The sequence below is a fragment of the Anarhichas minor genome, unplaced genomic scaffold, assembly GCF_050575085.1.
Source record: "Anarhichas minor isolate MPS153535 unplaced genomic scaffold, ASM5057508v1 ptg000021l, whole genome shotgun sequence".
Taxonomy (NCBI): domain Eukaryota; kingdom Metazoa; phylum Chordata; class Actinopteri; order Perciformes; family Anarhichadidae; genus Anarhichas; species Anarhichas minor.
Window position 1 is genome coordinate 2,758,178 of NW_027466467.1, and position 72,089 is coordinate 2,830,266.

At 41.1% G+C, this 72,089-nt stretch overlaps 1 protein-coding gene across 1 annotated transcript; it reads right to left on the minus strand.

Annotated features, from left to right (window-relative positions):
- Positions 1 to 49,755: 49,755 nt before the first annotated feature.
- mych (myelocytomatosis oncogene homolog) lies at positions 49,756 to 56,431 on the minus strand. Its single transcript, XM_076096050.1, has 3 exons — positions 56,193 to 56,431; positions 53,939 to 54,503; positions 49,756 to 52,773 (listed from the first exon to the last, which is right to left on the minus strand). Exons 2-3 carry the CDS (start codon positions 54,486 to 54,488, stop codon positions 52,193 to 52,195), a joined length of 1,131 nt encoding a protein of 376 aa, XP_075952165.1. The 5' UTR covers positions 54,489 to 54,503; positions 56,193 to 56,431; the 3' UTR covers positions 49,756 to 52,192.
- Between the last annotated feature and the right edge of the window lie 15,658 nt (positions 56,432 to 72,089).

Below are 72,089 nucleotides of genomic sequence, written 5' to 3' on the forward strand. Positions count from 1 at the left end.
ATGATATCTCATGAAATGTTACTCCTCATCTTTCTTGCGTTTTCCTATGAAAGTTTAGCAACACAAGTACATTTTTGCTCGTTACATACATACGTTCTTTTCAAAATAAACTTCCGTCTTCACAGGAAACAACTCAGTTAAGTTTAGGCAACAAAACTACTCGGTTTGGGTTAAAATAACTACGTAAGTCCCGATACTGAAGTTCGCAACTTACGTGACAAATAAATCAACGTTGACTTCTTGTTTCACATCAGGAAAACAAGTTATTTTCACGATCTCCTGACTGAAAGATCGGTGTTTGTTGGAGCCCTCCACATCTTTTTCCGGTCTTTATACTTCCTCCTTCCTGACTGCATGGATAACATATTAAATTATTTTGTGGGATATCTTCGAATCACGGCGCACTATTTTTCGTAGGTCTAGCTATGAACGCTCGATGAGACCAGCCCGCACTAATGGAAACACAGTTATGAATATTACATGATACACTGAGATCCTGCACACTGGCCCTTTAAGGTGAGAGGACCTTTGTCCCCAAAGTTACAACAATGACCACTTGGATGAGTTTTGGGCATGAAGGTTGTCAAGGTTAAATGAAACCAAAGTTGACTGTTTAGTAGAAGGCAGAGAACAAACAGCTTCTGCTTCCACGTATGGGAAAAGTAACATAAACATAAGTGTGTGCAGGTTTTTGGAGTACATCAGAGCCTCAAGCCAAAACCTCAACACGGTCACTCTGAGGAGGTCACAACAACCGCCGACCTTTCACCTCCTAACCACCGGCAGTGTTTTGTCATCGAGGGACTGAATCTTGCAGTTCTCCTAAACCGACACACGCAACTCAAAAAACCGTTTCCAGTAGCAGCCTGTTGAGCAACAGTTCACTGAGTGCAGCGTATGTACAGTACACGTGTGTGTGTGTGTGTGTGTGTGTGTGTGTCCTCTGGCTGTGAGCCCATTCAAACAGAAACCGCAAGTGTGAGGAGTTGCCACAGCAGATGCCAAGTTTTACTGTGTAAGCGTTTGTCTCTCTCTCTCTCTCTCTCTGTTGGTTTTAAAATGATCCAGGGAGTAACATGAAGTAGACGTATTGTTTCAACTCTAATAAAGCAGCAAATTAAATCTCAGCTGTTATCCAGAGTGACGTTTGGAGTGGAAACTGGCTGAATGAAAACATGATATTGGTCCAATAATACAACGTGTTTTCTGGATGTTATGTTTGATTGTTCTACTTGAAACGAGTGAGCATTGGCGTCTATGTTACATTACAGTAAGAGTGTTGCATTATGGGGGGGGGGGGATGCTGGTCTGTAAGGCTGTGTATTCAAATGAAAGTAGTGCCTTTTGCATGTGTGTTCTGGTGGTGTTGAAGGTGCCGCAGGCTGGATGTCAGCTGTAGGAAAGGAGAGACCAAGCTAACGTAAGGGGCAGCGTTTATAGCCTGGAAGACCCAGGTGAACGTAATCAAGCTGACGACCTTCCTGAGTGGGAGGGGCCTCACGCACGCACACACACACACACACACACACACACACTTAACCACTTTTCCTGGAACGTTATTAGAGGAGTCAGTACTCCAAAATCAGACACGTGTGTGTGGTATGTATTCTTAGAAGGAGTGTGTGATGTTATACAACCTGGCTGTGTGTCAGGACACTGTGTTACTGTCTGAACCACAGACAGCTGGCCTGCAGCCACAACTGCTCAGCGCTTACAGTTTGTACCATTTGGTAGTAGAAGTCAGTGAGTCAGGTTTCACGTCCACGGTAGCAGCAGTAGTGGCTTTAAGGGAAGGTAACGTTTTTGGTCCAGACCCCAAATATCGCAACAGATATTGGGTGAAAATCCGTTAAAGTTGGATCAGACATTCAAGGTCGTTAATCCTACTGACTTTGCTGACCCTCCCCTAACTTTTTTCTATGTCCCACAAGCAGGTCAGTTTCTTCAATGCTTTGGTTTATGACCACGAGCATAGTTCAGGGATGTTAATAAATTAGAGATTTCTGCGTTTTCATAACGTGTTTCATAACACATGTTATGTAAGCAGAAACTGTGTTTCCAGTTAGAGAAATAACAAGAATATTTACAGCTTTAAGCGTCATGAACCAAAATAGTTCGATGATAAAAACTACAGAAATATGTTAAAAAGTTACTTTCAATATTAAAAATGAAAAGGGTGAATGAGTTTGTGTTCTCTGTTTGAGTTACGAGTGCATCATCAAGTGGAAAAAACTACCTGTTAAACCTCCGTCACCTCACACCCACTTTAGTTAGACCTTCCTATCAACACTGTGAACGTCAGTCAGTCACAACTCAGCTGCTGAGCTGAAGGTGTTTTCTGAAAGCGTCAGTGATCAAAGTAAAAAACAAACGGACCGAACTGTGACATTGTCAACATAAGTGACCTTTTAGCCTCCAGATGTTTTTTCTTTCCACTTCTCAGAACTCTCAGTTTTAAATAATCACGGTTAATGACAGCCTGTTAATCATCCTGCGTTCAACGGAAGCTAATCTCACCATCTTGACAGAAAAATTTGAATGATATTTGCATTCCTTTAAGCCTCTCTTCAGGGTGTAACCCAGCAGAAGACTGCACACTCTGAAGACTAGAGGTTCAGGAGGAGAGATCCTGAGGGATAACAACAAAACATTGATGAAGAGTGTCTACGACTACTTCTATGTGTTAAATTAAAGGTTCACGTAACCTCGACACAAATCTTTTACGTTTCCAAAGATCCTCCTGCGTTGACACCTGGATCGTATCCTGAAAAGTTTCCTCATGAACTGAAAGTCTCTTTAACTTCTACTCTTTCAAACGTTACTTTTCATTCTTTCATGCAATTGTTTAGGACAACAACAAGTTTTTCAAGCAAAGTAATTTTAGCTAATTTGATTAAATGGCACTTTTATTTTGTAGAACTACCGGACATGTCAGAGGACTCACTCTACTACGTCGCTGCTTAAGTTAATTTTCAGATACATTTTAGATTTATTCAAATTGAATTAGCAAAATACATAAAGGTAATAAAATACATATGCTGCATTAGTTTAAACTACACGGAAATTAAAAACTTTAATATATCCTACAAAAGCAAAAACACAGATTTTGTCCCCTGGTTTAATGAGCAGGTTTTCAGACTTAAAAACAAAGAAAATAAGAGTCTTTACGCAGCAGGAAAGAATTAGCTGGTAAATGTAAAATAGGATGATAGAATAAAGATGGTTCATTGTGATGGAAATGTGAAAATACTGCCAACAACCTCAGTACTGTATGGAAATAGAGTAAAATGTTACTGTAGTTTTAAATGTATTCGGGGTTGTTTTTATTTCCACCATTACTTTTTATTACAGGAGATGGTGTTTAATGTCTATTTGGGGGTTTTTTTGGACAAATTTTGACTTGAAAGGATCTTTTTTCTTATCGTCAACTTATCTCAAGAAAGATAAAAAAACAATAATAGACTATTCTATCGTTTAGTACTTTCCAACTTTGGTTCTCAGTCCCAAGCCCATTATTTCCTGCTGATGATCTTTAAAAACATTATTTCTAAAAAAAGAGGCTGCATAATTTCTGCTTGTTGGGGACTATTTTCAGCAGCAAATACACATTTGACAGAATTGTCACATCCATAGAGCTACTTATTTAACCCATCCTAACTCGACATGCAGACGGGGATGAAAATTAGCCAATCGGCGCCATGGGTGGGACTAAGGCTGCTGTCGAGCGTTGGCTGGGAGTAAAAAATATATAATTTATAGAAAACATACAGAATTATCATCATATAATTGATTGCTGCACCAGATTATGTTGCTTATTTTAGTACAAGTCTACTTGATAAGTGCATAACGTGTTCAAGGTGGTAGATATTATTGTTGTGAACCAGTTGGACCATTCTGAAGTGAAGTTGATGATCTATTTTCAGTAAAACCAAAAAGCTTGTCTTTTATGTAAAGTACTTGCTCTTCATTTAGTGTACCATAAATAACCCCCTGAATGGGAAGCAGAGGTTAATGGTGGTTGTCTTTAGTTTCTTTTTCCTGTGAAGCTGAATGCAGCTGCTGAAGGTCTTTGTGTGTTTGAGTCATTACGTCTCGCAGAATGAGCAGAGAGTCGATAGGCCGAGTCACAAAGTGTCTGTGTGTCGGAGGACTGAGTTTAATCATCGACGCCGTTTGTCTGAGTTACATTTATTCTGAAAGTCCTGTCGGTGTCTGATGTGCAGCCTGTTGGTCCCTCTTCATCTGTCAACCAATCAGATTCCTCTCAGGGAGTGGGCCTGGTGACTGATTGGTTGGTCAATTATTTAAATTTAAACAATGCTGATTTTTGGCAAATCCAATAATTTTTTTCCTCTCAAAATATTTTTTCTTGTATTTTAGTGAAAAGTGACAGTAAATGGTGAATTTCTAAAAATGTTAAAAGAGAGAAACAAACTTGATTGACCCCTGTGCAGAAATACAGCACAGGATAATAAACTGTTATTCCTTTTCACCTTTTTTCACAAAGATTGAACCATTACTTTTAAACGACTCTTTCATTTGCAGTTATCCTTGTTCTCACACTCTGTGGATGAGTTTCTTTTAAATGTAGGCGGGTAAAACCCCTTCAGACGGTAATGAAGCTCTACAAACAAACTGTATTCAAATCAAGTGATGGATCGCCAGGTAACACACCTTCTAGCTAAACTCTGAATCAACCGTTAAATAGAGGACTGATTGCAGGGTGGTGGAACATTTCTGTCCAGACCTGTACTGAAGATGGATTATTCTTCTCTTGTTATTTTAACTGCTGAAGGAAAACGGTGAAAGAAAAAGAACATTTCAGTCCCTTCTCTTATCCAAAGCTATAATAACCATACGTCACAAGAACAGAAAACCAGGAACATGTTTAATAACAATCTTAGAAATTCAGCCAGTCCCTGACAACCATTTGGTTTAAGGAGTTTGCTGGCATGTGCAGTGCCACATTGCAGACACAAAGCACTAAAGTTACCTATAAAATACAAAAACACATTCAACTAATTCCCTAGCAAGCTATGTTTGAACTAATTGGCCCCATTTATGTCCTAAAATATCGGAAACATATTGCAAAACCATCCCCAAGGCTTTAACCAGTTTGTCAATTACTTTAACAATTGCAGCCTAAATAATTGTTGCTGGATTGCAATGTTTTAAGTTTAATGCAATGTGTCACAAAAATAACACAAAAAATGTCACAAATGTTCTTGCAGCTTTTGATAAAAGCCTGGATTTACAGTTCCCAGCATGCACGAGACCAAGACACTGGAAGGAGCTCAGCTAAATGTAATGCTGTCATATTTAATTGAATCAATTACACCGGCGCTTTTCCTGCAATCACAAACAGAAAAGTTTGCTCTGGCCACTCTGTTGCCATATGGGGGGTGGTGCTGTATGTGTGTGTGAATTGTCTGTAAAAGCACTATGTAACTGCTGTCTATTTACTTATTTCGTCCACCAACGCTTTCTTCAAACGCCATGTTTCCAACAATGTAGCTCTAACTTCTGTCCAGCTGATGATATTTAAAGCAACAACACTCTTTGGGTGTTTGGAAAATGGTATTTGTTAAACACTGCTGGAAACAAAAGATATTAGAAAACAATAAATGTGTTTGAAGTGTTTGTTTCCATGTCTGGACAAATGAACAACATAATGCATTTTTGGTTGATTCATCAAGTGTCAATGTGAATTTTATATGCGGTTCTCTTACTCATGATTGATGTACGGTTTCTCTTCGGCCCTCTATTTCAGTTTGAGTTTGAAAATCATGATGGAAAAACGTTGGACACCACTAAATACATGAGACAGGTTGAGACAAAGTGGACACACCCAAAGGTACATAACTGCTCTTCAGTAAAAGAAAGTCAAATAATATGGATCAGAAAGCAGCAATCTGATAACTTCTACAAAGACTTCCTGTCTTCCTAATGATTTGTCGGTATGTTTCTGCATCCCTTCCCGTACATTTAAAGCAGGTTTGCAGAACAGCAGTGATGACAGTGATTCCTGATGTGATTGTGAACTGGTTTAAGTGAACAGAGGCCTCCTGTCAGCACCGTCAGCAGAGAGGCGTTACCGCAGATAAGCGTTGCCCTGACAGGAATGTTCTCTCACGTCTCGGTTGCCTCATAGCTCAGATGAAAAAAACCGCGATGCACCGTTATTCCACCCACATGCAAATCCCCTTCAAAGATTGATCCTGCGGCGACAGGGAATTTGAATACCAACCTTCACGAGCAATTCCAAGAAATTTTAGTGCGTCTTCCCTGGCATCTGCTGAACGTGTCGAGACGTCAATGAGTTTACAGTGACCCACATCAGGGATCATGCAGGTTTTTGCACTGAGAGCTTTAAAAAAAAAAGTTCCCAGGCAACAACTTGACAAACCTGTAGAGGTTCCTCAAATCACTGTTAAGCATTAAAAAAGCTACTGTACAATTTACAGCAATGTATCAGATGACGACGTGAAAGCAGGGTTCTACAAATGTTGTTTTGTTGTTGTCCGGTTGGGCAACTGGTCAGACATCTACTTGCCTACAGTCACACTTTTACTAGCCCTTATACAAATTATTTTATTTATTAGTGGTTATTACGAACTTTTATCATCTGCTCTGGAAATAAATGATGTGTTTGACTGTTGAGTCCAGGAGTCGCTGGTGATGATGATTATGAACCTACAAAGAATTATCACATGAATCTTAATCTCTAATTGGCTTTATGCAGCTTTATAGTGAGTCTCATTTCATAGTTCAGCTGTTGGGCAACAACTTTACTGTTTTGGTTCACTCTTATAGCGTTCCGTTTTAGGTCGAAGCAGCTTTTCAGCAGCTACTTTCAACAACCACAGCTCTATAAACCCCTCTGTTCACTACCTGCTCAGCACCAAACAGCAGACAGACGCAGTTAGAGACTAGCTGGTGAACATTGTGGAGCATTTAGGTGCTAAAGATACAAATTGTTCCCCACACGTGTTGGTAGGGACCAAAAACTGAGCTAAAAGTGAGAGCATATTGGACTTACGTTCCTCAGGTCGACACAAAGAAAACTCCAAATTAATAATAATACTGCTACATAACAGCTGGATGTTTTAGCAAGCAACTGTTTGCTAACAAGTCAAGTTTAAAGGGGATGATGTCAATGTTGTGTTATTTCCGTTGCCGCCAAATGACCACAAAAATATGTCTTATTACAAGGGTAAGTGCAAGATAGATTTTATATTTGAAAGTAGACTTTTAGTAAATCCTTCGAATTCCAGACTCCATGTTTGTCCCACATTTTCCCCAATGGAAACATACATTGTCATTTAATACACCTTCGCCCAAAGTTTTTGTTTCTTTTTCACCGATTATTAGTTTGTTTCTAAAGTTTTTGTTTGTAGGGTCAAGAATGAATTTCAGATCAAAGTTACAAAAATTGGATCATCATTTAAAAAAAAACATTTCCACAAGTCCTGGCTGCATTTAATACCGCCCTCCTTTTTTATTGTTTTTCAAATAACGCAAATACAAAGAAAGGTGACGTGTTGGTGTTTGCTTTTGAAGGAATGTGTTTAGTTCTGTCTGCATTCCCTGAGTGAAAATTCAGGGAAATACTCATTTGCTGTGGCTAAAATATCTGCAGAAGTATAAAATAAAGGTCAGAGAAAGAGTTTACGTCCATCTTTATTGTGTTAGATAATGTAAAAAATATATTTTGACAGCAGAGGTACAGTATTAGGAATACAATTAAAGTGCATTTGCTGAGAACCAGGATCTATGACAGCTTCATGCTCTCTCTTCGAGGGCTTTCAGGTCCCAGTTTTAATCATGACCTTGAGTCACAGGAATTTCACATTTACTTTCTGAATGACTGAGCTCTCACACTTGTGAAGATAGCGGTATCAGTGTCGGTTAGACAAAGTGTTTCCGTTGTAGAGGAATGAGTCACCGAATATTTAACCAGGCTACGCCAGGAAATGTGCCGCCTATATTTGTTAGAGAGTCTGATAAAAAGCTAAGCTGAAGTCATGAGCACACACACACACGAATGCAGTGAAACACACACGTACAGCCACTGATTTAGGACTATTACAAATCCACATATCAGGATGTCAGAACAGTTTTATGTGTACTGTTGCCATTGTGACCGTTGTAGCTGCCTAACTTCTGTGTGAACTAACAGACCTAAGACATGGCGCGGACCCGCCGAGGAGAGATTTTGCAGATGACTAACAACCCAAACCAGCAGTGTAGCAGCGTTACGGAGAGGGATACTCCCCGAAACTCGGTTCTAAACGGGAACCGGTTCCAAATCAGTATAATCGATAAGGTCTGGGATTAACGGTTCCGCTATCGGTACTTTATAAGTTACGGAGTGAAATCTCCTCGTCTCAAACCTCCTCCCTCTGTCTCTTTGGATCTTTTTTGTCGGTGTGTGTGTCAGAGTAACGCACAACAAAGATCCAAAGTCTGGCTACATTTTACTCCAGTAGAAGCTGAGAACTCTCGTTGTCACAAATGCAATAAAACTATCATATAACAATGATCCTAAGAATAGTCTAATCAATGAAGCGAATCATCACTGAGCTAATTGTTTAGCTGCGAATGTATTTTAAAGATTTTGGAACTTCTTTTATCGCTGCTCAAGACTATTCGTTTACATACAAGAATAAAAAAAAAAGCAATATCGATATATTCTTTTTAAAACTTTTTTTCACACAATATAATTTAAAAAGAACCGATAAGTAGTATCGATAAAATCCTAACGATATCCATCCCGGAGCATAGAGAGCCGAGTCAATGAGTAAACTTTGCAACGTATCCTCATTAAATGGTGCGTAGAATATGTTACGAATACAATCTAACTTTATTTTGCAACCAGAGGAGTCGCCCCCTGATGGACAGTAGAGAGAATGCAAGACACTTCCGCATCGGCTTCACTCGGCAGAACCGGAGGTTGCCGCCACTCCATATTTATTTCTGTGTGACGGACACAGCAAAGCAGAGCATCTCTTAGCGTCTTTGTGTGGAAGTGAATGGGAGAAATGGATTTAAACTGGGAACACCTGCAGCCTAAGATTAATTATTTATTTTATTCTTATAACTAAATCTTCCTGTATTCAACTTAATCACTTTATATTTGTAGCCGTTACCCATTAACAAGACAAAAAGCAGTTTCTTAACCAGTGAAGAACCAAATGACACTAAAAAAAGCTTTTTGTCTAATAAAATACACACTCACATGCAGCATATCTTCCACCTGCCATCACCAGCAAATGTAGCTCCTGTTTGCTAACAATAGCGCCAGCTTCCTGTTTCGTGCCATGAAAAGATACAGATGTCAATCTGAAGCACGTAGATCTATACATAACACAAACAGCACAGTCTCACGAGTGATCGTATCGGCTCCTGTGGTACAAACAAAACACAAGACATGCAAACAAAAAGCCACAGAGCCGATGTTCACAATTGATAGCGTAAAGCAACAAACCAAGATTCCATTACAACAGAAAGAACTTCACTGCATTGTGCTACATTGCCGTGTAATTTTCCAGTAATTTAGTGTTTTGTGTAAACTAAATTTATCAGAAATTAAAACAGGAGAAATGTCATTTCTCTGCATTTTCTTCTTCTCTTTTCTCTATTTGTGTCCCCAAACGCCCTTTCTTTCTCATCAACAGGTATGTTCTTTGTGGTTTCCTGTGTTCATTATCTCACCTCCCCCTCCCTTTGTATGTAAATTACTCTCAAAAGGGCGGTAGTATCTCTTCTTTCTTTCGAAATATGGGGCGGGATTTATTTTCTTCTCTGTGGTTGATTTTACTGCATTACAGACAAATTGCAGTGATGATGAGAAGTTCAATTCTGACTCAGAAACATGTCGATTTTATGTTAAATAATTTTGAGAATATGACTTAATACAAAATACTTTTTATACATTTTACAATATATAAACAAATATGATATTTAGAGCATTAATATAGCAGCAAACAACTGTTGTCTATGTAAAGATGTAGTGTAGCGCCCATCCTCCGGTTAAGACTGTTAGCTCTGTCAGCACTGTTTCCTGCTAACCGGCGGTCAGTCGTTGCCATCATGAGAGCCGTGTGAAGGCAATTCCACAACCATATGTATGCTCTGAATTTAAAATGGGGCACCTTTAAGAAAAGTTTCCCGCTGATGGGCATCCACTGCAAACCCAGTGAGCACTCAAAAAGCCTCGTTATTAATCAGTAATTCGGTAATGACTCGTAAGAACATTCCAGTAAAACCAAAAGAAAGTAATTCCTGCTCAGTTTTTTTCAGGTCACTTTAAACACTGAACTGTAGTTGAAACCTCAGAAAGGTGTAAAGTTGGAGTTGCCATGACTGTAAATCAGTCCCACAGACACGCTCGGTTACCTTCCAGGGGGGAAAATGTTGCTCTAAAAAAAAAAGAAATCCCCAACTTCAACCCATGAAAAACATGCAGATGAGGAAGTGGGTGTTTTGCAGAACAGAGTTGTGGCCGTGTGCCGTCGCATCATGAAAGTTCCCCTCTAACCCCCTGAGATCATTGTTTACTGTCAATCTGTCTGATCAGCAGCCAAGAAATGCAACCTTTGAAAGGTTTGTAGTAAAAAGCAGACTAATGCTGCTAAAAATAGCGCCATGTGAGATTTCAAATATTTGATGATATGTGGACTTTTTGCCAAAGAATGTATCATAAACACACAAGTGATCGGTATGCGCGATGCTAACACCTTTGCGTTCTCATAGTTCATCTTTTCATGTCTGTTGTTAAGTCCTACAGTCTTCTGGTGGGTTGACATGAGTTCACACATGAATTAAAAGCTATTTGCCAACAAAAAGAATAAAAAGTATGAAATGTTTACTGGTAATAATGATGTATTTCATTACTTTTGACTTTTACTTGAGGGGGATCTAGTTGAGGTTTCTCATCAGGTCGGCTTCAATCATGAGCATTTTAAATGGAACCACGTTTATTAGCGGATGCAGTGTTTGCTGCATTGATCTATTATGAGAAACAGATACCGTGTTGGAAGATGGCTGCCCATTCGTTCATGTTGTTCAGCGGATGCATACACATATTGGACCCAACTTCGAGGTGCTGAGTCTCCAAATTGAACAACAAAATATGTTGCTTGTCCACATCCTCCAGAACGACACATAAGCTTTTTTTTAAGATTTTTTAAGATTCTGCTCATGAAAACTACAAACAGAATAAGTGGCAGACAGAGACAGCTCTCACTCTGGTTATATAAAGACCGGATGACACAAAGCAACAGTAATTCACACAAGACTTAAAATACATTTACCAAGTACGAGACGGCGGCTCCATTCACAGAAAAGGACCTTGAGAAGAAGAAGAAGAAGTGGACGTTTAAGTTTGAGATTCTGTCACACGGTTATATATTTTATTCATAGAGTGCCCTTTCAAGAGATCAGAGAACTGTTTAAAGTTACTGTGATGAACTTTAAACAGTGTCAGTTTTATACTTACAGTATATGATCTACATGAGTAAAAGAGACCATCAGCGAGAAGATCGTCTATTTCTATAAATGTATTCTTGATGCTTAATCATGGAGGTTCAACAGAAACTCCTTCAGCTCAGACTGTAGACAGACCCAGATCCTCCAGCAGAGACCGGTCCACCATGGACAGACCCAGATCCTCCAGCAGAGACCGGTCCACCATGGACAGACCCAGATCTGGCTTCACCTGCAGCCTTGGACCTGCAGTTGGAGCTCCGGAGGGAGGAGAGCTCTGCTCCCGGCAGCAGCGTCTCCTCCTCCTCCTCCTCCTCCTCCAGGATCAGAGCTTCTCCTCTCTCTGGGAGCCAACACCAACACCACGCTGCTGGAGACCCAGGACATATTGCTAGACCCACTGGAGGGAAGGGAGGCACGGGAGAACCAGAACCAGGACTGAGAGGAGCAGACTGTCAGACCCTGCTGCAGTAAAATGAGAGGTTTTCTAAAGGGACTCTGGTGCTCAGAGACACTACTACTTTAGTCCACAGGGGGCGCCAGAATCAACACAAAATATAAGTTATTTGAGTAAAAAAAACACACAAACCAGTGCACATCCATAGCCGCTGGATACATAATCACTCATAAAAATATATATTGACACATTTTCATAGACATTTTGAACCTTCCAGACTTTAAATTACTGGGATGTTGATGTTGATTTTTGGGGGCCATTTCTGGTTAAATAGGACGGCGTTGCTGATGTACAAGCACCTGCAATTTCACTCAGACATTTAAAAATAACTTCAGTTATCGAGGTTTGTAGAGGCCAGAGGTGTTTCCAGAGCACAGGGGCGTTTGAGAAGAAAATGAAAGTGTGTGTTGAGTCATCCACGAGAGATAATGTGTGTGTGAGGGGGGGTGAATAATTCCCCCCCCTGCAGAGTCAGAACAGTGTGTGTGTGTGTGTTTGTTGCAGGATTTGAATTGCTACATTGCTGCAACTGAACCATCTGTCAATAAACTGTATTAAAACAAAGAACAACAAAAGCATTTAGGAGACAAAACCACATCCAGGAAAAACAAAGAAAAACAGGAAGGATTTATTTCAAATGGATTTAAAGGAGTTAATCTGGGTTGTTTTGTGAGATAAAATCATCGAAACTTTATTCAAACCACCAGCTGTTTCTGTTGTTGTCCATCTGTTTGCATGCAGCAGAAAGTGAAATATTCACTTTACAAAAAGAGGAAAACAAGATAATCTGCCTAAATGCTGCTTAAAAAGCCAATTCGACGACAATGGGAGTGCGTTTCCGTACCGGCAACTGTTGTCATCGTGCATCTGTTCGGCTTAAAACACGAACGAACGTTCAGCAGGAAAAGGGAAATAAAGGATAAAGATGGAAGGCATCTATCGCCTTATTACCCACACGTTGTTAATCAGCTTTACTTTGTTAAGCACTTTAACAGACTGTTAATGCTACTTTGTAAATTTCTTTTTCAAATCTCTCCAAAGACCAAATAGTTATGTTCACTGAAGTTTGTTAATGAAGCGCATGAAGAGCTGTTTCTTCATTAAATCTGTACTTTTAAACTGCTGATAGACTCGTCAGGGTTATGACTCCCGTCTCATCATCGGAGTAACTTTTTCGCAGGGAAAGAAGAATTGCTGTCGGGTCGTTATTGACCTTTCCATCTACTCACCCTCTGCTCTGCATTGTGTGTTTTTTTGGGATTTTTTGCCCCCTGCTCCTCTGAGTTCCCATCAAAAGCCGCCCGTTTGTTGTTATAAAGGTTGGTTGATGGCGTTTTGCCGGTTTCACTCCGGTTTGTCTCTTTGATTCTTTACGGTCGTTTTATTTGCGCAACTCTGGCGTTTCGGGGACTAATCCAACGAACAGAGCGTTGAGCATGAACGCCTTTGTGTGTTCTCGCAGTTTAAGCGCCATCCGGAGGCTCGAGCTACGAGCGGGTACAAGCTTAAATCACCTTACTAGCATTGAAGACACTATTGCCTATTAAAGGACTCGAGTTGCTGTGGACTTGGTCTAGGACTGGATTTGTGATACATTCAAGCTGCTTTTTTGTTGTTTTAGTTGCAGGAACACTGAATGATATATTTTATTTTGTCTTATTCTTTAGTGCTCGCAATTAGAAAACCCGTGACCGTTGGTGCTAAGAATCAAACGAGCGGTTCCTGCGTGATTGATCAGTCTCTAACACTTTGGCTCCTCCCACTTGCGATTAACCTGGACCAAGGAGATTGCAGTATTTCTGCCCCCAGAGCAGCAGTAGCTCAGATAATCGTTTCCAAGACTAAAACTGATATTAATGTGAAGCTGATTCATTGATCGAACTTGTGTGTGTTTTTCGGTTTTTGTGTTTGTTTTGAGGGAAACTTCACAGGTCTGAAGTTTGAGGGGCTGCAAAGAACAAAGTGGGCTGAAACCCAGTGGACCTGAAAACACTCACACACACACACACACACACACACACCTCGAGTGTCCGTGAACAATGCGAGAGCACGGGGGCAGAGAAAGTTCCCCTGCTGTGTTTTCAAGCCTCATTCAGTGACTCACAGACCGAGTGAAGGAAACCACACACCGTCAGCTCGGGACAGTTTCAGCCTCGCAGACGAAAGACGGAGAGAATGAATAATCTCAACGCGTGCAGAGGGACCACCGAGCGAAGTGGCAAAACCCCTCGGTGTTTACAGCAGACTGGTCGATCGGCCCACAGCAAAGGTCGAGCTGCTTCTGAAGTGGGCTGCTGTAGGTGTTCCGCTCCATTTACTTCCATTTAAATGATCTTTCAGTTTGTATATTTTCAGAAGGTGACGTTTAAACCCCGAAGGCTGCTTTCTGTAAACTGTATCTGCAGCAAAACGAGCACGATGAGAGCTTCGCTGGAAATAAACGGGAACATGTAAAGAAACCAAATAACCAATCTGAAGCAATGTTTTCTGCTCAAAATGGAAATAAAACAAAAATGAGATTAAAGGCTGCAGCTCAGTTGAGCTGGACGTTAATTTTAGGGTTGGTGGTTCGTTGTTGAAGAATCGGAATCAGCTTTAATGGCCAAGTAAGTGTGTATCGTAAAAAACTGATGTTCCCATACAACAAAGCCTTGTGAAATACGTTTCGAGGTAAACATTTTGTCTTGGACCAGGTTTGCTTTTGATGTCTCACAAATAAGTTTCAAATGAGTCGTGGAAGTCCTTGTGTAGGGGAGGTCGAGGGAGTTCATGAGTAAATAAACACTTTAGTTGCCTAAACATGACAAAGTACTTTTGTTGTTTAGTTTTGGTTCAATCTCATAATGATTTTAATCCAAACTATGATGTATTTTTAGTAGTTTTGGAGCATTGTTTTGTTGTGTTTCAATCTGCAATCTGTTTCAAAATAGTTTAAAGGTGCAACCTCAAACCGGGAGAAAATACATTTCTCTCGAAACGTAATTGATGGTGCAGGTGAGATGCATGGGAATGTAGTTTTGTAACACAGGGCTGACATGCAAGGAATCCGACTACGGTAATTGTTTCGGTGTAGCTCTCAATGCACAGACACATAAATACATGAACGAAGCTGAACCAAAGGGAAACAAACATTTGACTTCTATAAACATTTCACGGGTCCTTAAAACAAGATGCTGAACCACTAAATTGTCCAGCATGAGCAAAAAACTTAAGTTAATTTGGAAAATGGCGGAGAAAACATCGATAAAAAGAAAATATATATAGTTTTAGGGGAAATGCAACAGTCAACCCGACATCCATTGAGTGTCTGTGGTTTATAAAAGGATTTGTGTGAGTGTGTGTATATGTATATATTTAATATATGCTAATTTCAATGTTTGTTACAACGTAGATAGTAAAACCTACGTTTCATTGTGCAACCGTGATAAATGACTAATAAATGAACCTTGATAAGTTAGATCCTTTCAAATTCCTAAAATGACTGCAGAGTTTCTGCACTGGAGGCTTCAAGTTTCCACATCACACTTGTGTAACTGAACCTAAACTAAAGGCAGTAATTCCTGCTCGTACAAACACGTCTTAGACTGAGATTTAAGGAGAGCAGAGAAACTTTCCCCCTGCAGCAGATGAATGAGAAAGCAACATTCTCGTGTCAAACTCTGCACGAACATCACTCTGCACTGTGAGGGTCAAATGGAGGAAAAAACACATTTTTGGAGTCAACTTCAAAAGCTTTTCTTCAAGAACGACCATCGTCTGTAGTATTTGTGGTTTGCCCGTCACCGCTGGCTCTGGTTATTGTCAGCTGTTGAGTCAGAGACACGGAGCTGATTGGCTGCTCAACCAGCCAATCAGTGATTTCGCCAACGAATTGCAGCGTCGCCTTTGTCTTTCCAGTGATGTAAACCCAAATGATGTGTATTGTACATTATATGTGTCAGCTGTAAGATGTGTTCAAGTGTAACATGCAACAGACGAAGTGCCGAACACTAAATCCAGGGATTAAGAAAACAAATCAAAGAGTTAGCGATTTAGTATTGTACTTCCAAAGAAGTTGGGGGGCTTCAAGAAACCGATTAAAAAAATGAAAATCGAAGCACAAAAAGACTTAAAGTCTAGTATGTGTCATACACAGCCATACCTACTTCCCATAATGCAACATGATAACACCTTCCTTCATCAGCCCCTCCCTGCCTGATAAACGCCCACGCCTTAAAAACTGTATACCTTCAGTTTGTAACGCTCGCTTTCTGTTGTGAAAATGTAGTTTCAAAGATTAAATGCAGAAACTCAAGAGATGCCACTTGAGTCATTTCCTCAGAAAAACCTCCTCCAGAACCACAGCAGACTCCCCGAGACGAGTAATCTGACTTTGATGTGTAAACTTGGCAGTGGGAGACCCCCACTGACACAGACTATGACTTCTTGGTCATGTGGATGCTTTATGATGGGTTTTTGTGTGTTTCTTTTAAGAAATTAGCATAACAAAGAGGCAGACTTGTGCGTTAAGAGATGAACGGAAACATTAGGCGCATTCTAAATTATTACATCTAAAGTGTGACTGAAATGTAAAAAAAACATCGATTGATTGGAAAATTCAGACGCACACTGAGAGAAAAAAACAGCTCTCGCTACATACGTTTTAATTATTTAATATTTAGTTCAAACTTATATAACGAGTATATAACGGGTAGAGGATAGATCCTCTGGTCGTCAGCAGTGCATAGAAACATAAGCTTTCCTTGGGTGGAGCTGCTGTCACGTGTGTTTTTAGAGATGTTTCTTGTTCTGAGTGTGTTCAGACCTTCCAGTAACAGACCTGTGACCCAGTTTGAGCCCAGAGCCTTATTTTGAGAAACCGCTGCAGGACAGTTTGGAAGTTTGAGGTTTCTGAATGTCAGAAGAAAAAGAAACGGTTTACATAGTTTCTGTATGAGTGGACGTGTGTGTGTGTGTGTGTGTGTGTGTATGGTTGCTATATGAGGTTAACTAAAGAAGCTCTAACTAGCAAACAGCCAGTTGGTGTGAATGGGTTTGTATTAGTCCTGTGATAGACTGGGAGCCCAGTGCTTGATGGGAAATTCTCCTGAACGTGGTAGGCGATGTAGCAAATGTATGGAAGACTGGAGACGGCAGTGCATGAAAACACTGGAAATTTGCACGACTGACTGAACAGCGGATCAACTGGAAGGTTTTTTAAAATCACAAAGACGTATAAATATTAAAATGAGTGACGTTGGCTTTTTATTCACATTTCAACATTAGTATGGCGAGTATTTAGCATTTTTTTGTGGCAATTATTCGTCATGCCCTTGCTGTGTAAAGGCCTTAAAGGCTTTTATTGTGAAAGGTAAGAATGGAAGGAGTGGAATCTGGTCTCCGCTGTCTTTGTCAAGATTAAAAGGACTAATAAAGGTTGCCGTCTTAGTTCAGACTACGGAGCCAATGAGTTGACAGAAATATAAATATAGTTCCGCAACCTGTTCCGCACAACGTGATTGTTGATGCGATGTGGAAGCTAAAAAAGGACCTGACTATATACTGAAAAAAAAACACGTGTGCTGCGTTTTCCCCACGTAATATTGTGTGTGAAAGTATTAAAGACAATACAACTCGCCCTCTGTGTTTAAGGCCTTCAGTCTGATGTATTTTCTCACAAAGGATTTCTTTCTCTGACATTTCTAAAAAGCCGAAAACATGAGAGTGTGATTTTCTTTTCATACCATGAAACACGTGGATCTCTCCCGATGAAATGAGCAAAATCATAACGAAATTGAATTCTTACTCTTGAGGAAATTAAATCTGATAAGTCTAAATAAGCCCTTGGAAGCGTTGGTGCTCCAGCCCTCTACAGACTGTTCAGACTCATCAGTCATCAGCAGCCAGACAGATGGAAACATCCTGAATTATTTAGAGCCATTTGCCAGCTTCATGAGAGGGGTCTTCCACCCTGAGGGGCTCCGTAAACGCTGGAAGTACTGTGCGGGGCATGTTTGATCTAATTGTGTAAAGCAGGCGATGACGTGATGGTCGGGGAGGGCAGCCCGGAGAGGAAGAGTCCAGGGTCTCTCTTGACTGGTAGTCCCCTGGAAATAAATGAATTAGCTTCCACTCTTGTGAGCGTAGCTTCGTCTGACCTGGCCGGTCAGATTAAAGGCGACGTAAAAGTCCGCTGAACCAATTCACAGTTTGCTGTCGGAGCGTTTGTCACTCGTGCAGCTGTGAGATGAAGGAAAATCTGACAAACACACAAAACAAACAAACAAACAAGCTTTAATGGCGTTGTGGCCCGAAAGGACTTCCTGCACAGTGTGAATTTTATTTGTTTCCTCCCTCTCTTCAGCTCTTCAGCTGTTTTGGGATCTGTTCGATTCCACGTGGACCAGCTCTCCCTCCTAAGCGCCTCATTGGTCGATGGCTGAGCAGGAGAGAGAGAGAGAGAGAGAGAGAGAGAGAGAGAGCCCCCCCTCACTGCTCTGTCCTCACATGCTGCCACACACTTGAGATGCAGGCACAAACACTCTGCACAGTGTTTCTTGGAAGAGTTTCCCTACTCCAAGTTCAACAGGTGGTCCCACTGGCCGGCTTCTTCCGTCACAGTTTGCCTCCACTCTAAGAATCAGATTTCAGCCACATTGTGAGCATTAATGCTTCAAACATCTCGGTGTCTTCTCCTCCAGCTGCAACATGTTCCTGGTTCTACAGTGCTTCCCTCCAAAGGTGCAGCAGCTTTCCTGCAGAAAGCGTCCGAGCTCAAACTCAGTACTTGTGTGGGGTTTGGTTTGTTGCTGAAGCAACAACATGGGAGTGATTGCACGCTGCATTCAGTGTTTATTCTATTTTGTAAGCTGGCTGCAGCTGGGAAGCTTAACACACCATCTGTTTTCTTTGCTTGAGTTTTTAATGTTTTAGTCGCTCACAACTATATTTGAAAAAAAGAAGTATAAGTGAACTATTTTTGGGGCCAACGACAACCTACACTTTATATTTGTTTGTGTACAAATTAAACAAACAAGATACAATGTGTTGATTAGCAACAAATTACCGCTGTTTCTTTAATTTAAGCTAAGCTAACTGTCTGCTAGCTTTAGCACCATCCTGACTGTACAGACGAGAAGAATGAGGATGCAAGTGGATGAAAACAGCAACACTTGCGCTTTACGATGGCGACTTGCAGCCCTTGTGAAAGAGAAAATTGAGCAGCCTTAAGTGTGTGAGTAACAAGGTTACAACTGGCCCTGTCTCAGTTACAGTTTGTGCCCTAAAGATCATGCAAATGAGGACCCTGGGTGGAAACCAGCTGGATTCGTTCTTGAGAATGTGGATTAGTTAGCCTTGATTCAGGTAAACAGGTTTTTTTATATTGGCTTTTTACAAGCGAGTGCAAGACAAACACTTCAAACGGGGGAAAGTAACAGGGTGCCAGGATGGAAGGAGGGCAGCGTGTCTCGGACTGAAAACAGCCCTACGTTTAAACAAGTCGGGGGAGGGGGGCGGCTGTTGGTTAAGATACCGGTGAGACAAGGAAATACAAACAAGGAAGTCCGGTTGGAGTAACAGCTGAATGCGCATCAGACTCCAACACACTGCACAACGTTTACAGTTAAGATGGACAGTAGAAATACAGCGTTCATGTGAGGAATGTGCTCCTGCATGTAGTTGATTGGACGCTGTTGCGCTGCAGCGAAAGTTGGGCCAAGTTTGTTGTTTTGCATTCTGATATTTTAGAATAATGTCATCGGACTCAAACCAACATTTACAGATTGTAGCCTCTAGAAATATAAATATGGATAAACTTCACTGCTAAAAAAATGTTAGTTAAGACAATTTTCCTACTGGACAAAAAAAACAATTAACACCCACTAACAGCTGGCCGTTGTCTTCAGTTTGAACGGTAATGAGCTGCAGGTATTTATCGGCAGTGATGGAAACATGACACCCTGATGGACACGTCGATCACGATGGTACGTGATGTGTGTTTAAGTGCAATATTTAAATCAACAGGGGATGTGGACAATTTTTATGGTTTACTAATGTACAAAACATACAATTAAGATGCTATCTTCAATGCCACCAGACAACAGTCACTCGACGGAAACGGAGTGAAGTGAAGAGTCTGTTTCAACAATCACCAACTCTGGTTTGGTCAAAATAATCCCGTAATTCACAAAGTCAGATGTGAAAAGAAACAGCTGCTGTATTCTCTCCTCACAGCTACCGGACTCCATTGACAGAAACAAGTCATTTTACCTCGCTGATTATTGTAAAACACACTTCATTCAAACTCGACAGAAACAAAAAACTACCGGTCAAAACCGCCTTGGTTAGTCTTTCCATTGTTCCAACAATCAGCAACTCTAGTTTGAGAGTTTTAAAGAGAGATTATATCAGTAACATATATAAATAAAGAAGTTACCACAGTAACATTTTCACAGTTTCCTAGCCGAGTAACTTTACAGAGTAACTATTTTTATCGGGTTTTTCCACCTTTACAAACTGTATTTTGGAAGGAAAGGGTGTAGTACAGTTGCAGTCACGGTTGCAATATAAGTTTTGGAGAAATCTGATGCACGTTGTACGGTAAGCAGGTTACTACAGCTTCTGTAAACATGATTATTATTCCATATCTTCAAAATCTGTCAAAACACTTTCTGGAGAGGTGAAGCGTGAATAGTGAAAGAGGGGAAAAAAAGGAAAAGAACACGCGCAGAGGGAAAGAAAGAGGAAATCTATTGTCACCCGCCCCCCCACCTCTCCTGTCAGCCCTATTGTCCTCCATCATAATGGAGGCTGTTTGATCAACTTAAAAACTGCTGATTACTAGTCAGGATGCTTTCAAGGTCCGACCTCAAAACGCGGTCAACAATACAGAACAAGAGAGGGAGTTCCTCTATAATCTGCGGGGGCCCAAACTGTTTCAGAGGCCATGGATTTAAGGTCCCCCCTCTTTCTCTCTCTGTGCCTTCCCCCAAAAAACACTGGAGACGCCGTTCAGCAGCCAATTGTGATCCTGAGTGTGTGTGTGTGTGTGTGTGGGGGGGGGGAGGGGTCGAGGAGTGGGACATGTACCAGGAAAATATGGCTGCTTCTTGGAAAAAGCAGTAGCACACATGTTGGAATTTACAAAAACATGCCAGCTTGTCTTCTCTAAAGAGTGGGCAGCATGGTGTGTGTGTGTGTGTGTGTGTGTGTGTGTTTGGCCCACAAGCTGCCGCTGTATTAATACAAATAGAAGTTTTATTAAAACCAAGTTATGTTTGTGTTGGCATCTTTTTCTTTCACACATCACAAGTTGTGATTATTTTTTGAACGTTCAAGTTTGGTGTCAAAACCTCCGAATCTGTTTATGGACTGATTCAAATCCTAAAGTTTCTAAAATGCCGGCGCTGTCTCCTCAAAAATGACGTTCCCAAACAAGAGAACTGCACTGTGAATTAGGTTTTAAACGAGGTATGTTTAGTCGTGGATCACGTTTTATTTTGATGTATCACAGATAAGTTTCAAACAGTCCACTACGGCACATTTAGTGAGGACGTTGTAATGCTAGACGTCAATAAACACAGCTGTTTGTTTTCTGTGTGAACCAGGTACTTTTGTTGCATTTTAGTTTTGTTTCAATTTCGGTGTCATTTTACCGTCGACAAACCATGATGTGTTTTTATGAAACCTTACCAAGTTGTTTTGTTTCAAAGTCGTAGCATTTTTGTAGCAAACGTGGCGCTTTGATCCAAGAGACTGCTGATCGTGTCCCACATCAACAGAACCGTTTGCGACACAAATTACAAATCTATCGGTTTTGTTTAGATGGACACAATTCTTTTTTACGCGTCGCTCAGCACAAAAATAATGCCAATGGAAAGTCAATTAGGATCGGTTTTCGCGGAGGACACATAAATCGATCACATCCACGCAACTATGCAACAGTCAGAGCTCAAACAATGTTAAAGACCACTTCTGATGAGCAGGTGGGTCAAACAAACAGGACTTTCAACCACGAGACCAGTGTTGAGAGACCGCGTATCCCAAAGTGCTGTTGTGAAGTGACGCGTTCGTAATGTTTTTCCTCAAACTAACTAGAGGGTTTTGTTGCTCAACCCAACTGTACTTAGTTAGGTTTCGGAAAAACATGGTTAGGGTTTAAATAACTAAGTGGTTTTGTTACTTAATGTCGTCCCGATTGGCAGATTTAAAAAGTCGTGCCAAGCGACTGATAACCGATACATAACATTTTGTGACTATTTCTCAAACTGCCACGAGACGGTGTCGTGTGAACCAAGTAGTTTTCTGCATTTTTGTTTCGTTTCAATTTCTTCTTAATTTTAAGCCAAAGCATAATGTTTCATACTAAACCAAACCAAGTAGTTTTGCTGCCTGAACCTCCCGAAGTATTTTTGTTTGTTTTTGTGTTTCAATTTCCAAATTTAAAAAACTGTGCCAATCATACGGAAGAAGATACTATTGTATAGGAAGGTGATTCTGTGGTCATTCTGTGGGAGTTGCACATGCTCATGCTCATGCTTGGGACGTCTAGTATTGGTTTGTTTTAGTTAGTGAAACCCGTCAAATTGAGCAAGAAGAAATTAGTTTGAGGAACAGGTCTATGAGTTTGAATCAGGCATCAGAACACTGCAAAGGGATTTAAAATACTCTACGTCAGGATCCTTTGTCTCGACCGTCAGGAGATTAAAAAAGTTTCTATTTTTCATATAGTCTACCAAATGTTTCCCCAATTTTCTATGTCTCTCTGACGGCAGAAACACAAATACACTTTTGCCTTTTTAAAGTGTTGCTTTATAAACAGCAGCTCATTTGAAGCATACTGACCCTTTTAACTGATTTCTTGGTTCAACTCAGGTGAATGTGGTTCATTGCTGTGTGCCCGCCCTGCCCCTGCCCCTCCCTCCCAGGATCCCATGCTGCTCTCCTCTCCGGGCCCCATTCGGAATAGTTGGGCCTCTTTCATCCTCCGAGTCGCCACACTGATTTGTCCCACCATGAAAACTTTAAAGAATACTGTTGGACACCATTTAAATCAGCACAGGAAACGTCCCCGCTCAGGAACCAGAGGTCACAAAAACACTGTCGGAAACTCTCCACAGGAATGCCCCCGACAACTGTGGTGTGATTTAAACTAAATTACAAATTACAGACTACTGTGGGCTACTGAAAATACATTTTTTTGTTGTTGTTCTCAGAGGGAATGTTGAAGAAAAAAATCCTCCTCCAGTGTTTCCTCAACGATAGAGACTACGTCGGCTTCTCACTAATCTCAACCACCTGCTCACCAATCAGGCATCAGGAGAGTTTCTAACTCCTATTTACAGCATTGTAACGATGATCTCTGAGTGTTTGCAAAGAGCTGCTTATTCTACTACTAATTTGTCAGCTCAGTGTAAAATGTGGCTTTTATGGCAAAAAAGGAGAAAGTCAAACCTAGTTTAGACAATCCACGATGATTGGGTCAAACAAAGACTGTCACCCAGGAGACCAGTGTTCATGTCCCGTGTGAAACCAAGCCATTTATTTTAGCTTATTTATGTTACGTAACTTACGTATTTTACTAACACCACGTAACGTTACGTAACAAATGTGCTTTTTTAAAAACCCAAACCACGATCTTTTCCTAAACCTAACCAAGTACTTTTGTTGCCTATAACTGACCAAGTAAACCAAAAAACTACACATTCCTTTAAGTATATTTAGAAAAGACACAATGCACGAAACGAGTGGAAACTGAAGTCCCGGACACGTCCAAAACTCACGCGAGAGGGGAACCTAGAGCGCCGTAGTTTGAAGCTTAATGCATTTGAGCGAGAATGTGTTGTGCAGAATAACATGATAACTCTATGTGTTAATATGCTATAACATTAGCATCCCATCATTCCCTATTTATAGATTTTAGTATAATGAAATAGCCTTCTGTTCATTTCCCGTAAACACACACACAAATTACATTACAGTCATTTAGCAGACGCTTTTATCCAAAGCAACTTACAATTCAGAGTCTATCACATTTCTACACCGTAGGTACAAATACGGGAGCAATTGGGGTTAAGTGTCTTGCTCAAGGACACATCGACATGCGACTAGCGGAGCCGGAGTTTGAACCGCCGACCCTCTGATTGAAAGACGGCCCTGCTATCCACTTAGCCATAATCGCCCACACAAATGGTATGTGTGTGTGCCCACAGAAACCCTCTAACAGACACACACACACACACACACACACACACACAGTACATTTCTTTCAAACCCTCAGGCAGCCTCTATAATTTTATAGGCAGTTGGCAAAAAGAAGGACACACTCAAACATGATCCCTCAGTCCTCAAACTATCCCTGTAATTCAGTAATGTGATGTTGAATTCTCACACACACACACACACACACACACTGTAGACCTCAGTGACAAAAGGTCAGAAGGCTCTCCATTAAAACATGTGGGACATGAGTGTCTGTGAATCAGATACTATAGTGTGTGTGTGTGTGTGTGTACACACATTCTTTTTTTCAATTTCCTCCATCCTTAGTGCAAGAAGCAGCAAAGACAAAAATGTGTTTTTATCATATTTCATATTCAGTAACATTTAATGATTTATCAGACAGACAGACTCATTGACGGAAGCAGATTATCAACTGATGTGTTTTGATAAACTGGTAATCGCTCCATTATCGGCTGGGTATTATTAGTATGTTTTTAATTAATGTATAATGCTTGTAAGTATGATATTGCTTCACTTCTTAACATTAATTTGCAGCACTCAAATACCAAATAAATGAACAACTAGAAAGGTGCAGATCTCCATCAGGTGTGTCTGCAACAAGCACTGCTGTCTGACTGCTGTAATGTTTGATTAAATAAATACTAAATAAATGATTAAATAAATACTAACATCATCAAGATACAAAGTGTATCGGACGTGTTTTCCACCCACACATCTCACCCAACAGATAAAGGGCTCGAATAAGTCACTTCATACAAATTTGACAAAAACATGAATTAAAGCCAAGCTCACTTGTCCATTTAGCAGCGACTGAGCACCGGTGATGCACTCATCTGTTTGTGAACTGGTACTTACATTAGCTGTATTTTTACAAGTATTTTAAAATATAATTTCATATAATATTATATTAGTTTCTACCGACAGTAGTGAGCGCGGAGTCAGCTGCAGTATAAAACATGCAATAAAAGGTGTTTTAAAATGTGTCAGTCACAGCATGAGCATGAAGTCATATTATGCATGTTGCTGCAGCAGTAAACGTAGACGGACACAAAGATGCACGCACGCTCGTCAGGTCTCATGATGTCCTGCCGCAGATAATGATTAGAATAACAATAAATTGCATCGTGGTGTTAAGAGGATATGAAACAAACCAACTCATAAAAGTCATTAATCAAAATCATAGATAAGTCATCTGCAGGGAGAAGTCTGCAAATCTCTTTTGTCTTTTCTATTCTCTAAAAAATATGAATGCAGAAACAATCTGGTGTCAGAACTCAGTTCTGAATTCTCAGTCATGTGTCTTATGAACATCTGCTGGTTTTCATATGAATGTCAGTTTCCCATTTCCTCTGTGAACCTTGTGAGCCCCCCCGAGTGTGAAATTGAGATATAGAACTAACTCTGTGTCAAACATGTGGAATACATGTAAATGTTGGGGGGGATACACCTTCCTCATGTGAATATGAATTCTCACAATGAAAAGTGTGACCGATAGTGTGAAAAATCCCCTAAAAAGCTTTTTCAGAAATGAAAGAAAGTCAAATAAAAACCACTTGTTTGGTTGTTAGTGTTAAAAATGTGTCATTATATGCTGATGTATAATAATGTTGAAACAGTTTACTATATTCATGATGAAGGAAATGCTTTCAACACCGTTGAGGGAACAATTCTGTGAACTGTCCTGAAGAAGCTCATTAAGGAAATTATTTGTGCAGAATTCAATAAAAGGTTCTTAAATTATTTTACCAAAGCAACACTGAAGAGAAAGTGCACACATGAGCCTTTAAGAGGAGCGCTGACGGATATCATCGATTCTATGGACTTCATTTACCGTAAACCAGAGAAAAGAGACTTCCAGATAAAAGGTGGTGAATCTCCCGCCTAATGTCACGAAGTCTGTGTGCTAAGCTTTGAAGAAAGTCAGAATCACAACCGTTACACATACAAGGAATTTGACTTGGTGAATGGTGCATAACAATAAACAATAAACAGTGCATTAATCGGGGCATCATTTTAAAGTAGAGAAATATTGAAATTTCCAATAACATAAACAAACACATTTACAGTACGTTAAAACAAGTATAATATAAAAGTGGCAAGTGCATTTTAATATAGAAAGGAAAAGCTATGAATTGTTGATTTGACTGTCATCGTTTTCTGTATTAGAACCATAAATAGTGTAGTGGCCATTTGTCTAATAAATCAAACAATAATCAGAGGCCACTGGTGCACCGTGGTTGGTATTTTACGCAGGCAGAAAAGAGTAGATTGTCCATACAGGATTCAGATTTTTCTTATTTATTTAAGTAAACAAAACAAAACAAGCAAACAAACAAAAAGCACAAAGAAAACTCCTCTTACGCTGTCTCTCTTACGCTGTCTCTCCTGTGCTGGTAGAAAACGATAGGCCCACCCCGGTGCATGCTGGTCCTACCTACCTACTCCTATATATAGCCACAGGTGCCCACAGTGTTACCCGAAGAACTAACAAACAAAATAACCCAAAACTAAGTATTCTTAAACAACACAAATAATATAACTAAACAAATGACCATTAAGGAGAAAAAGCAATCATAATATATCAAACAATCAATCTAACCTAAATAAACAAACATCTAGAATAATTAAATAACAAAATAATAACATCAAATAAATAGCTCCTACAATAGAAAGGAAAGACAAAATATGAAAACTGGGAAAGTGTCGTTTCAGGCAAGAGAGAAAACATTGGAGGGGAAGAAGGAGAGGACGATGAAACTATGGACTTAAAAATGAACAAAACCAATAAAATAAGTGAAACTCTGCATGTTCAGAGCCTCTTAAGATGCTCTTAAATGTCTACGAGATGGTGGGAGGAAACACTTTTATAATCAGATTAGTCCTCCCAAAATGGTGAAATTTGTTTGAAAATGCCGTGAACACGTCTCTTCTGAATCGCTCGCTCATCGAAGATTTCATCCTGTTGCAAATTGCATTTTCCACATGAGACCAACGTGGAAGACGCCTGTCCCCCATTACGTATTAGGAGGGTTTTATTTTGGGGGGGGGGGGGGGGGGGGGTCGAAGGTCGGTGATCTGCAGCTGAATAGACTCTTTTGTGTCCTGGAAGTGGATCCTCAGAAGACCTTTGACCTGTCAAGGACTTAAGATCATTAGCTGGTGACCCGCCTCCCATCCCCTCAACACCTAACTCACCCTTTCACCCCCAAATCTGACAACTCTCCTCCCCAATCACAGCCCCCCGAGACCCTGAGGCCGGCTTAAGTCCCGACAGAGAAGTGGCTCAGGATGGAGACTGTGTCCACACCAGATTTAATCATGCAGATCCAATAATGCGATTCTAATGAGACTCATTTCCTACTAGGAAAAGTCATCTTGTTCTTTGTGATGCAGGAAAAATGCAAACGCAAAATCGTAGAGCCAGTCCTTGTTAAAGAAGACCGAACATGTGCTTTCGTCATATTTTATAATGAGTAACTTATAATCATTTATCAAAATATAAACATTAACAATGAAAAACACTGCAGCCAGCTTTTCCTGGAACAATACAGATCCTCAACACAGCTTTGTTGGCGGAAGGAGATTATCCACTGGTTGATTTTGATTAACTGGTAATCACTTCATCATCAGCTGGGTATTATTAGTGTATTTTTAATTAATGTCTTAAAAACACAATAGTGATGCCAGAAATTCAGAAAAGACTCACCAACATGTGGCCATTTTCAACAAAGAAGACGGCTGCAGTTTGTTTGAATAAATGATGATATTGCTTCACTTCTTAATATTGATTTGCAGCATTGATTTCTTGTTCATTGGCAGCAATGTTGATTTATTGCATCCAGACTAAAATAGCGACTTTTCCTCCTAAAAACAGCATTTACCAGGCTGGCTATAGCAGCTATTGGAGTCCCTGCGTGTGCACGGAATTTGATTTGTTCAAAGTTGGTCTCGTGTCGTGCTCATTGACAGATGTTTCCCTGGTTGAATCAACACCCTCCAATACAAAACAGAACAGTCTACGTACTGTTACATCTTGACAGTAAGGAACACAGTGCAAAATCTGTCCATCAACGTATCCCGTGACGTGCAGAAACAAATGCCATATTTTGATATCCAGCCCGTTCTCTTTCGCAGGGCATCAAATAGAGACGCTCTGTCACGGCATCTGATACCGTTGCACAAGGCAGCCTTGAAGCTTGGTTTGTACTCACAGTGTGAGATGTGCGTGTCAGAAAATAACGCAATCACAATTTGGGCTTTGTGTGCGAAGGCTCCACTTTTTTCAGACAAAAAAAGATTTTACAAAAACGGCCAATTTGTTTTTAAATGCTTTAGAAAGCTGAGATCTTAAAAATCTACATTTGAGTAAATATTTCCAGACAAATCAAAATCTTTGTTTCTTTATGATGTTATTAATACTTGACTTCTTTCTTTACAGGGCTTGTAAAAAGTAAATAAGTCCATGAATATGAGTTTACAATTCCTCCTCGGCATGGAGGTGGTTTGTTTATGGCGTTCTGCCGGTTACACTCGTGATCTTGCTTCTTCACAGTATATTTTGTTCGTACACCTTCTGGCGATTCAGAGAATAATGCAACAAACAGCGTGTCGAGCATCTACGCCTTCATCTGCGGAGAAAAGTATAAACAAAGCTTTACCGTCGGTTTGAGACGCACTGGGCTTTCAAGTAACAACGTAAACCCATCCTCCAAGAGACCTCTGTTGGTGTCTCGTTGGCTTTGTGTTGTTTGTTGTGTCCAGGAGGCAACCTCCGGTTCTGCCGAGTGAAGCCGATGCGGAAGTGTCTTGAAACCTGCGTTCTCTCGACTAACCAGCAGGGGGCGACTCCTCTGGTTGTATAGAAGTCTATGAGAAAATGACTCTACTTCTCTCTTGATTTATTCCCTCAGTAAACATTGTAAACATGAGTTTATGGTCTCAATCTCTAGTTTCAAGTCTTCTTCAATACAGCATGATGTTCATTTAGTGAATTATGGTCCATTTAGAGTCAAACAGACCATAGGTATGCTTTAGGGCGGGGCTTACTGTGATTGACAGGTTGCTGCAGCTACCAGAGACGTATACAGTGTCTCTACGTCACTCCTCCACATTCTAAGTATGGTAACTTCTGTTCATCGGTTGCAAAAAAACAACATGGCGACGGCCGTAATCCAAGACGTCAGACTCAAGGCTTCATAACATCAGTCCACACACCAATGGATGACATCAGGATGATTACGCTCACTTGTGTGACAACGTAAAGTTTCACTCTCACTTCACAAACAGCTGATTGCTTCCTGTATGTGTTTTAAGTTACATTTAAACTTTAGAAATGTAGAGATTTGAACCCAAACCATGATGTGTTGTTTTCCTCAACCTAACGTCAGTATGTGAGGAGTTTGGATGAGAACGCGTTGTGATATCAGACGCAAATACTGAAGTGAAAATCTAATAGCATCCAGTCCGACTATCAGGCTGTAAAGCAGTGAAAAGTGTGAATAAACTGCGTCGGTTCCTCTTGGCTTATAATTTATATACAGCCCTCTAAATCTGAAGTGGTTATCATGCAGATCCTCTGGGATCCTTATGTAGAGGTAAGAGGTAGGAAGACTGGGAATAAAAAGAGTAATCTACACAGAAGAAGAAATATGGTTTTCTCACCCTGTCCTCCTCTGTCTCACACACACACACACACACACAGACACACACCTCTCTTGAATCCACACTCACTCTTTTGTAAGTAAAAGCTATGTGTGCATCTGTCGCCTCCATTTCTCTTGCTGTCAAACAGAAGGATCCCACTGTGCATGTGTGTGATGATACACACACACACACACACCTGTTGTCACGGTGTGTTCAATCTAACGGTGCAACGGATTATAAAACTCACGGATCGGATCACAGATCGGATCAGCACTAAAGGAAAAAGGAAGCAGATGTAACTTTCAGAGATCCCCGATCACGTTTTCTTGCCGCTGACACTAGATTTCTGATCATTGACCCATATTGGAAGATGCAGATCTCTTTGTTGATTGATTACAGCAGTTTGTCAACAAGGATCCAGACTATATATTTTTTTGCTACCCTCCAAAAAGTCATTTTAACCTCGCTGAAGTCAGTAAACCATAAAAAAATTCTAAATGTTATCTTTATACTTTGTTATAGTAATTTATAGTGTTTTTTTCTTCATAAAAATACACGATTCAAATGATTAGGAAATATAAGATTGTATTTTTGTGGATTAAAACAAATCTACATCTCTAATGTCTATTTATACTAATGTGAAAACATCTTCAAACAACTGGATTTATTTAAGTTTCACACCAACACTTCATTTCACGAGATTAAAACGTCAGTAAAACTTTATTTCACTCTGTGATGGTTAACGTTAAACGTGCGTGTCGAACCGTGAGGGGCGATCAGTACGGATCACGGATCGACAGTGGTCGCTACACCACCAGTCCCACACACCAGTTCAACCTGAACCTCCTCTGTCCTGTTTGTGTTGCACAAATCACAGCCTGACAAACAGATAGATGGATAGATAGATCTGTCCATCTGAATATCTGTCTAAATATCTATCCATCTGAATATCTGTCTGTTTGTCTGCCTGTCTATCAATCCATCCATCTATTTATCTGTCCATCCATCCGTCTAAATGTCATGAAAGCATGTTTTTGTGTGTGTGTCTGTGTGTGTGTGTCTGTGTGTGTGTGTGTGTGTGTGTGTGTGTGTGTGTGTGAGTGAGAGTTGCAGCTGTGCGGCCATCATTCATTTCAGCGGCCGTTGAAGATTTTACTTTCAGAAGATGAACAAGAGCCATTTGTTGTTTGCCATATGGCAGGATGCTAACAGCAAGATGCTAACAGCAGGATGCTAACAGCAAGATGCTAACAGCAAGATGCTATCACAGGTAAGCTAATGTCAGGGCGCTAAGGGCGGCGGGCTAACGGCAGCCTCGGCAAATGGCCACTTTCAAACTGCCGAAACAGCTGTTTTTCTGCTCAGTTTGGTCTTGATTTTTATCATTTTTATTAAGTTAATGTTTCAAAAGTGAACCCATGGCTTATATTCAGATGAACTGTAAGCGAGTCTTTTGTGTGTCATTATTATTCTGTCGTTACTTTTTTAAATCAAAGAACCAGATATTTTCTAACACGCTTGTTAATCATTTGAACTGATGAGTGAACAAGGAGAGTTTCATTTCTTTAAATCACATACGATACTAGCATGAATGTTACACTTTAAATACACGACCACAAACAACTAAATGTGACTTTCAAGGCACAATGTGTGCACTATTTACTTAAAATCAGAGCAATTGTAAATAGCTGCAGTCCACAGTAAACAAGCTGCATTTTAAAAGATGTAATAAGCATTTAGAAATATGAATCGAATATGACGGGTCCCGCTCCGTCCCGCAGCTCCCAAATGGTCCTAAATAAGACAAGTGACAGTTTAAAAAAGCAAGTTCAGTAAAGAAAGACGCACACAGAACAGGACTGCTGTTAAAGTAAAAGTTCTCTGTCTCTGCGTGTCCATCTGTCCGCCATAAATCTTGCTGTCAGAGATATCCACATACCATACGTGTGTGTGTGTGTGTGAAAGGGGATGCCACACTAAAGGAGTGTGGGTTAGAAGTACACACACACACACACACACACAGGAGATTATACAAACTGGATTCATAATGGCAGTGATGGTGAGGGTCAGCAGAATATGTATTGTGGTCATTACAGCTGACAGCAGCATAACACGAATAAATACAACTCAGTTCTTATTTTTATGTCATGTTGTGGTTTTTCCTACTTTTTTTGGGGGGGGGGGGGGGGTGAACGGGGGAGTCTCCGATTTTTTTAAACAATCAGAAGTGAACCTTTAGTTACAAACAATTGAGAACCTCTAAAAACTTCAGAGGCAAGATTAGAAGATAAAAAGAAAGATTCATTTTTTCAGGCTTTTTTTAACAGTGATTTTCAGTGATGTTCAAAAAGGATTCCAGTTTAAAGTGTAACAAATGTTAACAAAGTCTTAGTAAAAGATCCGTAATACAGTCTGAGCTGTTCTGACATATAAAATAATATTAATAGTAAAGTAATAATTGTTTTTCAATAATCAGGACATTGTTGTGTGTTGTTGCCGACGTGTAAAACCTCATTCTGCAGAGTCACTCCAGCTGACCGGTAACACATTTCTGCTGGAATGCAGTGAGGAAGAGGAAGAGGAAGAGGAGGAGGAAGGGTCAGTGTGGTCGAGTGTCGTTTGACATTCAACATGTGCCTTTCATCTTCGAGTGGAGACAAGAGAAGATAAACTGGCTGATTGGGAGGCGTGTTGAATACACACACACACACACACACTCACTTTAAAGATGGGAGGGAGCAGATAATTGGAGGAATTTATTGAGGTTTACGGGCCGACGTTGAAAAAAAAAAGCCCTTCAGACAAACGACACAATGGTCTTTGTTGGTGAACGATCGTTCAAGACGCAGACATCGACGATAAGAGCGCAATCAGTATGAGACCCCTTTAATTTGATCTATACCAACAGTATAATTATTATACTGTGAGCTGCATGCGGTAACGTCATCACAATGACAATCAAGTTGCACAGATATGCTGATTAATTCATGTGTGATGAAGAGTTTCAGACATTCCTTTCAGATAAGGTCGACTGTAGGGGAGGAATGCGACTGACAGAAACCAGCTGTTTGATTACCTGTGAAACCTGGTTTCTTGTGTGTGTGTGTGTGTGTGTGTGTGTGTGTGTAAATGTGTTGTCGGAATAAGTGCTGGATAGGAATTAGGTTTTCTGCTTGCGTCTCTAAAATCATTAAATGAGAACAGAGAAAGTATCCGGAGTACATTTTATTATATTTTATATTTTATTTCACATTAAAAGTTAGTAGCTCGTACACTAAAATTAATAACTTTATTCATCTTTCTTATTTCCAGTATCACCCATCAGCTGCAAAATACGGTTATTTAACTAAGAAATCAATTTTGAATTAGTAAATTGTTTTAAATTTGAGATTAGATTTGAAAACTTGTGGGGAAACTCTTTTGCCACCAAATCAACTCATACAGACAACAAACAATGGGCATCATGTTTACAGCACACAACGAACAGGAAACACAGCACAACAGATAAATAACACCTTAAAAAGACATTTAATGAAAACATAAAGCCCAAGTTCAACGTAAACCAGGTTCATTTGAAATTGCACCTTTTATCCGTCTACTTTAAGCGTTTTGATTTAGTGATTTCATTCGGTCTGACTTTAGCAATCATGGGCTACTCCTATTTATGAAACCACGACAGCAGATACAGTAAATATTATTCCTCCAGAGGACCAGACAAAGAGGACATGTGGGTTGTTTCTCTTGAGCAACTTAAGCCCAGTCTTTGTGTGTCTCCAAAATGCTGCTCTGAGAGTATACTGGTGATATTCTAATTAAAAGACTCAGTTCACATGTGAAGTGTAATATTTCACACGTTTTTTTCTTGACACGAGGCAATTGCCTCTCTATAAACGTACACACACTGCATAGATTTAAATGTGAAGAATCAAATACGAACATATAGCTAAACAAAGATGACAGTGATAGCAGAGCATGTGATATTAAAATCATGGGCATTAATCTGCTGCTGTAACAGCCTCTTCAGGCTGCAGGGATTCGCTAACCGTTCGGCCACACGAGCGTTAGCGACGTCCGACCTGATGTTGGGCGATACGGTTCAGCTCCCAGACTGCATCTACATGAAGCCCTCTGAACGCTCTTCCAGGAGGCTTGGTTGGACGGGGTTGAGGTCAGGACTCTTCAACACCCAACTGAGTAAAACATCTCTAAATGGACCATTCTTTGAGCGCGGGAGCACCGTCATGTACTAAATGAACATCATGCTGTGTTGAAGAAGACTTGAACCTAGAGATTGAGACCATAAACTCATGTTCACAATGTTTACTGAGGTAATAAATCAAGAGAGAAGTAGAGTCACTTTCTCATAGACTTCTATACAATCTGACTTCTTTTTGCAACCAGAGGAGTCAGGAGATCTAAAAAAATGCATCAGCAGTTAGCAGCTAACATGCAGCAACCGAGAAGGGCAGCGAATTGGGGAGACAACACTCACACACAAACATGCGTTATTCGTCATACTAGACGTCTGCGCCATTTTTGATTCAGCAATGCCAGCGTCTTATCTGAAATCTGAAATCACACATTGAAATCACACTGCATAATGCCGGCGTGCTTTTTTTTTTGGTTCACTGAAAAAGCAGCAGCAGTTTTGGGCATACTCTGTGGGGGAGGGCCGTTAACACTCACACTACCCGCGACCTGCCCATCCGTTAGTGTGTACTCACCCAGCTCACTGTCGACTTCCTCACACTGGAAGCCCACTTTCACTTCTGCATTTGAGTTCCCATCAGCACATCACTTGTTACAATAAAAGAGAGAGTGTGTGTGTGTGTAGGTGTGATGTGATGTGGTGTGGGGTCTCTGTCGGGGTCTTCCTGTTTTCACGAAAGACTTTTGCGATTTCTTCTTAGTCTAAAAGAAGACAACTGTCATTTCACTACAAAGGACCGGAGGCGGAATCAAAAAACGTTTCACACATTCAACAACCCTGCAGAAGCAAACGCAGAGAGACAGAAAAGAAATACCCAAAAAAAAAATGCAAACCATTAACAAGTCAAAGAGTCTTCACTAAGATGCATGTGCATGCACACATAAGCTGTGTTTCCATGAACGTAAATGTATGCGTATCGCATTAGAAAGGCTGAATGGAAACCGCAAAAACGTCCTAAAAACGTATTTACGATCACTTGAAGTAGTTTTTGTCTTTGTTTAGAAAGAGTTGATGCGCTAATTGAGATACGGAAATGCCTTTCTTCACGTTCTGAAGTCGTGAACATTTAAATCACATGACAAAACTTGCCTCATTTATTTGAGAAGGTGGTCCATTCACTTCTAACCAGTTGATGGAATTGAGCCCAATTTCTATTTCTTTTTTTGCAACACTGCAAAAGTTTACTTAAAATTCGCATGACAATTAAATGGAAACACAACTAATGACAATGTTGAAATGCGAATTATCAACAGGTGTAACGTTTACATCTTAGTTTATAAGAAGTGGACGTAGTCATCGTGACGTCACCCGTTGATTTGTGCTCGGCCGTTTGGAAGCCTCCAGTCCGGCGATTTTGCCGTCGCCATCTTGGAATACGGCCGTCGCCATGTTGTTGTTTCTTTTGCAACAGATGAACAGAAGTTACCATATTTGGAATGTGGAGGAGTGACTCAGAGACGCTGTTTACGTCTCTGGTAAGCGACCTGTCAATCACAGTAAGCCCCGCCCTAAAGCATACCCTGCTTTATGGTCTATTTGACTCTAAATGGACCATCATTTACTAAATGTCGCCTCTGCTGGCTTTCAGACACTTTTTGCCGCCTGGTATTGGCATGCTAACGCTTTGTAATTTATGCTAAACACAAAGTACAAGTGACGCTGATGGGGTGTCATAAGTTTTGCAGGTATTTAATCATAAATCAAAGTATTGGAATTTTGACATGATGATTGCACCAGATGGAAAGTGGTTTATGAACAAAGTCTTCTCTGCTTGACTCAGTGTCGGCAGAGAGTGATCATAAAGATGCTTTAAAAGTGAATCATAACATTTCACGAGGAGTCAGCAAGTCAGCAATATTCGTTTGAAACGTTTAAATACTGTTTTCGGACTAAAGGCTGAGAGCACCTTCACTGCACAAACTTTATTTACATGTCTTATAGGTCTGTTTATCTGTTACTTATGTTAAGCTGGTCTCATTCAGCATTTGTAGCTGTACGTACAAAAAACAATGCGCTGTTAATCATAGATATCCTACGAAATCATTTTGTATCTAATCCACGTAATCATTAACGAGGAAGTAAAAATACCGCAAAAACCCACACAGGGAGGTGGATGGGTCCAACAAACACTGATCTTCAAGGCAGGAGACCGCTGTTCTTTTTCTCTGTGAAACAAGAAGTCAACGCTGATTTATTTGTCACTTAAGTATCAGCTCTTCCGTGGTCATTTTAACCCAAACTACAATCTTTTCCGAAACCTAATCGAGTAGTTTTGTTGCCTAAACCTAACGAAGTTGTTTCCCCTGAAGATGGAAGTTTATTTTTTATGCGTTTAACGAGCGAGCGGAAATTGACACGTGTTGCTGGATTTTTTTAGGAAAACGCACAAAAAAATGAGCTTTTTGTAAGATATCAAACGAACAGTTGTATGAGGAAATGTTGCTTATGTAAGACAGATCAATAAGAAAGATCAACCTCAATGATTTAATTAATTCATGTTTTCTTCTAGCACCTTTCATGCAGCCCTATGTTCACACAAACTAAAGATAAGGTTGAAAATATGAATGAGATTTAAACAATAAAAAAGCTGTATATACGGATGCATTGTATCAGTCATTGTGCAAACTGTCTGTGCAGCATGTTGAGGACGACCACTTAGAACAGAACAGAAGCTCTTGAAAGCTGAGAAACTGTCAGATTCAGGACAATCAGTTAAAGGAGCCTCTAATTACAGAAACAATTTGATGCATTTCACCCCTCGTCACATTGGATTGTTTTACTGAAGCGGTGATATGGCTGCTCTCGTCCCCTCGGGGGTGACTGATAGCCTGTAACGTTCGGGGGTTTTGAGTCAAGTTAAAACAAAAGGTCTACAGTTGAGTGGTTGTTGCTTCAGGGTGGAGATAGAGGATGTGATACCAGGGGGGGGGGACACCCCCTCCCCCTCCTCCGGCGCCGAAAACCCAAATCATCTTACAAAACCTACAGAGTTATCGTATTTTAATGGAAACTATCGTACATTTTAGTTGTTAACATATATAAATCACAACTTGAAGGTCCACATTACGTCCAAAGGTGAACAATTTAAATTCAGCGGGCCACCATTCATTATGCAGAGGAGGCTAAACGGACACACTGTGCACTCAAGCGTAGTAACAAATTGGTACGTTTTTCAGTATTGTGTAATATATTATTGGCATGTTTAGCATATGATGAATCATCATGCTGGTTCCAAATCAGCTCTTAAAATACTACAAAACTATGACTGTAGTATCTTTAATGTGTTTCTGTGTGGAGAAACGGTGACGACGTCTCTAAAAATGAGTTTACAGTGAGGAAAAATACTTCCCAAACCAGCAGCTAATCCCACTTAGCAGCGCTTTACTACCCTCAATCATTTTCCCCCCTCTGCCTTTGTTTTTTCTGGATCTCCCTGGAAGAACCCCCGCGGCACTAATACAGCGCTCCCATTGAAATGAATGAAGAGCCTTGGGGTTTGTGCTGCAGAGCTATTGTTGGTGTTAAGGGGCCATTAGCTGCTAGTGCTAATCAGATGTGTTCGGAGAGGAGCTATAGCTGCCAGAGGAATGCTATACCTTCCTGTTTTTTCTGACTTCAGTATCTCTTGTTGCAGAAACAGTTTTGCTGGCATGTTTTCCCAGTTTTCCGCTTCCTGAAGCGCACTAAGTGTTAGACATCGAGGCCGTCTGTGTGCAGATAAACACAGCTCAAAACCAAACGGAGAACACATGTGGTAGTCCATCGCTCAATACTTTCTGACTTCTCTACTCTGACTGTAGCTCTCAGGCTCATGCCCATTGATTGCTATTGAAGACTCACAGATATATAGACTAGGATAAACAAATAATTAGCTCAAAGTAATGGATAAATAGTTGACCTAGTTAGCTAGAGGTTAGCTCAAAGTAATGGATAAATCATTTAAATAGTTAAGCTATCTGAACAGATTCAACAAAGCTCTCACCTCAAGCTTAGCCAGGGGGAGAGGTGGGTAACTTTCCAAACTTAAATTAAGTCATGAGGTTTATGCAAGAGGAAGGCTAAATGAGACCAGTTTAACCTGACAATGGAAGACCAGTCTAAGGCCACGACTTCTCTGAAACTAAGTGCATATACAGCTGGCCCCTGGGAGTTGTAGCTTTTAGCAAAAATGTGACTCAAACAGGAGGAAATAGTGCCTTTTGTTTGGGACTATTTCCAGCAGCGGATTAATTACCTCTAATTTGACCGCACCGTGAGCGGTAATGCAATGTAATCCGAAAGCTCTCTCCCTGGATCTTCCCGCCCACTTTTGTTATTTATTGTGTCTTTGAAGTGATGATTCAACCCGAAGGGTTTCATGCATTCATCCAAGTGTTGAACTGTTCCAACACACAGTCACCTGACATCATCTCCTCTTTACTTTCTTCTGTCCTGAGCTGTGTGGTGATGATTCATGTCAGTGAGTCAGACGTTTATTCATGAACTGCAGGGATTTCCCCCCCAAAAAAACACTGATCTCTCTTTCTCTTGTTTGTCCTTTCAGGTCTTACATATATCTTTAACCCCTGATATCTGGGTTTCATTCTCCTTCTTTGCTTTAATTTCATTGTGCGACATTTATTAGTATAACATACCAACACGGCATGTTTGGGATTTAGGTTTATCATTTAGGATCCTCTGGAATCAATTAATCAGGAAACCTTGAAGGTAACCAAAACACTGCCAATCCTCCATTTTCCTAAAAGCACAGACCAACCAGTTTCCTGTCGTCCGTGACCTTTTCTACTCGGTCACCTGCTGTCTGTGGCCAATCAGGGAGGATCTTTGGAATTAGTGCCACTTTAACCCAGGTGGCATCAATCTCCCTTCATTTGGAGCCAATTGGTGGTAAAAATGCATCTTGACAAAAGATATTAATCAAATGTACTCTCTGAAGAGGCATGAAAACAATATTTAAAAAATGCTAATGAAGTAGAGAAACTAGTAAATGTTTCCTTCTTTAGAACTGACGAACATTACAGACATTAAAATGACCCCCAAAGACCTTTTAAAGGGGAAGCGCACTCCTTCAAGGGTCAGGCAGGTCAGGACATTACTGTGCAGAAATACTAAACATGTGAACAAGCATTTCTGAAACATCACAAGTTTATAACTCATGTTTTAAAGTTTGTAAACAATTATAAAAAGTGTGCACACAGTGTGGCAACAGAAGTACGGAGGAGTTAAATAGCTTGTCAAGCTCTTAAAGGACTTTTTTTTATTATTTACTTCTTTATTTTTATTAATATTCCTTTTTTGAGTACATGTGTAAAATGTATACATGTATGAATATATATGTATTGGCATGATGTGCGAGTATGTATGTGTGTATGTAGGTGGTTATGTAAAGATAGATGTATATATGTATGTATATCTGTGTATATGTGCATGTAAAGGTACATAATGATTAGACAGGTACTCACTAACAGCCAAACTATTAGTACTGTCATTATTTTCATCATGCGCCTTTATTCATTTCTTTTGCAATTTTCTTTTAGAGGCCATATGTCAGGGACTGTTCTATTGTGTTAAAAATGTAAAAAATATAAAGAATAAAATATATAAAACCAGCAGAGATCACGATGCTACTCAAACAAATTGACTTTCCAGATCTGTGTGGTATTATTCAGGTATATTCACGTTTTTGGAAGAGGAACCTAAAGTACAATGTTACACCAGCGAGACATGAGTACACACAGCATTCAGTGATAGTCAACGTGTTTTATAGTTCGCAGCCAAAGCTGCTGCCTGTTTCTCAGTTGAACAAATGATGAGTTAACTGGTGTTTCTGATTGCAGCTGTTGACAACATGGACAGAACATGTAGGTGACCTTTGTAAAAGCCTTTAATCAATTTTAAATAGGTACTCATCCGTGTTTACGATCCACGCCGACCGTTAACGCAAGTCACTACAACCGCGGGCGCTTTTCGGCTGAAAGTCAGCTGTTAACACGGTCGCTCGTTAAACTGAAACACCTGTTGCTCTGAAGCGTTTGAGATCCTGTCAGAACTCAGTAGAACCTGAGTCCACTGTTGGAATATTGATTCTGACAACCGAACATGCAACAACCAGACATTTTGATGCTGGTAACAAGTTATAATCTAATATCTAAAGCTTGTAAACTCATCTGGATGGCTCAGGCAAAACGCCACGAATGGGTTGTTTGTTTTGTGTTATTTAGCAAATTTGGTTGGTCAAACAATAACACAAAGAAACCAACCGATCGAGGCAGCGGCAGAACAGCAACTCCCATGTTCTGTGAGACAAAATTACTGTTTTTGTCAATGGAGTCTGGTGGCTTTGACGAGAACATAACATCTTCAATATTACATTTAGTAAATATTGTTAACATAGTGTACACTGACATCGATTTTTCTTTTTTTGTGGGCATTTTTTAAACTATCCCTTTAAGCTTTAAAAACCAAAACAGCGTTGACAGTGGGGAACAAACAGCTGTGTCACACGTTAAGAGTCTGACGTTTCGTTGACCCATCCAACCACCTCGACAAACTCCCTACACAGACTTTGTCGCTCTATAATAACGTCACCTGACTTCCTGCTTTACTCTCGTAATAAAATACTACGGGTGCTAAAGGACTTTGTCGCTTTGGATGTAAACATGTGTTTTTTGTGGGACAATAGCACCAATGCTACAGGATGACATCACCATGAGTCAATATGACAAGCAGCTTTCATTCATTTTGAATAAGCCTCTGTGGACAAATAAAGGTATACAGGTATGAAAGCAACCTTCCCTATGACGATGTTGAAAAAGTCCACCACATGACTGAACCTTCCACCAAATTTTCCACAAACCTGAATCTTAAAACAAAGCCTTTCTCTTGTCTTTCTGTCTCTCACACGTTCTGTATTCAAACCACAGAGGAAATAAGTCAGATGTCATGGGGGAATTTTCAAGACTCTGCATTTGTTTTTCCACTCATAGCGACGGAGTGGGACCTCCCCTCGAACTCTCTCATTTGCATGCACTCAGTAACCCACGATTCTGCGAAGAAGCAGATAAAGGTAATCAGCCTGATCAAAGTGCACGGTCAGCAGCACCCTGACCTCAAACACCTGAGTCTGTATGTTTTTTAGTTTTTGTCATATTTAGCGTCAGAACCCCTCAACTCTCCTCTACCAAGTGTCCATGTTGCCAACACATGGTGATGAGGAGCACAGTGTTCCCTTTAAGTGAGACTAAAGAATCCACTGAAGGCATCATAAAAGATCACGGGGTTTTAGAGTCATAAAGGCGGTTTCACAATCTTCTCCATCGGTCTCCATTTGTTTCAGTACGCTATGAAAATCACCTTGCAGGGACATGAAAGTGCAGCACAAAGAACATAATGTCCCATTCAAACGGCGTGGCCCGGGGCTTGTGGTAAAGTATAAATAGGTACATTATTTTAAAACTCAAAGTATGCTTCAAAAAGTAGAGTGATATTATCAGAAAGAAAAGTTGTACAAAGCCTTTTGTTGATGTAGAGGGAGTTGCAAAAAGAAGTCCGATTGTATAGAAGTCTATGAGAAAATGACTCTACTCCTCTCTTGATTTATTACCTCAGTAAACATTGTAAACATGAGTTTATGGTCTCAATCTCTAGTTTCAAGTCTTCTTCAATACATCATGATGTTCATTTAGTACATTATGGTCCATTTAGAGTCAAACAGACCATAAAGCAGGGGATGCTTTAGGGCGGGGCTTACAGTGATTGGCAGGTCTCTACCACGTCGTTGTCTGTGTTTGTGTCTCAGAACTTTAATTCTTTCACAGTATGTTTTCAGTTCATGGAAGTTAATCACAACCTTTTGGTCACCTAAAAATGTCTTTATTCAGCGCTCAGTTGTTCTGAGAGCTCCGCCCTCTCGAGCCACTTTTGGGTGCAAAAAAACAAGATGGCGAAGGACAAAAAGTCCAGACTTCAAAACCGTAGTCCACAAACCAATAGGTGACGTCATGGTCCACTTCTTATATACAGTCTATGTGTTTGCCCCTTTACTCCCACCTCACTGGTACCCTTTAAATGTATACCACTTCTACATCACAATTTACATATACATTTATTTTATACTGTCAATATTACAGTCTATATATATGAAAATATATATTTTGTCAAATTGATATTTTAATTTCATGAGTTTATGGTCTCAATCTCTAGTTGCAAGTCTTCTTCAATACAGCATGATGTTTATTTAGTAAATTATGGTAAATTTTGAGTCAAATAGATCATAAAGCAGGGTATGCTTTAGGGCGGGGCTTACTGTGATTGACAGGTTGCTACCAGAGACATATACGGCGTCTCTACGTCACTCCTCCTCATTCCAAATATGGTAACTTCAGTTCATTGGCTGCAAAAACAACATGGCATCGACCATAATTCAAAGTGGCGACGGTGAAATTACCGAACTCGAGGCTTCAAAATGGCCGTCCACAAACCAACGGGTGACGTCACGATGACTACGCCCACTTCTTATACAGTCTATGGTTCACGCGTGTATTTTTGTAGCTATTTCAATGCGCTTTGACCTTTCGGGCACACCCAAACGGCACCAACTTAATTTTCCGTGTTGAGTTTTTGGCTTGCAACGTCCGAGTGGGCGCCGTTATCTCCTTTGTGAGGCGTCGGTCATGTCGTGCAAAGGCAGCGTGAATACGTCCATGAACAGCTGATGAGGCCAAATACCCTGCATAACTTTCTACATGTTTATACATAAATACACAGTTACTCTTCCACCATAGTCAGGAACAGAGGCTACTCATCCAACGCAACATCTGTGTTTTTTTAAAAACCGTGCTTGTGTGGACTAGGCCTCTGGCTCTGCTGCATGATCTTATTATACCTGTCTGCAGGTGTTCATTAGATCACACCGTCTACAGTTGAGGCCTGGGGTTTGAAAACTTCTCTATGATTCAAGATTCAAAATAATCCTTTCCAGTTTTAATTATAAGCAGCAGTGTGAATGTAGTTACGCTCACTCTGATTTCATCTTCAAAGCTGTTCACATGACACCAGTCACGTCAGAGTTTTAGGAAGCAGACTCTACGGAGTCTCCTGCACCTCACAGCAACGATCCAACGATCCATAGCAGAGAGAATGCAAATGTATGAGAGAGACAGTTAGCCGCTTCCTTTAGCATGCTAATAGGCGTCGATGGTTTGACCGAGACCACTTTCACACGTCAGTAGGACGAAGGGGAGGGAGGGGGTCAGTGAAGCTGAAGGTGTGACTCAGCCAGTAAACAGTCTCCTAAACTATCGGGTGAAAACCTGTAGCCGCCTCGTCTGGGATCGCATTTACACATGAACTCAGGGTGACACTGTCACATGAAACCGGTTCACAAACACAAACTACTGACATTAATAACAGTACGCCAGAGCTGAGGGCTCACCCCCTCCTGCTGTTACGTCATTTAAACCTTGACATCAGATCAGTGAGGACACTAAAGGAGCAGGGTCCTTAGTTCAATGGATACTTCCTGATGTAGAAAAGCAGCAGATAAAAAGTCAAACACATTTTGTCTCACACCAGCTTGGAACTAGTATGTAACTGGGCGCTGAAAGTACACGACAGGGCCAAAACTACGTGAGCGTAAATCTGCTGTTATTAACTGCCGCCACTCTTCTGGTTTCATTTTTTTTCACCAGGTTTTGGAACCTGGCTTCAGAGATTTGTTCCCTTTCAGCCACAAAAGCCTTAAACTTCGTTTATACTCGCCATAGTGAAGCCGTAACGAGTTTAGGGGCGACTATGCACGCGTATTGTTGCAAAAAGTTCACTAATAAAAGCACTATTAATATGCCTGAAGATTTTACGAAGAAGGTAAATTTGTTTAGAAACAGGAGTTCGTAAAACTCGACATTTGTGTAAATATTTTGCGGCCAAGTCAAATTGTTTACAGGACATTCAACCTTTGTGTCTTCATCATGCATTTAATACTTGACTTCCTTCTTCACAGGGCTCGTACAAAGGCGATAAAGTAGTCCATGAATATGAGATATGGGCTCACGAAAACGGTGCCGCAACCAGAGTATAAACAAAGCTTAAGTGAGGTCCAACCACAGACTGTATGCAAGAAGTGGACGTAGTCACCGTGACGTCACCCGTTGGTTTCTGGACAGTTCTGAAGCCTTGAGTTCGGCATTTTGGCCGCTGCCATGTTGGTTTTTGGTCGTTTTTTGGAACCAGAAGTGACTGGAGAGGGCACATCAAACAACTGAATGCTTTAGGCAGTCCAAAATGTTACATTTAACTTTCATAAACTAAAAATAAACTGTTAAAGGGTTAAAGCTGTAAGATATAAAAACACGTACAACTCCCGGAGCAGACAACGCCGTGGTAGCAACCTGTCAATCAAAGGTAGTCCCGCCCTAAAGCATACTCTGCTTTATGGCCTATTTGACTCTAAATGGACCATAATTTACTAAATTAGTAATTTTTCATAGACTTCTATACAATCAGAGGAGTCGCCCCCTGATGGCCATTAGAGGGTCCAACACTGACGCCGCTGGTGATCCGGTGTTCATTCTGCACAAATTAATATTTTCTCTTCATTTTTGGCATTTTTGGCACCTACGGCAAAAACGTTCTTACGCACATCAACTTCTGTAGAAAAGTGCCAAACAAGTGTAATAAGTGCACAGTCTTTATACATTTGGCTCTGTTTGAATGTGAAACCTTTTTTTTTTTACCTCAGAACAAGCTGACAGCAAATTACATACATTTTCTCTGGAAACTAGTTTAACAAGGATGACTGCACACAGAGACACAAAGAAAAGCACACACACAGCAAACAGACACACATTTAAACTTTCTTGGCATCGCTGCAGGCTACGCACACACACACACATGCGCACACACACAGTGCCAGCCAGCCCGGATCGGGATTTCGTGCTCGTGACGCAGCACTGATATAATGGCCTCATTATTTTAACGTGACTCTCATAGCAGGTGACGTGCAGACGGGAAGCGGATTGTCAGAGCTGGCTGTCGGCCCTCGGGGGAGCTCCTGGCCAGGCACTAGAGCAAAGGGTTCTGGGTAATGGGTTACAGATGAGGGGAATGTAGGACAGCTGCGTCAGCCTTGGAAAAAGCTAGAAGGACTGGTGGAGTTACCGGCTACTGAGTCACGTCCCGGCTAAATGTGGATTTAACGTCTCAGCGTGAACACATGATGACGAGGACGATGACTGAGAACAGCTGCCACACACTGGCTGTCTGAAAGAAAAATTGGCGCGATTTTATCACACAAGACATTTTCACACCGAGTCCAGAAGTCGAGACTGCTGCAGGGATTAAAGTATCTCTGTAAATCAACCGGTTCCCTCGTCAAAAAAGGGGATTCTTGGATATTTGCAGAAGATAAACTCTCCAAAATAACGTTCATGACACTTAAAAGTTTTGTTCAGCGAGATAATCTTCACCAATGAATACAACTTTTATGATTTTTGAAGCGGCAGAGATATTAAGCTAACGTTAGGCTATAAACGAACTTCACCGCGGTCGCACGAGCGCGAGCATAAACACAACGAGGCAGACTAGTCGGCATGCCCACAAGCCATGACAAAAGTGTATTTAGCCATATTGTGGCACTTTTTGAAGCACTTCTGTTACACATCTGCATTTACGTAGCTAGTTGGAGCTGAATGCTAACGGAGCTAGTGGCAATTGTAAGCTCTATATTTAGCCATATTTTGTCATATTCTCTCCAAAATCTGATGTCCTGGAACAAACAGAGAGTGCTGATGGACGGTGGATATTTTAAATTGCCCAGTGCAGTGGTTAGAGTGGTTTCTTTGGACATTTGGACAATTTTTGACACCGTTTTTGTGCCACGACTTACTGGAAACCATTTGTAGCTCACTACAGCTGCATTCCTGCGTGAAGGAACAACTGTTTCTGAGCCATCTTTCCTTTTATGACTCGTGTGTGCGTTGTGTTGTGGCTCAGCGTCTGTATTCAGAGTGTGGTTTGGACCGAGTTGTGTTAGAACCTTCTCCCTGGGCTCTGTCATTATTTCCTGCACTGTAGGAAAATAAAAAACGGGGGACGAACTTCGGCCTCATGGCTCCTCTTTCTCTCTCTGTCTCTTCGTGTCCTCTGCTCCTTGCTTTTTGTCTCCATCTTTCCTCTCCTCTCTTTCTCATTTGTCTCCCCTCTCTCTTGTATTCTTTTTCCATTTCTCCATTCCATCTCTCTCTCTCTCCATGTCATGATGTGGCGGATCAGAATGAATGAGTCAGAATATTTGGGTTCACTGAACCACATGAGAAGCAAACACAGTCAAGCTACTGTAAAACGCCCACACACACACACACACACACACACATTGGTCTTGGTCTGTTAGAGTTTGACTGTATAGTGACACTCCACCCAAAATCTAACTAAATCAAATACTCTGCCTTGCGGCCGTGGCTTTTTTTTGTAGTTTCCTCCTTCAGAGAGAGCAGCAGCTCAATTTATGTCCCTAATAATAAGTGCCAATAAAGTTTTTATGGTAGAAAAAATTCCCGACAAAAAGAAAGTGAAGCCATATTTAGCTCTAGCCCATTGCTTGCATCTTTTAAAAATAAATGTCTCAGAAATATATAGTTAGTCTATTCTTTCCCCCCCTAAAACAGCTGGGCATTGTTGTTTCTAGCAAGGACAAACATATTTGTTGGGGACTATTTTCTGCGGCGGATTAATCCACGTTTGGCGCTCTAGTGAGTATTTGTGGCAGCAGGATGTTGTAAAGTGGGACTGAGTCAAAATTAATAACTCAATAAACTCAATAATACTCCTGTTGATGTGGGGTGATAACAATGCTGTCAATGGGTTCAGGTCTCTAAAACATTTATGACCTCTGACTGTAATAAAAACCTGTATGATTCAGTTATCAAAACAACATGGGAAGAAGCAATAAGGTGATAAAAGATCAAGACACTTACAGTGGTGAAAAGTCCCGCCCCTTTCGATGTCCCCCATGGGACCTTATTTCGGAGAAAAAAATGTATGGTAGTCAACGGCGAGAGACAAATATTCTTTTGATCCCATTTGAATTGTGCCATGAATTACAAACACATAATGTTTGTCAATTAAAAAAAAAAGTTTGCGCGTCAAAAAATCGCAGTTTGTCATAAATGTATCGTGTTAACATTTAGTTTTGAACTACGTCTCTCGTCTCGCACAATATACGTCACCAACTCCAACCACAGGCGTTACCTTGGCTGGCTAGCTCGCTAGCTAACTTGGCTATATCTACACACAAGAGCAACGTTATCTCACCCGATGTGTTTTGTCCAGCGACTCTTTTTATCTGCCGGGAAGAGAAAGAACGAGCAAAACTCGTATGTTTGAGTACATTCTGGTACGAAGCACACCAAGCACACTTAACTCGACTTTAGGGTGTGTCGTCTTTCTAATTACATAATTACAACAGTTTTACAACAGAATGCGACTTTCTTCACAATAAAAATAATTTTTTACATTGACAAACATCACATGTGTTAAATCATGACACAATTAAAACTACACATTTTTTGTCTCTTGCCATTGACTTCCGTTCATATTTTTTCAGACATATGGTCAAACAGAAGGGGCGGGACTTTGCCTCTCTATAGCCTGTAAATTAGAAGTGTAAACACAGATGAACGCCTATAACTGGCGCCAAACTTTTTACAAAACTAACTTCATGTTTTAACATACTGAGATAAGTGTGTGTTTGTGTGTATTCAGCACAGTCACTATCAGGCCTCTCCCTGCATTCTTTCATAAAACAACAAACCTAATCTGTCGCTCGCTGATGAAACGGCCTTATGGCATATGAAGCGATTCGTTAGCTGCTATCTGAAACACCTGACAGTCACATCCACTCAGTCGCCTTGACCTACATATCAGAAAACACAGACACACCTTCCTTTGTACCAAAACAAATTACTAATCATTAAAAACACACACGGTGAGACTTAAAGGACTGTTACCACATGCTTTTTCCCATCTTTTATCTTGCTTGTGTTGCCAGATTGGGCTGGTTTCAGTCCAATTGGGCAACTTCTGATAAAATTTAGCTGGTAGATAAAATTTGGGATTCTTTTGTCAACATAGTATTGAAAACATTGTGTGACCAAACATGCTGTTATTTCATGGTTAAAAACCCAGAAAAATAATTCAGTAAACTTTTTATTGTTGACTCATTTAATTAGAGAAAATATCAGATTGACATGAATTTTCGTTGGCAATGTAGGCAGCGCGCAGGTTTTGGTGCTTGCCGCAACCTCCGCCAAGCACCTTGGATAAGTTGATGAAAGCAGCACCTTTTTTTGCAAGGTTGTAATTTTTGTAATGTTTATTGAATTGTTTTTGAGTTGTGAAACAGACAATCTGATCTGGCAACTCTGTCTTGTTTTATCCATTTAATGTTCTTTCTGAACCTCTTTACATGAAAGCAAAAATCTTTAGATATTTTTTTGCGTACGTACTTGTTTTGTACACTTTTTGGAATGAAAGTTAAATGGAGTGAATGAAGTCAGTACGTGTTTTTTTTTGACTACTGTCAATCAGAACCCAATCAGCCAATCAATATTTCTTTTTCAGTTTACCTCGTAAAGTCACAGTACTTTTGAAGCTAGATATCCTCTTTAGAACAGTTCAAGTCAACTGGAAACCAACAGAAGATATTTGAACACTGAAGTTCTGGTCGTTGAACTGAACGTTTTTCCGGAAGTGAGTTTAAGAGAAATGCCTATGCTGCACAAGAATGAAATAACATAGTTATAACACACACAAGCACTACATAACTGGCACATGTTCACATGCATACACATGGACTGAGTTCAGGTTGCACAACTCACCTGCCCGCTGCGGCCTCACACTTTGCCCTGAGAAAACATTCACATATCAGTACACTTGGGAGGGGCGGCGGAGGCTGACGGGTGCATAAAGGTTTGTTTGTTTTTGTTGCACAAAACGAGGACTGTGGATTTCTCATAATGTGGTCTGGATTGAAATGTGTTGAAGTCTGGCCAGCTGAGAAGACGGGATTGACCTCTCGTTCAGAATATCACGATGATGTGTTGATGTTTCATAACCTTCATGGCAACATATATATATATATATATATATAAAGAAGGAGGGGTTGTGCTGTATAATTTACAAATTGTAGAATGCTATCGTTAGCCCACTAGCTCCGACAGGTTATGCTTACAAATAGACCAATTTTATTTCCTGGCCCGCCTGGGCCAGGGTATTTAGGTTTACCAAACCTAAATACGTAGTTTCATTGCCTTTGTTGTGTTTTTGTTATTTTTGTTTCAATCTCGTGTTCATTTCAGTAAACTTAACAAAGTAGCTTTGTTGACTGAACTCAATGAAGTGCTTTTGTTGCATTCTTTAGTTATGTTTTGTTTCTATATATAGTTCAGACACTTTTGGGTGCAGTTTAGTTGTATGGGAATATATATATATATATATATATATATATATATATATATATATAAACACTTAAATCCTTATTCATTGTTCTGATTTATTGATGTTTTCTAGAGATTTGAAAGTGATGTATTACAATCTTTACATTTATGTCTCACTTAACAGTACGAGTTTTAGTAAGTGTATAATTACATTAAAATATATAAAACTTCCTTTTCTTTATGTCACTCTGTACATTCAATGGGTGTGTGTGTGTGTGCACAATTAAACCACAAAGACTTCCAGCTCTCATTCATTCTTTAATTACATCAATATTTAAAAAAAAGTGCTGCTTGGTAAAGAACAACATTTCTTTACAATCCTCAAATTCAAAAAAAAGAAAAAGACTAAAATAATTTATGATACAATAACAAAAATAAACATTTTCTTTAAAAAAAGAAAAAAGAAAAAAAAAAGAAAAGAAAAGGCTGTACAATATATATATATATATATTAAAAAAAAAAAAAAAGAAAAGGCTGTACAATATATATATATATATATATATATATATATAAAAAAATAAAAATAAAAAAAGGCCAGACTGCAGCCAGGTGGAGGTAGGTTTTTCCATGTGAATAACAAAAATCACCCCTGCTGTCTTGTTAAAACCTCGGACTCTTTACGACTGAAGGCGCTCCACAAAAACACACATTGGGAGACGTTTGGAAGAAAAACCAACAGGAGCTAAAGCTTCTTTAAAAAAACAAAACGGATTAGGTTTCAACAAGACAGCGACACTAACAAACAGGAAACATGAAGTCCTGAACAAGATGCATTTCAAGGCAGAACAGGTTTTTACCATTAAAACGCCTCTACTCATTATTCCTACCAACCAGGGTCTGTTCAAGTACACCATCAGAACCAAGAACAACTCAATCGATAAAAAACAGGATCCTTTTTAAGACATTTGACACCAATAAGCAAATGCTTTGTCATCTGCAATAATTGATATTTAGAGTAAAATGGCTTTCAGTTAAACTTTTCAACCCCATTATCGATTTTTAAAATTCTAAATCCAGCCCAAAGTTTGACTAAACACGTGCTGGTGAACACGAACAGCATTAACTTACATCGTTTAATATATCAGTCGGTGTCACTGGTCACTTCAGCGGCTACTTTGTGTCCATGTAAAGCAAAAATAATTACAGTTTGATTGGGCACAAAATGGTGCCAGTGAAAGTCGTCCATCTTTAAAAACAAACACGGGGGAATGTTAGTCAGCGGCCCTCGTTCATGCAACACATACATGGCTCAAATCCTGTTCTGAAACGGACAATACTTTATAGACTTTTAAAATCATGCGAGACATCTGCTTAGAAAGCAAAATCAATCTTTAATTGAATTACAAAATGTTCACGTCAATGTGACGACGCTCAACGGCTGAAATGTTTGATGCCGAGGGACAATTTCACAAACAATCTTTGACCAAAGACGGTCACTGACAAATGAATCACAACATTAAAAGGTCGTCTAATAATAAAAATTTGCTGACCGTTTTACTTAATTTGCATTAAATGATTTTAGCAAAAGGGACTCAACGTCACAGTGTCGGCCTCCTCCAACGACAACCGTTGTGACAACCAATAAAACGTCAGGACACCAACCGTGTGGCCCTCCTTGTTCTGGCCAGAATCTAAACGTTACGCAGAAGTTCTCCCGTCCCGACTTTGGCTGATTTGCTACGACGGCTCAGTTCAGTCCACTTTCCAGCTCAAGTCTACTCAAAACCTGAAATCTGCTTAATATGGCTAGTTTGAACAGTTTCAGACAATTCTTATATTACATGAAGTAATTTCTCACACACACACACACACACACACACACACACACACAGTCACTACTGAAGTGACTGAGCTGGAGGTGGACTGAGCCGAGGCCCAGCATTATGTTGCGTATTCAGTTTTAAACCTGGTCTGTACAGTACTGTCACTGACACACATTAACCTGATAACAGAGTGGTGTCGGGCCCGAGGGGGTCCGCCTGAGGCCAAGTAGGGCTGAAAGCACACTGAAGAACCGTGTTTATAATCCTGATCAAAAACATTCAAAGAGCATCGGATTTGGAATTTAACTGGAATTGAAAAAATAAAATAAAATAACTTTGAAGCCACCACCAGACACCTTGTCAGAGCGGAGGGATCACTGGTTAGTATGGCTATAGAGACATCCTGAAAACACAATATTCAAGTTTCATTGAACTACTGAGCTGATGTGGCTTCAAGTTATTTGGCCGCTGCCATTTGGCATCCCCAAAAAGTAACAAAAATATCCAGATGGGATGAAATAAAGAAACAACAAAAAGAGATATTGTCTTTCAGTGTGCGTTCAGCCAAATAAAAAATAATATATATATATATATATATAATAAATCTACTAGCGCCATCCTTGTTTCAAACTTTAAAAAAACAACTCTACAACAGTCAGCAGTCAAGGCATGAGAATGATCAACTCTGAGGCAACGAGTGAGTTGTTTATGTCCATGGCAGCAAGAGAGAGTCTATACAGTCCAGATCTATTGTTACCAGAAAGTCCTTGAAATGTCAAACTTTGTGCGCTCTTGACACGCCGTCCTTTGTCCCGGCACAACCCCCATTGTCTTTGTACAAAGTCTCTTCCCTTAACCCCACCCCCCAAACATTGTCTCTTTAAACAGCTAAACAAACGAGTCTCTTCTGGATCGATTACTAACTGCGAAGCTGCTCCAGCCGGGCCTTCAGCTCTTCCTGCTTGGCTCTGAGTCTGTCCCTCTTGGACTGCAGCCTGTGGCTCTCGTCCTCCAGGCCATAGATGCAGTCCCGCGCCTTCTTCAGGATCACCACCTTGGACGCCTTGTCGTTGTGCGACAGCTCTGGCACGTTGTCTCGCAGGTGCACGAAACAGTTCTTCAGCTCGTTGCGCCGCTGACGCTCCATCACGTTGTGCGTCCGCCGCCGCTCCTCCTCGTCCTCCGTCTCCGTCGAGTTGTGTTGATGGTTGTGGTGGTGGTACCGCGACGAGGACGACGAAGACGAGCTACGAGAGGAGCGGTGAAAGCGCGACGAGCTGTCGCCCCCTCGCGAGCGCTTGCTGGACGAGGACGAAGGCGGCGGCGATGCGGGACATGGCGCCGCGTAGTTGTGTTGCAGGTGGATCTCAAAGTGGTGGCGTTGGAGAGCTCGCTTCTCCTCTTCCTGCTTCTGGTGACGGACAGACAGGTCGGCCAATGAGGGCCGAGGGGAGGCGCTGGATGAACAGCGCACCACAGTGACCACGTCAATCTCCTCCTCTGTAAGGGAAGAAGAAGAACAAACGAGAGATGGGTGAGACGAGTCCAACCAATTTGTTTTCTGACCGTCAACATTTCAGAGACACCACAAACAAGAGTGTCGACACTGTAAACAACACACCACCGTGGACTTGGCTCACACACACACACGCACTTAAAGCAGTCTGTTGTAAACAGACTGGCAGAATTACAGCAACAGCTAAATGTATAAACAGTAGTTACAGTTTTAATGCTTTAAAATATAAAATTAAGTATTTTCAGTCAAATTCGCACATTAAAAGCTATTTAATGTTAAAAATAGTTTAATTTTGAAAAGCTAAAAATACAAAAAAGTCAAATTTTTTAAACAATATTTTCAGAATGAGCGATCCTAAAAAGAACATTTCAGTAAACGCCAGTCTGCCCTCTTCCTCTCTGGTCTACAGCCAGAGGATGCCAGAGGGCTCGAGTCAGTAAAATTACTCATTAGGAGTTAATGGATGGAGCCGCAACAGTTACCACCGAACATGACTCACCCACCCTCCCCAACTCCCTCCCTCCCTCCTCGGTCGATTATTTCTCCTAAAACCTCTCATCTACTCAGCGGAGGGCTGAAGCCCCGCCCACGCTGCTGAAACAACATCCTCAGTCGTAAAAGAAAAAAGAAAAAAAAAAGGCTTCTGCAGATTAAAAAAGGTGGGCGGCCGGTGTCCAGATAAGGCTGAGTGCAAAGAACAATTTGGGCACGGTGCCACTAAAACTAACTGAATTATCAATGAACTGCCAGTGAGGCTTTTGTGGGGCGAGGAGTGTTTATATGGATAAGCTGCACAATGACATGGTGGGCGTGTCGGACCTAAAAGCATAAATAAAATACTAAAAATAATTTGCATTTTGTTTGAAATAAGATCCTAAAGGAACCCCTGATTGAAGACTCATAAGAAGTCAGAGGGTCGGCGGTTCGATCCCCGGCTCCGGCTCTGCTAGTCGCATGTCGATGTGTCCTTGAGCAAGACACTTAACCCCAAAATTGCTCCTGTAGCTGTGCCTATGGTGTAGAAATGTGATAGAATCTGAATTGTAAGTCGCTTTGGATAAAAGCGTCTGCTAAAATGACTGTAATGTAAAAGTCCAAACATTCTGGCTCAACTCTCAGAAATGGATATAAAAGGAGGCGTGAACTCACCAGAGTCGCTGGATGAGTAGGTGGACAGCTCGCCACCGGTGGACCCGTAGTCCGACGTGACCTCGCTGGGCTCCTGGGTTTCCATCAGGTTCTGGCAGTCGAGCGTGGAGCCAGCGATCTCCTCGAAGATGCTGGTGTTGATGTCGGACAGCAGAGGGCTGGAGCCCAGCATGGTGGAGACCAGCTTCTCCTCCAGGCTCTTGTCGCTCGCCAGGCACTGCCACAGGCAGTCCTCGCCGCTCTCCTCCAGCGGGGAGCAGGGCAGGCTGGGCTCGCCGTCCTTCTCGGCAGCACCGCCGGAGTGGAAGAAGTCGCAGTTCCAGTTGAGCTGCATGTCGTGGTCCTCCAGCAGGATGTCGGAGACGTAGCTCAGCTGGTCCTCCTTGGACAGGGGCTTGCTGCAGCCGCCCAGCCCGGTCTTCATCGGCGGGGACTGGGGGGGCGTAGGCAGCGACTGGAGGTCCTTCATCAAACTCTGGCAGAACTCGTCGTCAAATAGCAGCGGCTCCGTGTAAAGCCAGTCCTGCGACTGGGAGTAGCTTTGCAACATGTTTGCTTGCAGAATCTGGAGAAGAAAACAAAATAAACTAAAAATCAGAGATGGAGTGATGTTTAAATCCAGAGCAGCTGAGCCGGTAGTGTGTTAAAAGCAGCTCCGTGTCAGTAGTAGGCAGTAAACCCCAGCAGCAGCAACACCTGATGTAGTGAAAGTCCAAACCCGTTTCTCCAGACTGACTCTCACCGGCAGTGGGGCACTTTTTTTATCTGTGTTTACATCACTGTAGCCCCGCCCCCACTGCGCCCCAGGGGAGACCGTAAATAACCCCAAAAACTTTTTTTTTTTTTTTATATAAACACCCTCCCCCCACCCATGACATCATAGGAACAGCTGGGAGAGACGGGGGCAGAAACTCTACAGTTTCTCCACAATTTACATTTTTTCCTCCTCAACACCTGTAAGATGGAGCCCGGCTGCCTGCTGACATGGAAAACAAAAACCCGTAAAGATAAAGAATGGGTGGCTTTTGTTTCCCCTCCCCCCGTTTTTTAGGAGTTGCTCAACAGTTAAAACTCTCTGCTACCATTTCACATACATGACAGCCCCCCTGCAGGACATCCAGAGACTCTCACAACTTGTTTTAAATACTAAAAGCACAAAGCCAGAGTTACCATTGAAAAAAGCCCCACAGATAGTTTGTGATAACACCAACTAGGCCGAACATGCTGCGTTTATTCTGCCTACAATAAACCCTGAATGCATCATGCTATAAAATAAACGTAAAAAATAAATCCTGATTAAAAACCAACCAACAACAGTCCTCTGATTCTAAATGAATTCCCTAAAACCGACCCGACCTGAGAAGCAGTCCTACCAACAGAGGGGGATTCCTGTGCTCCTCCTATGGAGACTTCTGGTATGTGCATGTATAGCAGCCTGTGTGGGAGAACAAAGCAGCAGTGTGCGTGCTGCAGACGGGCTCAGAGTTCTTTAAAAGCTGCCTTTCTTTACCACCACAGCCTGGGAAACCGGAGCCACAAGTCAAATACAGACCAGTCTGCGCCAAAAACTGTAATTAATGGTATTTATGATGACATCCGCTCCGCCCCCCCACACCCCCACACCCCCACACCCCCACACCCCACACTTAACGCAACACTAAATGACTGTTAATCGCATACGAATGCATGGCATTCACAGGACCTACCAGCGTGAAGTACAGACCGTGCGTAAAGAGCAGACAAACCCAGGCAGATAAAAAACTACACATTTCCCAACGAGGTTCTGAATGCAGATTCACTTCAGCGGGATACTGTCCGCCGGGTCGCGCTGGCTGCATGTGCAGGCTGCATGCCTTTGCACCAGACTCGGTAGAACTGAACACGCATTTATATTGAACAGCTTTCGACACATTTACTAAAAATGTCAATATGCATAAACCCCATGTGTCTACACTAGTTTAGTGTTTCCGTGTGAGAGATACGAGCCAATGCACACAAGCTGCAAGACTACAAAAATCCCAAAAAAGGGTGCAGATCCAACGCAGTACGGGTCATTTAAACCAGACGTAGCTTTAGCTCCACCAGGTCTCCACGTGAACCCAGCAATGCATTTATGGAATACAACATTTTAAACCATATGCAACGCCAAATTACAACCAGCAATACATAACACGCAGAATTTAACACGCAGCCATGAGGTGACTTTTTAAAACGCCACATGCGTAAATTTAACTCCACTACGCAGCTGCCTTACCTTCAATGGTCTTCTTGGAGACACACGCAGATGAGAAGAAAATGGCGTAAAACGTCCGAAATATCCGAATAAAGTCCACAGGGAGAGAGGGAGGTGTGCAGGGAAACCAACGTGGAGTTACCGGCTCGTGAGAGATTTTCTGCGTGTGAAATTAAAGTTGGATCCGGGCAGCATGGTGTTTATATCCTGTCAGATTTATTCTTCCCTCCGCTGAGCGCAGACAGAGTGGGTGTGGCCGTCGGGATCGCTCCGTTTATATCCTCGCTTACTAGCCGGTGTCCTTCCGCTGCGGGCCAAAATCGCGCCAAAACGCGAAAACCGGTAAAAAGTCGCTAACGACAATCAAACCTGTCGCCCGTTAACCTTTCGTCGGTTGCCGTTTCGATTGAGTCGTGGCGGAAAAACCGGGGGCGACGGCGAGTCCGGTTATTTTCGCGTCGAAGTCGGGGGACTATGTATTACGTTGCACCGCGGAGGGATACCTCCCGTTGCAAGGATGGGATTCCAGGAAAATGATGGCGGGTAAAAAAAGTTACGACAGAAACACACGTGGATTGAGAGGAGGCGCCGGGTGTCTTACTGCCTGTCTGTCTCGCATCAGAGCTACGCAGATTGGAGACAATTACAATACAAGTTGTTGTTTATTAAATGCGTTCAGAAAAAAAAGAAATGTGTTTGATGAATGTATGATTAAACGCACATATATATATATATATTTATATTTTATATATATTTAAAAAAAATAACTTTAACAGTCGTTAGTGTGGAATGTGGTGTGTAAGCCGGTTTGGTATTTCCAGGCATGTTAGAGGCACACGATTTACAATCCCGTTTTCTCCCCTCTACGTCCTTACTGGCTGTAGGTGAGAGAGAGACAGGCAGGCAGACAGGCTGCATGCTTTTAAAGCCACGTTTTACTCCAATTCCAACTCTTGCAGGGGTGTTTCACCATCCGTCCCTCACCGGCTCCTCCTCCCACTATAGCCCGTTACTACTACTACAACGACAAACTATCTCAAACTGTCATCCACGTAGTTTTGAAGCAGAACGGTTTCATTTTACGCACAATGAAGCTCTCGGACATTTAAATTCACTAACTGGTATAAAAGCGTCTATAGGCTGCACGTGCATAGGCTGTTAATTTATGTTGTGAATAGTTAAAATACAGTTTTATAATGTTTTATATTGTGTGCATTTAGTTTTTTGAATTCTTGCACAAAAAAAAATTAAAACCATGAAAAAATAAATAAATACAAACGTTCTAGTAAGTTGTTAATTTAAAAGGACTGTGCATTGGGATGAATGAACTCCCCCTCTCGGATACCGCAGCCCTCCCTTTTCCCCGCCCGTATAGCTCCTCTCCGGTCGCTGCACGTTACATAACGGACATGGATTCGCCGGTACACGTGCAGACGGGTCGGCCAATCAGTGCGCGAGCCAGCGTCGGTTTACGTGAGATCCTCGGCGAGCTCCGAGGAATCTTGTAATCGGAGCTTGGCAGTCTTCATGCCGACCAAATGCATTCATTTATACCCAGCTCTTTAAATAAACGCACGCGCATATTTAATATTGTATATCTTCACATGAGGCGGTCCGGTTGGTCGTCATCCGATAATGAACACATATATATATATATATATAAAATACGACATACTATACATGACAATTCATTATTTTTGATATATATTCTTCAAAAGGCGGGTAAAGAAAGCTCAAATTGCACCTCTGTGTGTCACCATGTAAATAAACAGCTCCTGCATGTTTACTGTTATTCCAGCATCACAGCCTTGTTGGGAGTCTCTCACATGGAAACTATTTCTCCTGAGAGTATAAATGCTCTCCACATTTCTACAAACAGAGGTGGGGGGGCAGGGGCACCGTAATCCAACACAGAAATAATTATAATTAAAAAAAATAAACTGCACTTCTTTTTCTTTTCTTTCTTAAAGTCTGCTGCTCCACATTTGAAGGATGTGTGTGTGTGTGTTTTTTCCTGTCTGTGGCAGCTGATGTAGGGCGGATCACAGCAGCACAATAGAACATTTTGCACAGAAAGAGAGGACCTGGACGTGAATAACTGGGTTAATGTGCCACCTACTGGCAGACTGACTGACTGGCCTGGTTTCTGCTCTGCATGCTAATAAAGCTCTTGTCTGGCCGAGTGACTGACTGGTTTATCTTCATGACTAACGATGATCAATTCTGGGATTTCAAAAACACGGTTTCACACAGATCCCACCCAAAAGCACATCTGCATTACATTCCATTTCATGATTTTAACTTCCGTTCAGTGCAGTTCATCGTGAGAGCAGCTGATTTCAATGAAGTTAAAAGTTGCTCATCACCACCTTCATTATGAGGTACATGAAGTTCCCACAAGTTGAGCATTTTATGAGGATATTCTTCAGTTCTTTACCAAACTCTTCGTTATGTGATGTGTTTGGTTATTAAACAGAAACGTCTCTCTATCTTGTGCTGTATCAGATTGCTGTTGTTCATGCTTAAAAATAAAGGTTTACCGTAATGATGATGATAAGCATCCATCTTCATCTTCACACCCTGGATTATGTGGTTATTATACAATAGACTCATTTCATATATAAAAACTCATCTGAGTGTTGTTTGTTTTGCTGTGAGATGTGTCGTGACAGACAAAGGTTATTGTTTAAAATAAATAAATAAAGGCAGCTGAAAAATCTGCATAAAAGGACTTATAGAAGTAAACAATAAAAATGAATCTGCTCGTTGCTTTGATGACAAAATTCTCTTAATGTCGGTTTCAACAGTATGATGTAAACAATCTCAATAGTAATCTCTGTCTGGTAGTATTTTTACACAAATCCTGGTCGGCTTGAGGGACATAAGTGATGCAATAAAAACATTTTTCCTCCATTCTTTCCTGCAGTGAAAACTACATGTGGCTGTTCTTATTTCTCAGTTTGTACGTCCTCGATTCCTTTCCTCGCCTCCTCTCCTCACGTCTTAGTCCCTCCCACCTGAGATTGGAGCGAGGAAGAGGCGGCGAGGACAGAGGAGTCTCTGGACTGCTACAGAGCGCAACAGGTCTGGGCCTCACTTCAAGGCCTCGGCTTCAATGTGAACTATACATCTGTAATGTTTGCTCTGTTTGATGAGAAGATGTCCGTTAAACAAAGAGAACTTTACCAGCTCATTGTCAGCATCACATGTTTCAAAATATGGAAAACCAGATGTATAATGGTAATAAAACAGACTGTAATGGACGGCAACATGGTGGTGAATCTAGCACACAGCACTTTTCTTGTATCTGTCTTTGTGTTTTTATGTCTGTATACTTGTGAATCATGTATGTATTCGTGGAACTGTAGATCTGATATAAATTCAATAAAGTTTTCAACAAAAAAAAAGACAGAGGAGTCTAGGCTTCATTTTAAAGCGACGTGTGGCACAGCTGCATCCTCTGTCCATTGTTTCATCATCGCCCACTGCTAGATTTTAAGATCTCAGGTGAGCATAACAGTGTTCAAGACAACGTATATATTTACATTTAATTCAATTCACAACATGGCATAATGTGCAAAAACACGTCACTGGTGCCGATACACCGGTGCATCCTTGCTCACAGCCGCTCCGGCGAGCCTCCTCTTGCTCCCGCTCCTCGAGATGAAGTTTTAGGAATTGAGACGTCGTTTAAGATGGCGCTCTGAGATCAATTTCTAGGTCACAGGCAGGAGGACGGAGGAGACAAGGAGACACAAAATAGAGGAACATGAAGAGCGGCGACACTTCCTCCTCTTATCAAAGCCAGAATGTCACTAGACGTTGATGCTGTGCACATCAACGCATTTGAGGCCAAAGTTTGAGTTTAGTTGAACTTTTTCTGCACAACACGGCGGAAAATCAGATCAGTGCACAGCACGCCGGTTCCCAAAGCTGCCTGAGAGAAGCCAGCCGATCTCTGCATCGGAAGTAACGGCCTTGATCCGCACAATGTTGCCCTTCTGGTGTGAAATCCGTGTGAGAACACTAAACTCCACTTCTTCAGTAAATGACCTCTGAACTCCCGACTGGCTGATTTGGTTTAAATGTCCAATGAACTCTCGCTATTTGAGTGAAAAGATCAACATCTTCACTGACTCAGAGTCTGTTGAATAATTGTGAAACTGCAGACTCACTGAACTTGTTCGAATGGTTTCTACTGCAGTGAGTTTAAAGTTACTCTTAACTTCTTCACTGGTAGCTGACAGACTGAATCCCTGTTTCATGTAAGCTGTTCTCATCCAGCATTCTGTACCTGTGAAAAACAATGCGCTGTAATTCGTTGGTATCCCACAAAATCATTTCACGTATTTAACAATCTTTTCTTAAACCTAACTAAGTATTTTTGGTGTAAACTAAGTATTTAATGATCTTTTCTTATCCCTATTTAAGTAGTTTTGTTGCCTAAAGCTAACTAAGTAGTTTCCTGTGAAGACTGAAGCTTATTTTAAAAAGACTGTTTTCATGTAACAAGCAGAAATTGACACGTGTTGCTGGACTTTCGTAGGAAAACACATTAAAAATGAAGAGTAACTTTTGGTAGGATATCATACGAACAGTTGTGTGATGATATGTTGTTTGATTGTGTTGTAAAACGCTCCTCTTGCGCTAACATCCAAATAAACTCTGGCACGGTGTGATTGCTGCTAAATGTCTGCGTCTCTTTCGTCTGTTCTCATGAATGCTGTAAATTCCTCTGCATGAATGTTGTGAATGTAAAACAGAGTCTTGGTGAAGTATTCAGTCTCTGCGCTGCGGCCTAAAGACAGATGGAGGTCGTAGAAAGAGCAATCTGAAAGATGCCGTCATGTAGGTGGAGCTGATAAACTACTCAAATCTGAACAAAGGCTACTGTCATGTGCAAAAGTGGGTCGTTTAATGTGTGGTCGCACATCCCAGTGGTGCTCACTGTCGTCTAGTTTCTGTTTAAATGGTAAAATTGCTGACTGTCGGGGTTAAAGGTCAATCTGCTGACTGACTGACCGACTGACTGGTTGACCGGCCCAGTGAACTAGATGCTAATAGGAAAGCTAATCGGACACACACACACAGCCGGAGCCCCGGGGGTGAGAGACAGCCTGGGAATGGGATTACCGCAGTGTGTGTGTGTGTGTGTGTGTGTGTGTGTGTGTGTGTGTGTGTGTGTGTGTGTGTGAGTGTGTGTGTGTGTGAGTGTGTGCCACCGCTGTGATCTCCTCCTCCTTATTAGGACACCTCATCCTGCAGTGTGTCTCTGTGCAGGCAGACAGACAGCAGCAGCCTGTCTGCCTGCCCGCTTTAATTAGACAGCAGCTACTGAATGAGCTCACACAGACACACACACACACACACACACACACACACACATCACTGGAGCGAGTGGTTCTCAAACTCTGGTCGGAGGGCTGGTTCTGGTCCACTGGGTGCTGATGGAAGGACATTTGTGATTTAAATCTTCACAATTCTTGAAAAAGAAATCAAAGTCTTCTTTTGGTATTTAAAGTCAAATTAAAACAGCTTTCATTTGTACGGTCTCAGTTCAAATGAACAGGGAGGGGAAATAACTTAATGTCCGACAAGACAAGCCTCACATCTCTGGATGGGCGGTCATCTGTACCAACCCAACACACAGCGATCTTTCACCCAACAAACCGCTGCTGGTTACCGTGTGAAGTCAATGTTGATCTATTTGTTACGTAACTTGGTTTAGTTCCGGTACTTCCGTTATTGGTTATTTTAAGCCAAGACCATCTTTTTTCAAACCTACTTAGTAGTTTCTAAGCCTAAACTTAACTAAGTATTTCACAATCTTTTACCGAACCTAATTACGTAGTTTTGTTCCTTAAACCTAACTGAGTTGTTTCCTGTGAGGGCGGAAGTTTATTTTGAAAATACCGTATGCATGTAATAAGCGGAAATCTACACGTGTTGTTGGCTTTCGTAGGAAAACGCATGAAAAATGAGGAGTAACTTTTTGTAAAATATCATATGAACTCTTATAAAGCTTCACAATTCTTGAAAAAGAAATCAAAATCAGTCTTAATTTTAAGTCAAATTAAAAAAGCTTTGATTTGACTTCTGCATAAGCTTTTATTTGTAAGGTCTCAGTTTAAATGGACAAATGAAAAGTGAGAGAAATAACTTTATGTCTGACAAGACAGGCCTCATATATCTTGTCTCTTACATCCAACCCGATCGCTCTTTTGTCTGCATTTTCAAGGAACAAGGAAGAAGTCAGATGGTGTTCATTTACAGATCCATCAGTGATTTGTTCGTACAGGAGTTAAAGGTAAGAAAGAGAACTTCACTAAGAAACATTATCAGTTTCAATAAAGTTTTCCAATTGAAACGACAGGTTCAAAATGTTTTATTTCATTCAAACATACCATAAAAAAAATCCCTTCAGTTCCTCTAATCACATGGACTCGTGTGGCCGAGGATCTGAACTCATTTGCATCACATTCCATCACTCAATATGAATGTCGGAGTGGATCACAGCAGGACAATCAACTCGTCATTTCCATTTGTTGCAAATGTAAACACCCGTGTCGTGCATGCTCAGCAGGGAGCTGACGAGAACATTAGAGGAGTTTTACAAGTCTCACACTCGTGTCCTTTCTTAAGAGACTTTGGGGCTGAAAAGCTGTTGTTGTAAGATCTGCATTTTTGGGGCCTTGAGCAGAATTTCTCCCCTCATCGCTCAAATTTTGGGGCATTTTCATGCTTTGAACATTTTGCATTCATACAAATAGAATATAAACCCCCTTTGGACTCGTACAGCTTTATTCACTTAATTAAATCCAAGATCTTTATCGCAGTTCCTAAAAATGTTGACATTTTAGAAGTTGTCACCTGATAACAGTAACTTGTGATTTACTGGTGTAGTGGCCCCTGGGGGCCGTGGTGAATAGTACGTCCACAGTGTTATTTGTTGGGCTCTGGGCAGTGGGGGGGCTAAGGCCATCTTGCTAAAGGTTACATTAGAGGTCCAAATGAGTAAAGCTTTGTTTGTACTCGCGCTTGGCGCCGTAGCGCGAGCCTCTGCAGACGGCACGTGAGCTCCGAACATGAGCCGAACATTATTCTCCGGAAACGCCAGAGGACAAACAAACTAAAGGAAGCGGGAAGAACCAAAAACACAGCGAGTGTAACTCATAGATATGCCCATAGACTGTAGGTTTAACTGGCAAAAAGCCATCAACCAACTGTAATTATCTGTAATTGTAATTCTCTGTAAACTCATATCCCATATTCATGGACTACTTTATTGCCTTTGTACAAACCGTGTAAAGAAAGAAGTCAAGCATTAAAAGCATTATAAAGAAACAAAGGTTGAACATCCCGTAAATAATTTGATTTGGCTGCAAAATATTTACTCAAATGTAGATTTTGTGACCTTCTGTTTCCGAAGCATTGAAAGGATGATTGGCCTTCTGTGTGTAATCCTCAGACATGTAAATAGAGCTTTTATCAGTGAACCATTTGCCTCGAGCCGGCTTCCCTACGGCGATTATAAACTGAGCTTTAGAGCTGCAAATGAGGGACACGAGCTCACCGCCAGCTATGGTGGATATATTTCCAGAGACAAAAAAGTGAGCTGAATTTATTTTTTGCAGTTTGAATTAAAGTTGCTGAATTCAATATTCAGAGCTTTAATACAGAATGAAACCTCTACTGTCTGTGTAAAGATGTATTGGAGTAACGTCTGCCCGAGCAGAGGATGAAGTCACCTCCTCCGTGTGTTGTTATCGGAGCTTCTCTTGGCTTTGTTGACTCTGCGCTGCTCTCTCACAGCACTTACAGAGTTATTTTAACCCAAATGACAATCTTTTCCTAAACCTAAGTAGTTTTTCCCCCAAACATAACTGAGTTCTTTCCTGTGAAGACGGAAGTTTATTTGCGTGTAACGAACGGAAATTGACTCGTGTTGCTGGACTTTTGTAGGAAAACGCACGAAAAATGTCACTTTTCATAAGATATGTCATACGAACCGTTGTATGCGGATACGTTGAAATGATATCACTTTAAATTGCTTATTTTATTGCTTCACTTATTTCAACGACAATCACATGACCTGAAGATATTTTGACATTTGATATCAGATATTTGTTTGACATGTCGGTCACTGAATATCATGAAATATCATAGTTCAGCTGCCAGGTAACCAATTAGCTTTTAGCTTTATCAGTGTACAATGCATCGAATTGCAAGGACTGAAGTTTAGGTTTATTATACCTCCCTGTCAAATAAACTCATAAAATATATACAGTATATATATAAAATATTATCTTACTTCCAAAGGACAACATTCACACCCTCTTTAACCAGCAGCCAGGGAGAGTAAATAGAGTGAAATTAGAAAGTGAGGGAAGTTTTCTGTTATTATTGCCGGTCACTAAGGTCACAGAGAGAAAGAGATACTCATCCTCCTCTTCCCTCCATTCCTCTGAAATTACAGCTCTCACAGCATCACCACATGATCCCACCAAACTGTGTAATGACAGACCTGCACACACGCACACACACACACACACACACACACACACACACACACACACACACACAGACCAACAACAAAATCTCTCTAAATGTCAGTGCTGTTGTGTTATAGAACTGTATATAAATTTGTCCGGAGAAAAATCATCCACGCGCGCACAGGCAGTGATGCGTTTTATGTTTCCTTAACCATCATGGAAAGAAAAGAGAGCCGCCTGTCACGATGTTGACTGTAAGAACTGAGCTGAACCGTCACAACCAGCCCCAGAGAGGAGAGAGGGAAGACCACACACACACACACACACACACACACACACACACACACACACACAGGAGCTGTGCCTTAAAATATGTGTTGACCTGTAGAAAACGGACACCACGAACCAAACTTGTTCTATGAGAACTTTCCTTGTGTTTGTGAAGCATGAAGGAGAAGAAAATGTGCTGCAGGGACGTTGTTCTTCTGCAGAAAACAAGCAGGATGCAACCAAACAAAAGCCAGGAGAGAGACATGCACGAGCTTACACAACGTCACGTCTAGAACAGGTGGCGCAGAAGTTCTTCCTGAGGACCTCCTCGGCCTGTCGTCATAGAGACAACGAGCGAGACAGAAAAACAGGTACATTTAGTTTTCCTCAGTCTGGAGGTGAAGATAACGAGAATAAACTTTATTTATTCAGAACTTTTCATCCAAGAAATGCAGCCTAAAGCTTTAAACATAAAAACAGGGAAAATAAAATGAAAACACACTTGAAAATATGAAATAGAATTCACAAGATAACATGAATATCAATGAATGCAATAGATGTGTGTACAGAATCAGGTTGTTCTCAATCTTGACTTATTTTACCTTACTTTTGTTACGTAACGTACTGTGAGGAACTTCTATCTGGTCCTGAACCAGTCCCAGTTTAGTCCTGATCCTCTATAAGACCTCCATCAGTAAACGAGACCCTCAGAGAGAAGATGGTCTATTTCTATAGAGTTATTCTTAATGCTCGCCATCGGTGCCACCGGGTCGGATTCTGGTGAAACCAGATGAAATCATGCAGGTTCACCAGAAACTCCTTCAGCTCAGACTCCAGCAGAGACCGGTCCACCGTGGACAGACCCAGATCCTCCAGCAGAGGCCGGTCCACCATGGACAGACCCAGATCCTCCAGCAGAGACCGGTCCACCTTTGGACAGACCCAGATCCAGCTTCACTGCAGCCTTGGACCTGCAGTCGGAGCTCCGGAGGGAGGAGGAGAGCTCTGCTCCCGGCAGCAGCAGCGTCTCCTCCTCTTCCTCCTCCAGGATCAGAGCTTCTCCTCTCTGGGAGCCAACACTGACACCACACTGCTGGAGACCCAGGACCTATTGCTAGACCCGCTGGAGGGAAGGGAGGCACGGGAGAACCAGAACCAGGACTGAGAGGGGCAGACTGTCAGACCCTGCTGCAGAAAGATTTTCTAAAGGAACTCTGACGCTCAGAAACACTACCACTTTAGTCCACAGGGGCCGCCAGAATCAACACAAAATGAAAGTTCCTTGTAGTAGCTTTAACTAAGGCCAACAAAAGTACATCAACTTATTTTAACCTAAACTACAATATTTTACTTTTTTCTGCGTTTGTAGGAGAATGCAGAAAAAAGGAAAAAAATTGCCGGGAAAGGTAATTCCCTAAAAGTTAAAGTGCTTTGTTTTCATATGCACAGTAATTACAGTGAAGCAGTCGTTGGTGGAAATATTACTTCTCGGGTTTTCTGGAAATGTTCCAATGACGGGAGAAGACGAATAAATTGTACCAAATTTGTTCCTTGTGTTGATTTTGACTCTTTGTTCTTTATTCATAAATACATTCATGAATGTGTTTTTCATCTCAGCGCCGCGATGAGGGACACGAAATAAAACAGATAAATTCCACAGTGATTAAATAAACAGCTTTCATCACAATTTGTGAACGTTGAAACTTGACACCAAAGCCCGTCAGTTACTCTTTTTTCAGGCGAGACATTTTCTGCCGATATACTGGAAATAACTAGACTTCACACTACAGCCCGTAAATAACTGGACAATACAGCAAAAACAACAAAAAAGGAGCCAAAAATCGGGGGCAGACCACCAGCAGCTGGGCTTTAAAGGGCTTCAGTGGTTTCGGGTGGAGTTCTTTCCTTTAAGGATTTTCATGGAAGCGAGCGTCCGTCAGAATTCACTAAACTGCTGGAAAGAAAAAAAGGAGGAAGAGTCGCCGTGGGGCATTCTGGGAACAGCCTTCATGTGGCGTGTGTGTGTGTGTGTGTGTGTGTGTGTGTGTGTGTGTGTGTGTGTGTGTGGTTCGGCATGCTTGGTGGTAGTCATCAAAGGGAGAAACCACAGCTTTGCCAGGAACATGTAAAAGTGCATCCTGTTGCACTTTCTCCAGGGCTTTGTGTGTGTGTGTGTGTGTGTGTGTGTGTGTGTGTGTGTGTGTGTGTGTTCCTGTACTTATGTCCTTATAAGGACCAAATGCCTCTAAAGTCACAAAACAAAAAACAGAAAGTGTTAAAAAAATAACTTAGTTCTGACACACATGAAACTTGTCATTGAAAAGCCTCAACAAAAAATATTTGTCACTTAAAATATTCAAGTTGGAAAACAGTTATTTTACAAATATGTAGAACATTGTTGGTGTTTCCTCTTATATTCTGAGGCACAGAGGAGGTCTGCACACTGTCAAGCACCAAATGGTCTATCTCTCTTTCAAAGCAACATTTTGATCTGGAGAGATTTGTGACACATAACCATCTGAGGAGATGTCGTCGTAAACTGCTTAAAAAGGGCGGGCAAAAAACAACAACGTGGCAGGTGACTGGATGAACCATCTGTCAATCAAACTCTTCATGTGAGTCGGGAGAAGTAAGTTAGCTAACCGTCTTCTTTCAATGAAGAAATACTCTCCAGTTCTGATACACCGGATGATATTGAAGCGTCTACGCTAACCTCTAGCTCTTCTGGGGGGGGGGGGGGGGGGGGATTCTGACAGTAATTAAAATGTATTTAAAAAATAAAGAAATTACAAAATGTAAAAAAATACAATTTTACAAACAAGATATATGAAATATAAAATCTTAAAAAAAATATATATATATACACTAAAAATATATTTATAAAATATAAAAAATATATAGTATATGTAGTATAAATTAACTAAGAAGAATGCAGTCAGTATCATTCTACTTTATTTGTAAATATATATAGTTTTTTAGAGTTAAGCTCCATCTGCTGACATGAAAACAGAAATCGTCTGTACACACATTTACACACATATGTATACAAATATATTGTGTGTGTTTCAAACAAAGAATACAGCCTTTTAGTTGATTAAAAGCGTGTGTTTTAGGTTTTTAAGTGAAGGGTTGAAGAAAATGTAACTTGAGCACAGAGTTAGAAGTGACTCTTATCATATTACAATAACTGTATTATATTATTTATTATTCTATTCATGGTAACTCTAAATGTATAGAATGATTAATACCAGGAAGTTATTTAAGCCGACTACATTTTCTGAAACCTACAAGTCACGACTACAAGACACTTCCTTCCTTCTAGGACACACTGTTCCTTTATGGGTTATAGAAGATGTAATTGATATCACAGCAGCTTGAAACTCATTAAGGAGGAAATGTACATCCGTTTGTTTTAAACAGTTGTTGTAGTTTTGTCAAAGTCTTACTGTAACAATGATATTATCAGACTAGTTGGTAGATTTTTAACCTCATGCTTTTGGAGAGTTTCATATGTCTGTGAGCTACCGTTGTGTTTTAACAGAAGGGAAATCAGTTGCTTGTGTGTGTGTGTTTGTGTGCGTGTGCGTGTGTGTGTGTGTGTGTAATCAGTTGCCTGCTGTGTCAGGACAGATAAGTGAATCCTGACTGACAATCAATGGAAAACAGAAGCACTGTTCATCCCCAGAGTGCTATCAGAAACAACATGCTGCTGTCCTGATACACACACACACACACACACACACACACACACACACTCACACACACACACACACACACAACATACACAAGCTCATTGATAAGAAAGCCGTATAATGCAACATATGAGTATCTGATCACACACAAACATACAGTATCACTTGACTCCACACACACATCTCACTTCCTCCTCCTCACACACACACACACACACACACACACACAACCACACACAGACACACGCACACAAACTCGCCTGGTATCAGAGTTACTGAAACTCTTGACTTCTGTTTAAGTAGAGAAACGTTATATGACCTGTGTGTGTGTGTGTGTGTGTGTGTGTGTGTGTGTGTGTGTGTGTGTGTGCGCGTGTGTGTGTGTGTGTGTGTTAGCAGGTAAACACCGTCTGCCGTCTCAGCTTCACCTGTAACCATAGTAACCAAGATGGCCGCTGTGGCGTCGGCCTCATGGGACGATCAGTCTGGACGTCTCAAAGAAAAGAAGAAGAAAAAATTAAATAATTCAAGCCACAAACATCAAAGCCTTCACGCCGCTCGGATTCTCATCACACTGACGCGTTTTTTGGCAGCCTTGCTGTTGCTAGGCGACGTGTAATCGACCGTCGATAACAATCAGCAAGAGGCTGCAGCTCGATCTGCTCCGGAGGGAAACATCTCAACAACTGGAATTAAATTTGGTGGAGATATCCACGGCCTCCAGAGGAGCAATCCTACTGACGGACTTTTCTATCTTAGTCAAAACTGAAGTCACATCGTCAAAACTGTGCACACTGTCAGTGAAACAGAAGTCTACGTGGACCAAACTTTGAATTGATTTAGTTTGAAAACATGGATCAAGGAGACAGATTGGTGAGGACAGAAGAGCGGAGACGGAGAATGTGTGGAGGACAAAGGAGAGGAGGACCAAGAGCGGTGGTCTCTGAGGAGAGGAGGACCACAATAAAATACTAAATGCAAGAAAAGAAATGAAGGATATTGTTGCAAATTACTCCATTTCTGATTCATTCTTGTTACATATACCTTAGTACAGTCAATAAAGTGAAAAGTCATTTAAAACTTCAAAGATAAAAGTTCAGGATTTTTAGGTTCTGCCGAGTGAAGCCGATGAGGAAGTGTCTTAAAACCTGCATTCTCTCTACTGACCAGCAGGGGGCGACTCCTCTTCTTGTATAGAAGTCTATGAGAAAATGACTCTACTTCTCTCTTGATTTATTACCTCAGTAAACATTGTAAACATGAGTTTATGGTCTCAATCTCTAGTTTCAAGTCTTCTTCAACACAGCATGATGTTCATTTAGTAAATTATGGTCCATTTAGAGTCAAACAGACCATAAAGCAGGGGATGCTTTAGGGCGGGGCTACTGTGATTGACAGGTGGCTGACGCTACCAGAGACGTATATTACTCTACGTCACTCCTCCTCATTCTAAATATGGTAACTTCGAGGCTTCAAAACATCAGTCCACAAAGCAATGGGTGACGTCACGATGACTACGCCCACTTCTTATACACAATCTATGTTTGCGCACTGTGGTTAGTGTTTTCTTTTAACTCTATGAGGGGCAATGTTTCCTTTCTCAGTGTGAATTGTTGCCAGTGTTTTGGTCGTACAAGTTTATTTTGAGACATGTATGAAGTGTTTGAGTTTTGGAGGTGAGATTAACTGCCTGGCCGAGATGCATGTTGGTAATGCAGACTGTATGAAGTGTCTTCAGTGTCGACCGATGCTTGTTAGCAACGACAAAAAAAAAACTGCAATAAACCTCGACGGCTAAAAGAGAAGAACAAACCGTCTTGAAGTGAGTAAGGTAATGACTTGTACATTTGTTAACACACACACACACACAGATACGTTCACACTGATACGGTTTGACAGGAAGGAACTAATTCACATTTGAGCAACAAGAGGAAGTCTGCAGACCACTGACACTCACCTCGATCTGTGAGACACAAAAAAAAGGATATTTGACGTTTTTACGTTGAAAATTGGCTTGAATATTAGTTTTTGCGTGTTATCCCCATTCCTCTCTCTCTCATTGCCAATCGTAGAAAGCAATGACACAAGGATTGAACTGTTTTTCATAATTGCACATAATTGTTTTGTAAATATAAGTGCTGGAGTTGAGTCTGTGTTTTGGTGTTTTTTGAGGAGTTAGTGGACGTTGATGTGTCATAATATGTCCGTGTTAGGAGCAAGTGGACATCAGGGGGCGGATGAGGAACAGTGTTCGACTTCAGGGCCTCCAGAGAGCGCGCTGTCACTTTAAGAGCTGACAGGAAGCTGCTGAGTTAATTTCACTATAAGGCTTTTTGTACGCATCAGTTAGATCTTTATCTGCCTTACTTCTGCTGAAAATGAATCTATAAATACTACTGTTGCAAAAAAGAAAGGGTAGATCACTTTGATGTCAAAGTGAATAGCAGTGGAAGATTGAATGTACCAGTTAATGGCCAGTTAGCTTTAAACAAGAGGGTTTAGCTGGTTCAGAGATTATATTATATATATAATATAAGAGGCTGCTGCTAATATATATATATATTACGTTATAATTCCTTACTTCTTTCTTTACAGGGCTTGTATAAAGGCAATAAAGTAGTCTATGAAGATGAGATATGAGTTTACAGTTGATTACAGTTCCTCCTCGGTATTGAGGAGCTTGGTTTATGGTGTTTTACTGATTTCCCTCGTTGTCTTCTTGTAACTTCACAGTTCATTTCATTCGTACGCTCTTTGCATGCTCACAGCTCGCACGCCGAGCACATACAAAGCTTGACGATAGCCGGCCAGAACTTTTCTGTAATTGATCCAAAAGTCCGAACCATCCAGAAAAACTAGGAACACTAGAAACGTTTCAGTTTGATCAGGACCGAGACCGCCTCTGTTATCGAACCAAGGTTCGTCTGTCTGGTCCGGACCACGGTCTGGATGAGGTTTCACACCTGTAGTTTATCAAACTGAAAAGTCCAAGAGTCCAGACCAAACGAGGCAGGTGTGAAAGGGCCCTAAGTGTCTACAGCCATGCTAGTGGCCCTGTGCTGAATGCTAACGTCAATAAGCTAACATGCTCATAATTACCATTGAGCCATGTTGCTAATTAGCAATACATGATGATGGGCATGTCCTTAGCTTTTTCAGATATTTGGTCAATTTAAGTTTTGAACAGATTATAATTAAACTAGAATTAAATGGACTTGGATGGTAAATGGCACCGTTCTAGTCTCTCCGACCACTCAAAGCGCTTCACACCACATGTTATCATTCATTCACCCATTCAAACACTGATGGGAGAGGCTACCATGCAAGGCCGCCTGCACATCAGGAGCAGCTTGGGTGCAACTTATCTGTCTTGCCGAAGGACACTTAGACTTTGACAAAGACCAGAGAAGCCGGGGATCACACCGTCGATCTTCTGTTAGGAAGACGACCCGCTCTACCTCTGA

Coding starts and splice junctions, on each gene's coding strand:
- mych (XM_076096050.1), bottom strand. CDS start 54,488: ATGTTGCAAAGCTACTCCCAGTCGCAGGACTGGCTTTACACGGAGCCG. Junction 52,774..53,938: donor CTACTCATCCAGCGACTCTG/GTGAGTTCACGC, acceptor CTTCCCTTACAG/AGGAGGAGATTGACGTGGTC.